At 46.3% G+C, this 71,643-nt stretch overlaps 3 protein-coding genes across 4 annotated transcripts in view; 1 reads left to right on the forward strand and 2 right to left on the reverse strand.

Moving 5' to 3' along the window:
• Positions 1-15,453, reverse strand: part of acss3 (acyl-CoA synthetase short chain family member 3) — a 32,944-nt gene extending 17,491 nt beyond the window's left edge. Inside the window, exons 1-8 of the mRNA XM_030341997.1 lie at positions 14,835-15,453; positions 12,315-12,459; positions 11,757-11,945; positions 9,172-9,306; positions 8,160-8,300; positions 6,813-6,893; positions 5,924-6,019; positions 4,483-4,634 (exon numbers count right to left, since the gene is read on the reverse strand). Coding sequence (XP_030197857.1) covers positions 4,483-4,634; positions 5,924-6,019; positions 6,813-6,893; positions 8,160-8,300; positions 9,172-9,306; positions 11,757-11,945; positions 12,315-12,459; positions 14,835-15,253 — 1,358 coding nt within the window. The 5' untranslated portion in view covers positions 15,254-15,453. The remainder of the gene's footprint in view (positions 1-4,482; positions 4,635-5,923; positions 6,020-6,812; positions 6,894-8,159; positions 8,301-9,171; positions 9,307-11,756; positions 11,946-12,314; positions 12,460-14,834) is intronic.
• A 2,973-nt stretch (positions 15,454-18,426) lies between these two features.
• lin7a (lin-7 homolog A (C. elegans)) lies at positions 18,427-58,547 on the forward strand. 2 transcript variants are annotated; one of them, XM_030341905.1, is made up of 6 exons: positions 18,427-18,580; positions 33,439-33,557; positions 40,746-40,817; positions 45,957-46,166; positions 47,986-48,239; positions 54,936-58,547. In XM_030341905.1, the coding sequence occupies exons 1-5, from the start codon at positions 18,544-18,546 to the stop codon at positions 48,229-48,231; spliced, it is 684 nt and encodes a 227-aa protein (XP_030197765.1). In that variant the 5' UTR covers positions 18,427-18,543; the 3' UTR covers positions 48,232-48,239; positions 54,936-58,547. The 2 variants fall into 2 exon arrangements, with proteins under 2 accessions (XP_030197765.1, XP_030197764.1); XM_030341904.1 differs by having other exon boundaries at positions 47,986-48,227.
• Positions 58,548-63,836: 5,289 nt separating this feature from the next.
• The window catches only part of LOC115532658 (serine/arginine repetitive matrix protein 2), a 10,725-nt gene continuing 2,918 nt past the window's right edge, over positions 63,837-71,643 (reverse strand). Inside the window, exons 4-8 of the mRNA XM_030342536.1 lie at positions 71,321-71,361; positions 68,323-68,373; positions 66,250-67,177; positions 64,720-64,792; positions 63,837-64,088 (exon numbers count right to left, since the gene is read on the reverse strand). Coding sequence (XP_030198396.1) covers positions 63,892-64,088; positions 64,720-64,792; positions 66,250-67,177; positions 68,323-68,373; positions 71,321-71,361 — 1,290 coding nt within the window. The 3' untranslated portion in view covers positions 63,837-63,891. The remainder of the gene's footprint in view (positions 64,089-64,719; positions 64,793-66,249; positions 67,178-68,322; positions 68,374-71,320; positions 71,362-71,643) is intronic.

The following is a 71,643-nucleotide window of genomic DNA, read 5'->3' on the forward strand; positions in this document are numbered from 1 at the left end:
ACAAAGATGAGTGGTTTAAACCATAAACCACTGGCAGAGTGGTGTAAAACTGGGGTGTAACACCAGTGATCACTGTTTTGCCTTGGTGATTGGATTACATGTTGTTCGACATCACTTTGCAATGATTGGAACCAATTGGGAAAATCCCAAATGGTTTTCTAAATTGGTAACCGGCAGTACCCACTAACCCGGCAGATGAATTGAGTGCTGCCAACTGCTTTGATCTCCTAGTGTAAGTAGGAAATCAAAGCAGTTGGCAGCAATGCTTTGAGGAGATCCCTCTGCCCTATAAAACAGTGTTTACAACGACTTCTGTTTGACTCGCGTCAATAAAGCTCTCAACACAAGAACATAAACCTGTGTTGTGAACTTCCGAACTTGTCTGCAGAAAACTGAATCCGGTAATAATGCTTTAATTGTTTTTAAAATATCCCGTTGTTTTTGAGACTACAATTTGGCAGATTCTGCGCGCTACAGTGATTTTTGGCGTGAAGCCTGGCAATTACTGACTCACTGGAATGACTCAATGTTTTGGGTCTCATCTTGATCGGCCCCGAAAAACAAGCAGAACAAAACCAGTCCCGGAACAAACAGATTCAATGTTTTCTTCCTCATGAAATAGTTTACGCCCATCATTTTACACGTGGACGTCTTAATTACACTCATTACATTCATCACTTCAGTCACTTACTAAGCCCTTTTATAATGAGACTTCAGGTTGAGGCTGAGAATGAAGCAGAAGGCACACAAAATCTTCTGCACAAATAAAATATCATAATAATACTAGTGCGTACATCGGCTCCGCATTGGGAAATTCCTCTGTTGCCCAAATTGTCCACAAGGTATTCGAGGATCAAAGAGCACCTAATCTCTGAGAACTTTGAGTGGTGATAAAGACCATATATTTCCTTCTTGGCTGCTTGTCTCGGGCAGTAAATGCAGAGATTGCCAAAATGCTAAAGTTTAACTATCTGAGCCTAACCCTGACCACACACAATCCCCGTCAAATCTTAGAGAGGATCGCCGGTCAGCAACTAAATACTCTTGAGATTGTCAGTCTGCCACATCTTTTTCATATAGCGTCCAAATAAGGACCAATGTCAAACCAAGCGCACAAGATCAGGTCTTAAATGGGCTTCTTTGTCTGACAAGCAGCCAAGAAGTATTGAAGTTCATTTTTTATGATCTGAAAGTGAAATACTGACATGTTCTCTGTTGACCCACTAATTCTTTATCCAATCATCCAGCCTCAGGAACCAACAATAACTTGTACTTGAAATAAAAACACATTTGAACCAAATAATGCTTCTTAAATTTGAGATGGGGTTGGTTCCAATGTTTGTTGACTCATGCCCAACAAAGCTAGACTGGGAACCAGACCAATCTGGAGGCTCATGTTTCATTCGCTCTGGCATATGAGCCTAGCCCCCCTCCCGCTCAGAGCAGTTTCCAGCAGAGCTGGGTCGGGCCAATCACAATCATTTATCTCATACAGGGCGGGTTTGATTCGATGACAGTAGAGAGGAGCGGATAACACCCCTTGTAAATAGAAAAATAAACCTAAAGGTTCCAGCCTGATATGAATTGGTGTACATGTGTTAGTGAAACCACAGGCTATTTCCTCATGCTGTGACTACAGACCCCCTACGGACTCAGTCCACCAGACACTACGGCAGATGTCTGCATTAGACCAGCATGTACCAGCGCTACGGGAGGCATGTGCTGCTATTTGGATCGCAATTTTCCCGAACACGCATACAAAAACAGATTTTCCATTTATGCAGCAAAGCACGGTTTAGCCAGAAGACAACTTCTTCCTTTGCCAGAGAGGTATCCTCAAAGGGAGCCTTGCAGTTTCAGAGAGAAGCCGAGAGGGGTTAGGGGATTTGCCTGACCTCAAAATCCCATTGAAGATCTCTGGTCCTCCGTCACTGAGACGGACGGTGTTGTGTGAGGCAGGGCAGACTAGGGTTTTACAACTCCCAACCAGAAAAGGTGTCCGGTTCAATCCCCAATGTCCGCCATTGCTACCTGCAGGCATCCTTGAAAATGCCGAAATAAAACCTGCTATTTGATGTCTCGCAATCACTGTCACTTTGGATGAAAGTAAATGGTGAATAAATAGGCATTTGTAGGGTGACAGGTTGCTAGTTCGATACCTGGCTCCTCCTAGTCGAGATGTCTCTGAGCAAGACACCTCACCCTAACTGCTACCGATGAGCTGGCTGTCCCCTTTTATGGTTGACGCCGCCATCGGTCTGTGAATGTGTGTATGAGTGGTTTCAAGTCGCTTTGGACAAAAGCGTCTGCTAAATGCCCTTAACATAAATATATAAATATAATACATCAAATATTCAGATCACTTTTAAAGTGAACCGAAAACCCAAGGTGAATTACGTTCAAGATGGGAGCGTGCAAAATTGAATTTTATCAAGAAAACAAACCATTGACAGTTTGTGTTTCCATTTATACAAGCCATGCAACATTATATTCAATAAGCAGACGGCGAGGGCAAGCCGATTTCACACATTAGCAGACAGAAGCGTTTTCCCCAAGTGGAGACATAATGAGGAACTTCTCTCCAATTTATTGTGCTTTCAAGTCGTTCACCAGCAGATAACTGCCGTAAAAAAAAGTCTATTGGACATTCCAGCCGCGGGTCTTTATGAAGCCCAACGGAGGGGAGACAGGCATCTCTAACTGCACGGCGAGCAAAACGCTCCCACTAGCGATCTGCAAGTGTTTCCTCGGCACGGTGAAATAGTTTTTCCTCTCCCGGCGAAAGCGGTGGTACATTTCCCCCGCTCGCTTTCGCCGGCGGGCAGACAAACACTTTAAGTAGCCAGGCGGACACACCGCACTAAAACACAAAAGAATACATAAAAAAAACCTGGCAGGGGACACTGGAGATAAGCAACGGTTTGTATCCGAGGTGAGAACGCCAGTGTTTGAGGCATTGGTTTTCTGAGGAATCAATCAAAAACGACTTAGCTCTGATCTTCTTTTCGAGACAGAGGAAGGCTTAGACGTGTTATGCAAGGACAACCGAAGGAAAAACGAAAGAAAACAAGACAATATCAGCAGATGGTACCCCCGTCACATTCAGGGCCTCAAGGCCAGAGCCATGGCTGCGATTATTAAATCATTCAGAGGTTATGGAGCGGGGTCATCCACACACGGAGATGCATCATAATGCCCTGCTCAGGGACACTCCCCCCACTGCAGGGAGGGAACGAGGTGTACGTCCGATTTACAGCACGTGCGCTGATTTCCACGGGCTGGAGGGGAGCCAAATATGTATTCACCGACACCGTCCACCTGATCCGAAACATCATAGCCATAGCCTCAAGGCTAGCTACTGCAGAATTATTCTCTTTTTTCCCCGCGATATTTCTAGCTGAGAGCGATTCTCTGCACAGGTGCATACTGAGGGAGATAGAGACAGCAGGTGGAATCGAGTTCCTCTGCTGTTCGGCGGAAATATGAAATTGGTTTCAGCTTCTCTGCTGTTGTTGCTTCTTTCATCAGTATTCACTTAAAGTGCAAACATTCAGATGGGAGAACGGGTGGCGGGGGAGCAAGAAAATACCCGGAGAAAGGAGGACAAAGGGCCAGGAACGGGGGCAGGATGCTGGGCCAAAACGACCCCGAAGCGAGCGGACATCCCAGGTCTGATGGAGGGGGGGTGGGGGGGGGCCGGAATAAAACAAAATCACAAAGCTAACTGGGGTATTTGTAATTTCTTCCCTGTGGACATCGTAGCGACGGCGAATAGCATAACCCTTTTGAAACGCTACCTACTGTGTGCACACGAGTGAAGCCATCCGTTGATCTCGGTGAATAAATATTCAAAAATCTCTCTGAATCTTTGTTCAGTGTAAACTTTTCTTCTTTAAAAGATCGGACGCCGTTTTTTTTACCTTCATGAATTATTAGGGGACTAGTAGTGGCAGTCATTTATCAATTTGATAACCCTGTTGTTCCCAAATTGCTTTTCGGGCCTACTCTGCTGATGTATGTGAGCGCTTTTCGTTTTCCCACTGAAATGTATTGACGTGTTTCTGTGGTCATGCCTACTGCCCCAGGGCCAGACTGAACCACCCTGCTGGCCCAGTTTGAACCCTGCCATAGAGAGACCTCCAGGTTTAGCTACTAGAGATTGTACCGAGTATGCAAGCAAAATAATAAAGTTGGAGATAGAGAGAGACGGCGTTCTTGCGTAAGGTTGACATGTGACCGTAATATTTGAGAAAATCCATATATTGTTATCAATATTGATCTATAATATATATAAAGTTGGCCATAAATGCGCTAAGAACATCTTCAAGCTCTTGAACCGTAATAAACGCATTTGTATTCACTATTTATTGGCTAGATTTGAGCTTGTCTACGGTCAGACTTAGGAGAAGAACCTAGAGCCATAGTGAGACGAGGTTGAACCGGGCTTGCCGGTGTGTGTGTGTGTGTGTGGGGGGAGCCTACCGGTTGAGGGGGTACCGTTTCCCGACGGCGGCCTCGGGGTCCTGCTGCCGGATGGCGCGCAGGGCGGTGGGGGCCGTGAACATGGAGGAGACCCCGTGCTCCGACATGACGCGGAAGAACGCACCGGGATCCGGAGTGCCCACCGGCTTGCCCTGGAAACACAGCGAGCGGGTCACACACGTTGTAATGTAATGGGACAAGTGTGTTTCGCACATGTTGTGATGAGACACGTGTGTGTGTGTGTGTGTGTGTGTGTCTGTGTCTGTGTGTGTGTGTGTGTGTGTGTCTGTGTCTGTGTGCGAGAGACACACATGTTGTATTGTGATATTGTGTGCATGTCTGTGTGTATGTGTGTGTAGGATTCGGTTGCCATAAAAACAACCAACTGTGCGAGAAAGAGCACCGAAGCTCAAGATGTTCCCTGCAGTATTCGTGGGAGAGAGAGAGGGATAAAGAGAGTAGAGCCCGATGGGAGGATTCAGGGATCAGTATTAAGCGCAGGTAACTCGTTGAGAGAGAGGGAGAGACAGATGGAGAGATAAATGAAGAGAGAGAGAGAGCACTATTTGGCAGTATAGTTTGAAAGACAGTCATGTTAAATTATGTATATCTGTTTCCTGTATTTGTTTCGGAGAGAAAACGCTTGGTTCTATTGTCATTGATTTTATTATTTAGCGTAGGTTTTTTCAATCATCAATGTAAACGCAGCTTCTAAATACAGCAGTGTGTTGGGAATCTAAAGATAATCAAGGTTTACAGTCAGAGAAAGAAAATATGAGCGTCTTCTCAGGGAAAATCGCAGAGTTTTCTATGTGGACTTCATAAATATGTATACATAAATACCAACAGTAAATATTTATACCGCCGTTTGAAGCACAGAAGCTGCACTGGAAGGAAAATCCGGGAAAAAACAGCAGGGAAAAAACATTCTTTGTAGTTCGGAATACAAACTGGTTCTCTCTAAACCCAACCGGGTCTACTGGGCCCCTCAGAGTCCCCCTATAAAGTCCTCCTGTTTTGCAGACAGGAGCAGCAGGGAAGCAGCGCAGACCCAACCTCGACCGCAGCGGGTGCGTTTGGTGGTTTTTGTTGGCGGCTGGTTGGCGAACAACCGCACCACGCGAGCTCAGTAAACTTACGGTGAGCAGATGCTGCTTTTGAGTTCAAGCACACGCACACACTAACACACACACACACACACACACACACACACACACACACACACACACACGCGGTTGTAGTAACCAATTTGCAAACCTGCTTATTGTGTGCGTACTTCGTTCAAGGGCATCAAACTACTTGGCAAGCGTTGGATTGGCAGGCGTCCGGATTCGGTTCAACAGGATTTTCGTTTTTTGGCGCACATCGCAACACAAACTCTAAAGCTCAGGTGAGGCCGACATCTGTGTGTGTGCGTGCTGCTTGTGTGTGCGTGCCCTACCTCGTAGAGGATGGTGCTGTTGCCATGGAGAAGGGGTCCGTAGCAGATGTAGGAGTGGCCGACCACCCAGCCCAGGTCAGATGCCGCCCACCACACCTGGAGCCCACAGACAGGCAGACAGGCAGACAGGTAGACAGGCAGACAGGCAGAAGTGGACAGAGGGATGGAATCGGTTAATGGCTTGTTTCCAGAAGACGAATGTACCGTCATATTAAAAGGGAAACAACAACATTTATTAAATAGAGTGCAGGTTTGTGCACTCTTTCCACTTCCCATCTGAAAGGTACTTAGCTACTGCTGTGGGAGCTGTCATTGGAGGGGTAATTTGTAAAGAATGCCACAACTATCCTTCAGATCTAAGTGCGAGAAATAAGCTGCGGGACAATCTGTTTCGAGTTGCCCGTGCCTGCCTCTGTATGAGCCCAAATTTTGATTTTGGAACTCCCCAGGCTCACTACCAACCAATCAGAGCATCCCTCCATCATGCCTGTCAAATACAGATGCGCGTAATGCAAGCCTTTTCATTGGTGGAGAATCGTAAAGGAGCGTTTCTTTGGCTTCATTCTCCCACTTAATGACAAAACTGTAAGAACGATAATAAGGCAGTAACGATAAAGCAAAGCAAAACAGGTACAACTGAAGTCCTGAGCATGGAGATAACTGAGGTTATGGTTTGCACACTATCAGCTCTTCCGTATATTATGGCCCAATCCCATTTCTACTTCTTACCCCTTCCCCTTACCCCTTCAAAACAAGGGGGAGGGGTAAGGGGAAGGGGTAAGGGGTAGAAATGTGATTGGGCCTATATATAAATATATATATCAGAGAGTATAGCGGGTGAGGGGGGGTTAGCACAGGGAGGAGGAAGGACTGATTCTGATTGGCTTACATCCCCGGGTCGGAGGCCGTAGATGTTGGCCATGGTCCACCTCAGCATCACGGCGTAGCCCGCAGTGTCCCTCACGATCCCCTGGAGACGAGAGAGAGGGGGCGGGATCAAACGGGGTGTTGCTAGGCAACAAAGCCAAGTCAAACAAAATACACAAGTCAAGTTGCACTTAAGGGAAAATTGTCTCGCTAGTCGTTGGTGCGATGGAAGAATCAAGTGGTTTTCCCCAACGAAAACACACTTACCATAGAACACACAGAGAGTGATTCCTACCGTCGGTTGGGTGTTAATTACACCATAAGGGGGGAGGGGGGGGGGGGGGGATAAAAAATGCCATCTGCTCCAGAAACGGGCTGAGAGGGTGATTGCGTTGGAATGCGCCCCTGGGGGCCATTTCTCCTGATCATTCCTATCTCTAGCTCGAGAGCCCCTTGCTCGCTGGGGCTGGCTCAATGCGTAGGGAAATTTATGTGGAGGTGCTGGGTGTGAGGTAAAGAACAGAATCTAGCGGTCAGAGGATAGGATGTGCATGTCCAGAAGCAGTTCCCCTCCGATCGATACGTGGACAGTTCGATATCGACTGGTAGGAGGGCTGGTCGCCTGAACGCTACGACTGTTTTTAGATAAGCGTGTAATGCTTGTAACCGGCTTTATCCAAACAGAGATGGAGAGTGGGCGAGAGAGAGAGCGAGAGCGAGCGAGAGAATTACAGGGCGAGCGAGAGCGATAAGATAAAGCGGAAACACAAGCAGGGGATAACAAAGCAAACACATTAAACGTAACGGGTGACAACGTTTGTTGGAATTGGCGTCTTTCGAAGGACGATGGAGAGACCGAGGGAGACAGATAAGGGATAAACGTTTCTACTGTGTGTTTCTGTAGAAAGAGAGAACGGAAACAAGGGAGGGAAACAGGCGCAGAGAGGGTGAGAGTGGGAGAAAGAAAGAAGAAAAGAACAAGAGACGGAGAGGGGGTAAGAGAAAGAAAGAAAAGGCAGACAGACATAAAGATCAAACAACAGAAAGACAGAGAGAGGGTGAGTGAGAGAATGACAAATAAAGGAGAGAAAGAGAGAGGGTGAGGGTCAGAGAAGGAAAGAAACAATACAGAACAAGAGAGAGAGGGTGGCAGAAAGGAAGGCAGAACGAAGAGACAGAGAGCGAGAGGGTGGGATTTAAATTAATAAAAAGGAACCAACTAGACAGAGAGAGGGAAAGGGAGAGAAAAAAAGAACCAACAACAGACCGCGAGCATGTGAGACAGACCAGAGTTGAATAAAGAGTCACAAGGGGGTGAGGGGTTCAGCGCGTAGCTGGGGCACGCCCGATAGAAGAGAGAGAGCTGTACCTTGGGGGTGCCGGTGGTCCCGGAGGTGTAGAGGACGTACAGGGGATGGTTGGACGGGACGGGCACACAGTCGTGGGGCTGGGCACGGGCCATCTCCTCGTCCCAGTCCAGAGACAGCCCGGGCCTCATGGAGACCCTCTCCTGAGGAGAAACGCAGCATTACCTGGGTTCAGCAAACACCTGTTCCTAAAGGGAGCCCAGCACTGCTCTCCACACCTCTGATCTGCCATGGGATGCACTTTGTTATCAGTTGTGAAAAGTTTCCCTCATGCTTTCAGATTGCACTTTTTTGCAAGCAGCTACAGAGCACGTCAGGGAGGAGTAGGGGGGGGGGGTGATGTCACAGAATCTTTATTTAAAATTTGACATTTATGAATACAATATTAATAAAAAAATAAAAAAAAAGTGCTGCATATGGGAATAAAGTTAACTACACACACACACACACACACACACACACACACACACACACACACACACACACACACACTCTGCGTAGTGTATGCAGATGTCAGCTGGCTGTCACTCCAGCACGGAGCTAATGTATGCAGCTCAGCCTGGCTTCCCCCGGCAGCGCACACACTTCTATGCTCAAATCTCGGCGGTCTCCAACCTCGGTTCTCCTTGGTTTGTACGCAATTTGGAAAGACCCAGCTAATGAAAATCATAGGCACGCCATTTTGGATCTTTTGGGCTTAAATCAACGGGACGTGATACCACGATTGACCGGATAAAGAAGGAAGAATCCTTTGTGATCGGCATTAGCGTGCTGTCTTCATACGGTGGTACCCCAGCTGGGAGGGCAGTGGACGTCGGGGTCCATTTACATTTAATAGACGTTTGTATCAAAAGCAACTTACAAAAAGTACATTGATCAGAAGAAAGAGAAACAATATATCGGTACAGTAAGGATGTTCATAACCAAGTATCATTTTTAAGGACAACTTACAATAAGTGCGAACATTAAGTTCCAGGATGTACAACGACACACAACAGACCCCGGCGGGCTCACCATGTGGGGCCGGTTGTAGATGAGGACGTGGGCGGGCTGGTGGGAGCTGAGCTCCAGGGCCTTCTCCACCAGGGGGATGTACTCCACCCTCCGGCCTGGCTCCAGGCCGAACGACGCCGTCACGATCATCTTGGGCTGGGGGCGGAGGGACGACACATTCAGCGTCTAAAGCAGTGGTTCTCTTAACTTTTTCTCTAAGATATTTTTATCAAAGTACCCCCTTCGCCGGTCAAAACCTTTTTGGGAGAAAAATAAATAAAATGAACGTGAATAATGTCTGTGCGTTCTATCTGGCAATGCAAACATGAACGTAAAAAAATTGGCCAATCCTCACAAGTTAGTGGGCCTGTGCTTCATGCAACTGTTGGCAAATTTCTCCCCACAAAAGAAGCACAAGGCCAGGGGAGGGTCAGAGCATGTAGAGGTGAATCCCATTCATTTATCAACCATTTCCTCATGTTTTCTACCCCCTGCAGTCCTTCAAAGTACCCCTAGGGGTACGCGTACCCCCATTTGAGCACCCTTGGTCTAAAGCAGGGATGGGGAACTGGCGGCCTGCATGCCCACTCAGCCTGCACATAATTATAAAAAATAAATAAATTAAAAAAAATATATATATATAATAATAATAATAATAATTGATCGAGTTACAGAAAACTCGTTCAAGAAAGATGAGAAGAATTCATAGAATTCAAAGGCAAACCCATGCGTCTAGTTTGCTTCGAATATCAGTCATTAAAGATATCCACTTAAGTCGCCACTACAACTACTACAACTGCTTGCTGGGTTTGAGTTCATTGAGTTGTTGCACTTAATGTTGGGCCACTGTTTTTCAGTTTTTTGACTTCATTGAATGATGATGTATGTGAGCCCTTTGCACTGATAAAAATACTGACCATTCATGTGGCTGTTTGAGCATGGAAAACATGAAATTAATGTATGTTGGTTCAATTAACATACCGTACATAGGTTATGATTCTGGACGATTTTTTAGGTAGTGGCCATCACCAAAATGCACCAGAATACAGGAAATCATCTACCAAATTCAAAATTGTGTAGCTTCTCTCAGATCACGTATAGTTGAAGTGTGCAGTCATGTGGCCCTCCGATGGTTATGATAAAAAATGTGGCCCTCTTTATCATGAAAGTTGCCCATCCCTGGAGTAGCATCATCATCACTGCCAGCTGACATCAGACGCCTTGCTAGAGAAAAACAGTTCCAGCCATCACATTAGGTGAGTCTAGAAATGCAGCAAACATGAGGCTTAGTAACACAGCAGTTATAGACTTTTTCTGTCTTTTTTTTCATCTTTAGTTATGTGTTCATAATGGTATGGCCCTCTGAGGACTTTGGAAAAATTGAAATGGCCCTTGATGTGAAAAAGGTTCCCCACCCCTGGTCTAAAGAGTGGGTCCGTGGTGGTCCAGTCTAAGCCTGGTTCCACACAGGGACAGAAAAGAACCGTGCAGAGTAATGGTTACTGGTCTACTTTAATATGGGCCACATTCGCTATAAAATATTTAGTACTCTAAAACAAAGGCCTGCACGACAAGGACGATCCAATAAATCGGAAGAGAAGGCCAGCAATGTCACACGGTAAAAAAATAGCTCGGCCCAGGCTTAATGTTGAGCTTCTTATGCTTAAATAAGACCGTTCACATTTCATCTTGAGGGTATGGTGAACAGAGTCCCCTGGGTGTGCGTTTAAAACCCTCCACTAGTTTTACTGAAGTGTTTGGGAAAAACAACACAGAAGCTTTTGGCAGGAATTCAAGCCCCTTCAAAGTGTTTCCGGAGGGGTTTGGGTCTCGTTCACACTGAATCAGGCTGAGCGCCGATTAACGCTGAGTGCTGCGGCGATGTGGGCGGGATCGTGGCCAATTTGTGTGACGTCATGTTGTGAACTTTAACCCCTCCTCCCTCATGGCAGGGATCTACAACTCTGGAGAGGAAAACACAGCCGCCATCAGCCACTCTTCCAACCTAAAAGTTGCTTGTTAACAGTGGAATGGTAACATTACATGGTAAACAAGGTTCTTCGGGTCAGATGCCGGGTTATGTGATTGGACAACGCAGCAGGGCATCGTGTGGTCCTCAACGCCGCAGCTTAAAAGCACAAACCCTATTCGAATGAATGGTTGAACTGGTATTTTTTCCATATATGGTGTGAATGAGCCCTTTAACCGTTGAAGTCAAGCTACAGGGCAGAGAATGTGATCCGTTCTGCATATGAACAGACACAAGTCAGACACCTTTGTTAAGTGGATGATCAAGAAGGAGACAGATGAAACTATAGACAGAGGTCCACTAGAGACAGACACCGGAAAAACACAAGACAAGGCAGACTGAAAGCCATACAGACCCAGAGATAATCTAACGACCAACATACAGAGGGTAACCAAAGACTGACAGACAGAATCTACAGACAGCCAGAGAGATAAAATACAGACGGTCAGACAGACCGGGATGCAGACAGACAGGCAGACAAAGAAAGACAACAGACCGAAAATAAACTACAAACAGACATAAACAAACCACAGACGGCCAGAGAGCCACAAAGACAGACGGCCGTGCGGGCCTGCACCTTGGCGTGGTCGATGCGGACCGACAGCTCCTTGGAGGCGAAGCCCCCAAAGATGAGGCTGTGGGGGGCTCCCAGACGGGCGCAGGCCAGCATGGTGACCATAGCCTCGGGCACCATGGGCATGTAGATCACCACCAGGTCCCCCGTCCCCACGCCACGCCTCGCCAGCACCCCCGCCAGCCGCGACACCTACACCCCACACACACCCGCCGGGTCAAAGGTTAAAGGTCAACGGTAATGAAACAGGTCAATGACGCTTTTTTGGTGAAAGGCAAATTACATTGAATTTAGCTACAAGTGATTACGGAGCAGGTACAGGTTATTCTTGCTCAAGGATGCCTACAGGTTGGGACGTGGGGGATCAAACCCAGTGCCTTTCGGCTGGGAGTCTAACAACAGCCGCTATCCTGCCCGGTCTGGCATCAGATATCCTATCATGAGGAGGGAGGTTTTGGTCGAAAGTAGCTTACATTGAATTTAGATACACGTGATTAAGGAGCGGGGCGTCCAAGTAGCCGAAAGTTAGCATGTTTCCTCTTGAGAGGTGCGCTTGTTTACCTGCTCCTGGAGCTCCCTGAAGGTGGTGACCTTCTTGGTCCCGGACACCGGGCTGTCATATATGATGGCGGGCTGGTCTCCCCGCCCGCTCTCCACGTGGCGGTCCACGGCGTTGTGGCACATATTCAGCTTCCCCCCCGGGAACCTGTCGGGAGGTATCCCAATTAACCTCACCGCGTCTCAATGACAGATGACAGAAGTAGACCTGTAACCCCCCCCCCCCCCCCCCCCCCCCCCCCCCGCCCCCAAAGTAATCATATCGGAGACGCGATCCGCCTTTAACAAGTCAAAGTGTTTGTGATTCGTCTCACGACGTGGAGGCTGAGGGCCCAGACACCACAGATGGCGTCTGGGGGTCTCGCTGTGTGTGTGAGACGTGTGTGGCCTCAGGCCTAGCAGCTCATTAGATGTGTCCTTCAAGTTCAAGACCAGCGGGGTGGGTCGGCCCATCTTTGGTTTACCTGTATTCGTATTTTGCAGTCAGCCTTGACTAATGGCGTGTTTCCACTGCAGGGTGCGGTACGGTTCGTAAAGGTGCGGTACGGATTGCGTTTCCACCGCCAAAATTGGGCGTGACCTGGACTGAGCCGTACTCGTTTTGCCCTCGTCTTCAGTACTCCTCCGTTGGGGTACTGAGACGCCTGAAAGGGTGCCGGAAATTTCGACCTACACACCCCCTCCGTTGACTGGTCGACAGAATCGTCACTTCCGGGCGACGTGGGGATAAAAACAAACCAACGGTAGCCTCGAGGTATTATTCTTTACAATGAACATGTCACGTAAAACGCTTGCTTGGGCGAACAAGGAGGTGGAGACGTTCCTCTGCATTCTTGGGGAGGAAGACGTTGTTTACGATATTTACGTAGCTGCCGCGGCGATCGACATCCGGCCTACCATAAATGGTACTGTCGGCGCTGGAAACGCGACCTCGGAACTGAGCCTTTGCTACATATATATATATATATATATATATATATATATATATATATTTATACAACGGGGGGCCTAAATCCAGCGATCTGATTGGTTCCTAACTGTTGTATAATGAGCGTATACATAACTGCTATGACGCCCGATCATTTTGTGAAAGTATCACTCCGCGCCTTGAAGTGGAAACCGTTACAACCGTTCTCTCGGAGGGACGCTAAAGTGTGTTGCATAGCGACCGTCGTGCATTTTGAAGGCAGCCAGGAGGGACTACTTTTTGGTAGTCTTTAATAAAACGGCTACTTTGACTTTCTTGGTTTCTTTTTAAATGTAGTGTGTCTATGACTTTCGTTTCGCCATAACAGTAACTGTTGTATAAAAGCAATAGATCACTTCAGTCAGTGGCATGTGCTCATTATACCACTGTGAAGGGGGTCGCCGGTCCTCCGCTGCGCGTCGGGGCCGGACAACTCCCCTTAACAGTGGTATAATGAGCACATACCACAGCATTGCGTGATCTATTGCTTAAATATATAATGTGTATATATATATATATATATATATATGTGTATATATTAGGGGTGTGACGAAATCTCGCGAGATTAAACTCGACGATATTACCCGTCGCGTTAAAAATCGGTCTCGCGAGATTTGTGATTTATCCAAACTTCTATTTGTCGCCTGTGGGGGCAGTAATGCGCCTTTGCTACATCTAGCCTGCCAGAACCTAAAAAGGAGAAGGAAAAGAAGATGAGGAGAAGGAGAGGAAGCAGGGGAAGCATCGAAAGCAGCCATAAGCTGTGTTCGAAATTGTTCCCTTTTCTCGGATATAGTGTACTATTTAGGGTGCTCGCCATTTTGTAGTGGTGTTCGAATTCTCAGTGGTTAATTTCATGCAATATATAGTGCACTTAAAATACCCAGAATTTGAGTTTACATACGATGTAGCCTACATGTTACTCCCGTATACCACAATGCAATGCGGTCGTCTTTTTCCGGAGGAGAAGAAGAGGCTGAATAACCGCGAAAACGAATACCTTTAATCAAAGTAGGATACATTTTGGGTACTTTGATTTGGTTTTGCACATAATATTGTTTGCAATTGAAAAAAAGAGAATTATTTAATTTAATTTACTTTAATTTAACTTTTTTTTAATTATATATATATACTAGGGGTGTGACGATACACTCAGCTCACGAGACGAGATGTGTATATATATTCTTATTTTTTCCTTTTTATTAAAAACTCAGTCTGGACCATGAATAAAGAAACTGTCATATTGTTTTCATAGTTAGGCACCCTGTGATTCCCACCCCAAGTCTGGACATGTCGCTTCTTAAAAAATAAAAAACGTTGAATGCAATGAGAGGTTGTCTTTCCCGAGGAGAACATGCCATTACGCAATGACTCAAGAGACACACTGCATACTTGCAACAGTGTAGCATGGATTTAAAAAGCATACCGCGAATCAGTGTAGGCCTACCAAAATGTCAGTGGGTAAGGGGTGACGAGAGATTTAGGGTGGAGGTGGGGGGCGGGAAGAGTGTCGCAAAACCGAATGGCATCGGATATCAACTCTCCAACTCACTCACCAATTCGGAAACACTGGATCGTCGACATGCAAGGTCTTCTCACAAGGTTCAAACCACGACACATCCTGGGCCGCTTCGCCCCAGAACTCCTCCGGCTTATGTCGGGCTGCCGCGAAGGCTTCGTGGTACGCGGCGTTGGACGTGTACTGACTGCAGGACTGCAGCTGCTGCTGCACTAAATTGTTCTTCGGTCCTCTGAGGGAAACGCACCAGGTGGTGTTCAGCTCCCGGTTCGCTGCACAGCGAGCCCATGTCGTCCTTGATACCGTCTGTTTCCTTGGTATGAGGGTTTCGCTCCACGCACTGTTGAGAACCCCGCTCCCGTAACTTCTGCACCACATTCCTCCTTCTCCATGCGGCCTCAGTTTGGAAAACACGCCGTTGATGAAGCCCAGTTGTCGGTCGCGCAATAGGCGCATTTTGTGTGGAGTTTAAGGTCGTTTACGTCCTGGCCCAGAAGTCTCCTGCACCCTGACGTTTCCCCCCGAGCAGTTCCTCACAGGTCAACTAGGTCTCGCGTATTTCTTGAGAGGGAGGCTGAGGAATGTGTGTGTTACAATACTGCGAACCTTGAACCAACCCAGCAGGGGCCTCCCGTCTCTGGAAGGACCATTGTATACAGTTCAGCGTCTCTCTCTCTCTCTCTCTCTCTCTCTCTCTCTCTCTCTCTCTCTCTCTCTCTCTCTCTCTCTCTCTCTCTCTCTCTCTCTCTCTCTCTCTCTCTCTCTCTCTCTCTCTCTCTCTCTCTCTGTCCACAACAACAAGTGTTTATTTTACTGGAAGGTTATTCTGGATGTGTGCTGGTGGGCTATGTTATGTAGAACACTTTTATTTACAATTTATTTGGCTTTTGGCTATTAAAACTTTGGAAATTAGTGGATTATTCTCACTCCTCCCAGGAGAACTGTTCATTAGTCTCCATAATAAAAGCTGTTTGAAACAGAATGCTCTTCCCTGTGGGGGAATGTGGAACTTAATGAGGCATCATTTACATGCTAATTATTATTTTCCTCGAGTTTTCAGTGGAAACTCTCAAAATGTTAATTATGATTTGAACATGCATTGTGGTGGTGCAATAATGCACACATACTGCTAGTCGCCAACCGTTTCATGAGCTTTCGAGGATGATGTTGGATTTATAATCAACGCATAACATAAAAAAAATAATAATAAAAATAAAAAAACGGTCTATTATGACTAAGACATTTTCATTTCAAATCCATCTAATCAAAAATTGAAGCCGATGCAATATATACATCATATGTACATCCATACATTCAGAACTCCTAACTGTGGCGACCCAGAGAATTTCCGTCCCCTTCCTGAAGGGGGCAGCAACCGCCCGATCAAATGGTTCAGATTAAAGACTTCAGGGTCCAGGGTTCGAATCCCGAGGGACCTGCTTCCCATGACATGAGCAATCAGGGAACAGGATCCAAACTCCTACAGTAGGGCTTTAGTCATATTGTTTGTATTTATGTTTTCCTTGGCTGTTTTGTTCTGTTGTTTTTCTCCATTTATTTACAACGTTTGAAAATAGTAAAAAGAAAAAGAGTAACAGAAAACCCAATGCAAGTGAACATTGCACACGTGCACATTGCACACGTCTTTGCAAAAAGATAAACACAATAAATATAATATAATAACGAACTGGCATACTGTTTGGGCTAAGATTGAACGGTTTATTGTGTTTAAATGATTCCATTTGCAGACCTACAGGAAGTCTAAAATCAGAGCTTTGCAAGACAACGCATTTACTATTCAGAAGGTATCTCCTTCTCAGACGAGCTTCCTACAGTTTCTGTGTGTTTCCCCTTTCTCCAGTGTTGTAGGCCTTTCACAAATCAATTCGCTCCCAGAGCTTAAGAGCCCATAGGGCCTAATCCGTCCTTTATACCCAAACCAGAGGCCGGCTCCCGGGTCTGCCACTCTGCTGCTGTGGCCCATATGGACAGCGGTGCGTAATCCCCCCGTGTCCTCTTTCTCTCCAGCCTCCTCCTCCACTCTAAACCGTCTCTCTCTCTCTCTCTCTTTCTCTCTCTCTCTCTCTCTCTCTCTCTCTCTCTCTCTCTCTCTCTCTCTCTCTCTCTCTCTCTCTCTCTCTCTCTCTCTCTCTCTCTCTCTCTCATCCCCCTTGGCTCTCTCCCCCCTTGGCTCTCTCCCCCCTCTCTCTCTCATCCCCCTCGGCTCTCACCCTCCTACTACTGGACACAGCTGGGCTGGGAATGTGCGGGGCGCCGGTGCGCGGTGCCGCCTGGGCGCATTGCGTTGACGTGTGCGGGGTTTTTGAAAGCGGTTTGTGATCAGAAGTCGGCAGGGAACAGATTAGGAACATGTTCGGCCAATCACCTGTATACCTGGAGGGTGAAATACGAACGAGTCCGTCGCTGATCACGATGTTTGTGTTCAGCTATGACTCGATAGTCGAACCAAGTAGGGAAGGAAATTATAATAAATGAGTTTGCTGCTCCCCGCTGCTTTCTCCTAATTATTCCACGATGGCGGAAATTGTGTCACACACAACCGCCCTAAAGAGCGGATTCCCAAATGAGCATTTCTCGTCTTGCAGACGAGACCATGCGTAGCAATTTCAATTTCTAATTATTCCCCTTTCTAATGTAGAACTAATGTGTTGTTGATGTTATTGTGTGTGTGTGTGTGTGTGTGTGTGTGTGTGTGTGTGTGTGTGTGTGTGTGTGTGTGTGTGTGTGTGTGTGTATGTCCAAAGTTACTTGCAGCGTGAGTGAGTGAGTGTGTGTGTGTGTGTGTGTGTGTGTGTGTGTGTGTGTGTGTGTGTGTGTGTGTGTGTGTGTGTGTGTGTGTGTGTGTGTGTGTGTGTGTGTGTGTGTGTGTGTGTGTGTGTGTGTGTGTGTGCGTGCGTGCGTGTTCTGACACCTATATACAACAGTCCTGACTCCTGCTTTAACCTGGACCTTCTTCCACCCAGGTGGTCGGTTTGCCTCCCCGGCCTCACATACAAACCAGCACATAAGAGAGGCGTTCATGAAACAGCCGTAGTGCGCCCAGTGGAATAGAAGGTCATCACTGAGTGAGCGTCCACAGCATTAACGATGAAACGGGTTGGAATATGCACCAAAAAAAAGATGAAGACATGAAAGGGTTATGTCTCATATTTAATAGCGCACGTTAAAAAAGGTTAATTGAAAGCGATGGAGCTGATGAATCGTTCCCCACCCCTGAACGTGTGTATCGGCGTGTCGTTATCACATGATGGATGAAGCGGTGCTGCGCATTTTGGCACATTGACGCGCCACGCACGGCACAGAGCAAACACGCCAACAAGCGTGCGTGTAACATGTCATCATCATTACCGTAGCATAGCAAACGCTCATCCGGTCAGAAACAAAAGCAAATAACTATCAAAACAACAGAGGGATGTGTGTGTGTGTGTGTGTGTGTGTGTGTGTGTGTGTGTGTGTGTGTGTGTGTGTGTGTGTGTGTGTGTGTGTGTGTGTGTGTGTGTGTGTGTGTGTGTGTGGCAGGTTTTGAGCCTCCTCATCTCGCCGCCCCGCCCACCACGCGCGGGCGGGAGACGCGCCTCTGATGCTGCAGCTCAGCCACGCCCACAGACGCCGAGCGCGACCCGTTCGCTCGACGCGCGCGCGGTGGGCGGGAGACGCGCCTCTGATGCTGCATCTCGCTTCCCCCCCTCGTAGTCGTTGCTCCGTCTCCGGTGATACAAGCAGCCATGGCGACGGTAGTCCAACCGCTCACTCTGGATCGAGGTAAGGCGCGCCGTCTTCGGCGATTTCTTCTTCGCTCCTTCTCCAAATCATCGCTCCCCCAAAATAAACTTCCTCCCCTACATCCCTCCCTCCCTTCGTTTCCCGAGTGGCTCTGCTGTCCGACGTCTGGATGCTGAGCGTGTTTCGAGTGGAGGGAACGCGATGTCGCGCTGCTGGATGCGTTTTCGTCTGTTGCCTGGTGTTTCAGAAAAAAGGCAACTTGCGACGGATGGAGAGATTCTCTCTCTCAATGCGCAGCTCTTTTGGTGTTTGTTTGTTTGTTTGTTTACTGGGCAAGTCAGTGAAACAAATTAATTGCGCGTTTGTTTTGGAGTCAAATGATGCAAGCGACCGGATTTCCAGTGTAGTCCATCATTAGTATGATGGTTTGTAGGACGCAATCCCCGTAGCACCGCTTCTTCATAGAGTCAATACTCTAGATCCGTTTTAATAATATCAGAATGAGTGTGTGTGTGTGCGTGTGTGTGTGTGTGTGTGTGGGGGGGGGGGGGGGGGCAGCTTGATGACCCCAGATAACAGGACATTCACCTCATAGCGTTGGTTCCCACTCTTCCTACCTGTTGTGGTTCTACATGCACACAAGAGCAAACCTGCAGACCAAATTAAATAAAGCTGTTTCGTCTCCTTCTCCTCATAACGACACGGATGTTCTGCGCTCGTTGAAGGTCACGTGGTTGACATTTAAGGCAGGTATCGTGTTATGCAAAATATTTCCACAATCATCACCTACTGAGCGATGTGTCTCTCGTTTTAGACGTGTTTATTCGGGAGCTAAAAGTGGTTTGGCTGTTATCTTTATGCATCTCATCGGACGTGGGAGTTGCTGTCAGAAATAGAGAAACATGAGAGCCACCTCAGGCATTTCCGCTCGTAGGGTAGCGATGGTTTAGGTTTACCGTCCACTGCCGAGTAACCAGAGAGGAATATACTAATATAATCACCCCCACAGGTGGTCGGTGAGGAAACACAGAGGTGATACACTTATAAGACTGTTGTAACTCATTCGATGGTTGACTGGCCCTTTGAACTCCAACATCAATATGTTCTCTGACAGTGATGGGTTGCACAGTACTAGACCACCAGTCTGATTCCTCTTAAGTCCTCCCTAAACTTTCTGTTTTCATTGGCAACGCCCCCCCCCCCAGCTCACATATTGAGTTACCGACGATCAAAGACTGAATATGAAATCATCTCAAAAGAAATTGAATATGAGCCATGTATTTTACTTGAGCTGTTACTTGTATGTTACTTGCATTTCTTGGAATTCTAAACTGTAAACTGCAGATTCAGAACGGATATTGTTTGTTTACTTTGAGTTTAGCTGGTGGGATTATTTTGTGGCAAGCTTGTTTTCAAACCCTGAGCCTATGTAGGAGTATCTATCTGGCCTTGGGCCGGGATTGTACCATGCACAAAGGATTTACATCCGATTTTCAGGAAGCTAATCAATTCGATCATCTCTGTTCGTCTTCAATAGATGAAATCTTTGTCCACAAGGAATCCAACTGCCTGTTGCTATTTTGCGTTCTCCTCTTTCTGTTGTCTTGTTGTTGACCTGTTATGTTTCTATTTATTTGACTATTCATCAGCATATGGTCTTGTCAGAAAGGATTCACAGTGAAGTCAGATACATGTCATTAAGGAGCAGGGATATTGGGCCTTTTGCTCAAGGATACCTACAGCTGGCTGTGGACATCGGGGAATCAAACCCAGTCCCTTTCTTTCGGGAGTAGGACTCCTATCCGGCCTATGTGTTTAGAATCATACTTTCATTCCTCTGTTTTGTTGTGTCTGTTGCAGCGGGAACATTTCTTTCCAGATTTGTTTAATTGAACACGCACACAGTGAGTTTGTTCTTTCGTCCAATAGCAGTGGTCTCTGAGCAGATGCGGAACATGGACCATTACTAAAGGCTATTATTTAGTCGTGACTCGAGAACCTGTATTTATGTGACTCACTCACGCGCCACACAGGTGTTTACCACCATTACGGCGACGAGTAGTACAGTAAATAACCATAGCGTTCGATACGGGAGCTGGAATCGTCAAGCACGCCGCCCCTGCGGCCACAAATCCGTTTGCTGTTTGGTCATTTGGCAGACAAGCAGTGAATTCAAGGCACATCAGTGGATTCAGATACGTCAGAGGCACTCAGTGCTCACTCAGTGAGGACGGGGGGAAAGAGTACGGTGGGTTCAATCCCGGGATTCGACTGGGAGTTGATGAATACCCATCTCCAAGAAACTAAAGGGCGAAGTCTAGAGAATCTAGACTTCTGAGTTCCCTTAGATTCTTCATAGCCTATCCCCTTACCCCCCCCCCCCCCCACACACACACACACACACACACACACACAGGCCTCTTACGTACTTATTGTATGTGTACCTCCTGGCACTTAATGTACGCACTTATTTTATGTTGAACATCCTTGCACTTGAAAATAGTGCTTAGCATCGTGTAGCATCTTATCCTAGTCATCTTTGTTGTATGCAGGGAATGGGTTAACCTAGCGATTGTGAGTGCTTGGCTCTAGCTTCTATGAACATCCTTTCTGCATCGTCAGTGATTTATTGTTTCTCTTTCTTCTGACAAATGTACTCATTGTAAGTCGCTTTGGATAAAAGCGTCTGTTAATTCCCTAAATGTAAATGTAAATGTATTCGGCTGGGAGTTGATTAATATCCATCTCCCAGAAACTAAAGAGAGTCCCCCCTGGCATTGGGTTTAAAGGAAGTAGTTTTGCCGGCCAGCTTCGTTGGAGGTCAGCACACAGCCAGCGTACGCTTCCTGTCTCCCGCACTATTGTTTTGGAGATGAGAGAGTTGTGATAGGCTGATGGGCGTTGCTTATGCGTCGCCCGTCCAATGAGAGCATTGCTTAAGGAGTTTTTAAATGTTCCTTCTTGTAAAAAACAGAGCTTGTATGTCTTTGGAGATACCACCAGTCACATTATTGCAGTTTGCAAATCGTTTCACATGCATGAGATGCTTCATGCATCTCACATTTTACATTTGGTTTTATTTTCTTCCATTATTACCTTTATTATTCAAGACGCACAGGCATTAAAGTCCTGTGTTTTTATTCACCGCTTTAATGAAATGCCAAAAGTCCCTGTTGAGAAAATTACAGGCAGTGAACAAGTCAGTGTTTTACTCGATTTAACTTCATGCCGACTGATGGACATGAAAATACTGGGAACTGGGGGGGAGGTGTTTCTAATTGGTCCCGTCGAGAGACGGTCGGGCTGACTTCGCCCGTCCAACGGAGAATGTCGAGGTTTCAAACCAAACGTAGGCACGGGAAACTTGGACAAGCTGTCAGAGTTAGAACTTTCCCGCTCAAAGTGTTTCTTTTCTGACAAAACGCTGTCTGGCCCCCTAGCCTCTCCCCTCCACTTCAGGGAATGACCAAAAGCGTTTCAACTCTTGATTTATTTTGCCAGAGAGAGATTGTAGCTGGCTGGCTGTTTAGTGACCGAGCCATCTTCCTCTTGTCATCATCGTTTCAGTTTATATGGCCTCTGAGCGCTGATTAAACCCCATCATTAGGGGCAGGAGAGGGTGCTAGCCAGAACATCTATCCCCAACATCCACTGTCTAACTTTAGGCACCCTTAAGCAAGATTACCTAACCCCTACCTGTTCCTTAATGACCTGAATCGGTAGCATCTAACCCCTAGATTCCTTAATGACCTGTCTCATTACTGTCTAACCACTACCTACTCCTTAATGACATGTATCTGAATCCACAGTCAGTCGCTTAGGATAAAAGCATTTGCTAAATAACTAAAAAGAGAAAGCAATACACTAGCAGGGATCCTCAAAGGGAATGTATACAGTTCAGCAAGTGCATCTCTCTCTCTCTCTCTCTCTCTCTCTCTCTCTCTCTCTCTCTCTCTCTCTCTCTCTCTCTCTCTCTCTCTCTCTCTCTCTCTCTCTCTCTCTCTCTCTCTCTCTCTCTCTCTCTCTCTCTCTCTCCAGCCAATTAATCTTGTCTGGGGGGGGGGGGGGGGGGGGGGGGGGGGGGGGGAGAAGCGAGCTGTAAAAGAGAAGATTCGGTTTCTGTCTGGCTTGAAAGTCCAGCAGTCTCCTGCACGAACCATTAGTCTCTCTCTCTTTCAAAGAAATGAATCATCCGTTAAAAAAAAGGAAAAAAAGATCAATAAATATATGAATAAAACGGTAATGAGGAGATCACAGCTTAATCCAGCAGGGCCTAATCGGAGCAGTTTATATAAAGCAGCGTTTGTAGGAATAATAAAAACAAACATTAAATCTCTCTCCGATGCCCATTGAAGTGTGGAACAGACTGGCCCAACCGTTGGCCATCTGAAACGTGTGTTCAGCTGTGTTGAAAGCCTTTGAAACCACGCGGACAGTGTCCGGTGCGATACAACATGCAAGTCTGAGAGCGTTGGCGATCTGAGGATTGGAGCCATTGAATGCTATGATCGGTTGTGTCCGGCGGATCATCGTGGTGTGTGGGAGGAGCGAAGTGTCACGATACTAGCACCACCCGATGTTAAGCAGACTTACTGCATCTCGCGACGCGAGCACAGAAAGTACACACTACTTTGCAGTTGGCGGTAGTCTCCGCGGTGTGTTTCGATGCAACTTTTCTGCCAGACGGGTCAGATGAGAGGCAACGGTGTGGTTCGGAGAAAGGCAGTTGGCGGTTGGTTTGTGAGTCTGGGCGGTGTGTGGGCCCCATTAAAGCCCGCCGAAAACAGCTCCGGAACCTCTCTCTTTTTCTTCTTTTCTTTTTGCCGAGTCGTAGTCGGAGGTTTCCGGGTCAGCGGTGATTGGAGCTGTGTCACGTCCCGCGGCGAGGAGGTCTCCTCAGGGCAGCCTTCTGCTGTGGTTCATCTGCCGTCCATCCATCCACACTCTGCGTGTGGCTCCACTCAGCCCTTATGGTCCTCATTAGTCCTCATGAGTATAAAAAGGGGGAAAGGGATACGCACTCTCTCTGTGTGTATCAAGGCCCATGAGGCAAATTACGCGAGTGATAGACTTGTTAAAGGTCATTGATTTTCACGACGTGTGTGTTTCACACGCGTGTTTGACGACCGATGTTGACGATTCTGACCGTGTCCATATACACCTTGTCGTTTTACATTAAAACGCTCTTGATGGATCACAGCCTTTTATGATTATTAGTGATCTCATTACACTTAGGGGCTGGACCGCTGCCCAGCGTGGCACACACCGCTTCCAAAGCAATAGCTCAAACCTCTTGTCAGGTCGCTGATGCCCCTCGTTGTAATCTGCCCCCGGAAACATCGCTCAGCGGCCTGACATTTTGCTCGTTTATTGAAGGATGAGGGCGACCTTTTGTTAGCCAATAGCCTCGTGCTGAGAGCGATCGCCATCAAGGCTGGGAGCATGTGGGGACGAGGGCTAGCAAGGAGGACAGCACCAAGGCTAGCAGAAGGCTAGCATGACTAAATAATGGGATAGAATGAAGGCTAGCGTGGCGGCCAGTGGAAAGGCTAGCACAAAGACTAGCACATGGACAAGCAGAAGGCTAGCATGAAGTCTAAAATATTGGTTAGCAGAATGCTAGCACAAATGCCAACACATAGGCTAGCACAAAGACTAGGATATATACCATATTGCTAGAACATAGCGAGTTAGCACAAAGACTATCACACAGGATAGCACGAAGATGAGTGCAAAGGCTATCACAAGGACTGTCGCAAATGCTAGCACAGAGACTAGCACATAGCACGAAGGCTAACACAAAGACTTGCATGGAGAGCACAAAAAGAATGCATGTTCGTTGCCATGACTCCTGACATGTTGTTACGCCAACCCCGTTAGACTCTCACTGTATATCTCGGTCCCACTGTGTTTATCCACCTAAAGAAGATGCAACCTCAAAGGCTGCTGTATGCAAAACAGTTTGTGCCCCTAATAACGTTTAAGGCTTGTTTGTTTAGGCTAGCATCACATCTGCCTCCATCATCATCATCATCATCATCATCATCATCATCATCATCATAATCATCATCATCAACGTCCTGAATCCCCTTTCTGTAGTGAATCAATCCGTCTTATTTGATGATGATTGTTATCAGTATGGTCACAAGGACCTTCGGTAAACAGCTTATAGTTGTCCGGTGAAGTGTGAGATGACAACAATACATCTCCATCCAGAAGTAAAGTGCACGATGCATCGCTCCGGCTTTCTCCTACATCAGAACATGAGTGTGTGATGCGAGCTAACTAGCTGTGAAGCTAGCTAAATAGCTCCACACATCAGTCAGAACATGGATGTGTGGAGCTAGCTAAATAGCTCCACACATCAGTCAGAGCATGAATATGGGGAGCTAGATAACTAGCTACACACATCAGTCAGAACATGAATGTGTGGAGCTTAGCTCCAAACATCAGTCAGAACATGGATGTGTGGAGCTTAGCTCCAAACATCAGTCAGAACATGGATGTGTGGAGCTAGCTGACTAGCTGCACTACGTACGCAGTCAGACCTAGCATCACACGTAGTGTGTCAGTTTAAAAGCAGTCGTTCGCTATCAAAGCGGAATGGCTGGAAAGGTTTGTTTCACAGGAGTTATATTCAGCGAGGTGGATAGAAACGTCACAGATGTTTCAAACATCTGTAGCTGCTGTGTAGCCAGTGGGAAATTATGCCAGGGGAGTCTGGGTATTATATCGGAGCAAATTACATTTCTTGTGATTGCATGGCAAGCTTTTTCATTTTTTTTTTCTAGAAACGTCCTGGATGATTCCACCACAGCGGTGGTGGTCCTAGATTGAGTGTTCCAGGTTTGAATGTATATCTTGAGTCAGGACTCGATGGAACATAGCCGGATGTTCCCCAGGAGGCACAGTACGGTACCCAGAATGGCTGTTAAGCCATTCATGGGGAATCGCAGAATAATTTCAAAAACACCATCATGGCCACGATGCTCAAGGGATTTTTTTATTTTTTTGGGACTGCATTCATTCAGCGCTTTTCTAACCATCTGCCATTCAAAGCGCTTAACAATATTGCCTAACATTCACCCATTCATGCTCACATTCACACACAGACGGCGGTGTCAGCCACGCAGGGCCACAGCCAGCTCGTCCGGAGCAGTCAGGGTGAGGTTTCTTGCTCAGGGACACCCTGACACTCGAACTAGCAACCTTCCAGTTACCTGCCAACCCGCTCTACCTCCTGAGCCACATGTCGCCAGGATACAGGCTATCAGATGGATTTTCCTTATCTCCACAAATTCACATTCAGTGATTATACCATATCGTATCCTAAAGCAAATCTCCTCTTCATTTCGCCTCTCAGAGACTACTTTTAATGATCAAACGCACCTTGAACCTGTCCCCTTCTCTTCCGAAGTAACTTTAAACATGTTGCATAAATACAAAAGATTTACATCTAGGCCTGTGATAGGTTCACTCCCTTTGTTACATCAACAAAGATGGTTCTTGGCCTAGAGAATCGAGTCTCTAGCGAACTAGCAGAGTAAGATTTACCCTGAATGTCAATGACTTTTGAGGCAAGAATTACATAACATCGTATGATGAGTTGAAATTATAGACATGAAAGTGTAAAAGGTATGTTTGCATGCTTTTAACCTTTATCCACCCCTGAAGCTTACCGGTCAGGTTCAGCTTCTGATGGTCCAGTATCTGTGGAAAATAACAATGTTTGCTTGGTTTGTTCAGCACAGGCAGGGTTCTCGCTGTCTCTCTCCCTCTCCCCCCCTTCCTCCCATATAGGGTGTAATGTAATTTGCCGTTTGACTGCATAACTGAGTTTAGGAAGCTTTTCCACCATGGGGTCCAGTCCCCTACTGTGAGCTCTACGGCTGTGTTTTTATTTTTTTTCTTCTTGCTTCGCTCTAGCTTCACAGACCATGAAGATCAGACGTTTTGGACCTGAAGAAAACATTTACCAAACTCATAATGACCAAAAACTTTTGCAAACGCACACCAGCGTACCAGAGTGTCGTTCCAACCAAGGGAGTATTTGCATGCACCTGAAAAACAGCACTTTCCCGGAACCTAAAGGTTAATTGCGCTTGCGTGCTTGAACAAAAACACCACAGACTGATATTCATATCAAGCGTTTCATCAGCCTGATTTGCATTGAGCCCGAGACTACAGCGTTTTATGATACATCCGAGCATTAGTGTCATATCAGATGAAGACTGATCGCCAGGAAACTCCACCTCTTGCTCTCCTCAAAGACGGCGCGAGATTAAACATTGCATTTATAAATGAACTGCGGGAAGAAGATCTCGCGGCCGCGCGCCAACGGGCACACGCCGTCGCCAGAGCGCGGGACACATATTATTACCGCACATTACTGCCTATTAACCGGCAGATACTCGCAATTACGCTGTCACACAATGGTCGCTTTTTTCGTACCAGCGGTGTAATTTAGGGATCAAAAAGTGACGTGAAGTAGGGGCCCCGACCGTGCTTTGCCTTCGGCTCTGGCTGGCATTACTGTTATTATTTTTGAATTATCATTATCAATACGTTTTTCACTTTACAATTGTAATTTTTCCATGTGGTGGAGGATGGTGGCCTTGGGGCTGGATAGTTCAGCGCGTTTGAGGCAATATTGAGTTCTGTGTTCAAAACCCAGACAGCCAACGTCTATGCCTCACCCCTTATGCTCATTAATGAGATTTTTGACTATTTCTAGCACTGAGGAAGTTTGGAACCCCAACTTAAACTGTAACTCTCGATGCATCTGCTTCCACACCAATTGTTATACCAAATCAACATATGCCGGGGATATCAATGTCCTGGTGATTGTAATCGCATCTCTACTAAAGTCTAAGTGATTAGTAGCTAGTAGTTTGCTCTTGGCTAGGAATCATTATCTATTTTCTATGCATCATAAAAAAGACATTTATGAGCCCTTTTAAAGCAAATGTTTGCTAAAATGAACCATCAAATACTTATTACTTCAATCAGCAATCTCCGGCTCCCCCAAATGCAAATCAGGGGACCCCAAGTTTAGAAACTACTGCTAAAAAAAAAAGAAAAAACTGTGATATTTAACTTTCCTCTAAAAATCAAGTTCCTGAGCTCTGAAGTCAGCCGCCGCTGCCTTGATGAGGCTAGAGGAGATGCGGCTAACGAGCCAGCAGCTAACGAGTCGCGGGAGGAGACATTCAGCGGTGAAGAGATCTGTGACGCATGGCCTGCTCTCTAATGAGAAGGAATCTCCCATCGCCGCTCCCGCAGAGGCTGTGTGGCTGGTGGAGCGCGAAACCATAACTCCAAACCTCCCGCCGGCTGACATTGTTTACGTCTGAACCCAAGGTGAAGGGGACTTTTGACTCCCGAGGCAAAGTAGATTACCCCTAAGGTGCCTGTTGTGTGTTGTGGGTGTGCCAGAGATGGGGTCTGGGAGTCAAGGTCTCTGTCTCAGGATTGTGTCTGAAATGTAAGGCAGGGGACGGTCAAAGCGAGACATGGTCAGCCAGGACCTGGGGTGATGCCCATGTCTGCAGTTGACCCTTAAAGGGGCAGCATTTGGCTCAGGAGGTAGAGCGGGTTGGCTGATAACCGAATGGTCGCTAGTTTGATCCACGGGTCCTCGACCACCTCAACACTAGCGTTGAGTGTCGAGGTGTCCCTGAGCAAGGCACCTAACCCTAAATGCTCCCGATGAGCTGGATGTCGCCTTGCATGGTTGACACCGCCGTCGGTGTGTGAATGTGTGCATGAATGGTCGAATGTTAGCTGTATGATGAAGCAATTTGAGTGGTTAGGAAAGCGCTGTATAATTGCAGTCCATTTACCATTTCAAGGCATCCTTGAGTAGGATGGCTTAAGCCTCTCACCTTCTCCTTAATGACTTGTATCTGAAGTCGCTTTGGATAAGAGACTAAATAGCGAGAGTAGCCCTGACTGCGTGAGTCTTCTTGCTTCTTCGTCTACATGGTAAAGCTGCAAAGCCGTTTTTACAAGATTCAATGGTTGTATGGCTTGTTTTGACATTTACCTTTTGTCATTTAGCATAAGGTTAGTCCAAGTGACCTCCAGTTGTGGATGAGGAGAACAGCCACAAATTATAGTAGCGCATACCCATTGTTTCTAATAGAGCCACTGGATTGCAAGAAGCTTTGTTTTTCTGACATTGTTCCAAGCAGAAACAATGTGGAATAGTACTACGTGGTGTTATCCCTTTTAACACAGATCATTGGCATGATTCCTTCAGATTATACTGGATTCAATAGGCCTTTGTCGTACTGGTACTGTGTACTGTATACTAGTACTATGAGGTATCCTTTGGATTGTACTGGACTCACTAGGCCTGTGTTGCACTGGTCATCGATACTGTGTACTAGTACTATGAGCTATCCTTCGGAATCACTGGACTCACTTGGTATTTGTGGAACTTGTATCATGTACTGTGTTCTAGTACTATGAGCTATCCCTTGAAGGCTTCTGCACATCCCAGTTTTAATAACATCAAAAATTATAAATGGCCCGATATAAAAGCCTCTGGATATACAGATATGTTTTATCTGATTTAATATCACTGTTCTATATTGGCCTCTCTTCCATATTGGCTGATGGTGAGTTACTCTTTGAGCGCACGTGACTTGCATACCTAAAAAATCATCCCCAACGTGGATCAAAGCAAACAAACCACACACAGCGCTTTTATTTTGTAGTATCTGCAACACTGGCCCCCACTTCAGACACTACACTCCGGCCACTACAGAGGGCTGCGAGAGTGATTCATGGCTGAGCAGCATTATCATGACAACCCACAGGGATTGTCCCACGCCCGCGCCAACAACAACCATTACTGGCCTGCTTCCCGCCTGCAGTCACCACAAATCTTGATATCAGTAATGAGACAGCAATTTTCAGGCTACGACAAACAATGCACACCACGCTTTTATTGTGGCGGGTTCAAGACAGAACTGGGTCAGACGACGGATTGTTGAGGTGCGAGCTTGATTGTCTTTACAAACAAACAAACTTTGAAATACGAATGAAAGCGTACAAATGGGGAACGTACCCTTTTAGCTTTTTTTATGTTGTAAAACAGTATTGTTAATATTTTATCATATTCAGGAGGTAGAGCTAGTTCTATCTCCGGCTCCTCCTCGCCGAGGATCGAGGTGATCCTGAGCAAGACACCTCTAACTGCTCCTGACGAGCTGGCTGTCGCCTTGCATGGTCGACACCGCCGTCGGTGCGTTCATGAATGGGTGAATGTTAGGCCATACTGGTCAGAAAAGTGCTGCATAAAATGCCATTTATCCATTGATCAGACGCTGTGATCCAGAGCCTCTTACTGTGAATTCAGAGGCGAGGCGCTGGGAGACGGGTATGGGGTTCAGGGCCTCTTGCTCGGGGATGCCTGCATTGCTCAGGCCATGGGCGTTGGGGATGGCTGCGCAGGTATACTGAATCAACAAACAGAGCACTACTCTCTGTACTTTTGGCCCGGCAAGACTGCACACCTAAAAGCTTTTCCTGCTCCCCTCAGCGTCGCTGCGTGGGTGCTGAAGTGTTTGTGTTGCAGGCATCGATCCGTTGACCTGTGAGCAAGTAAGGATGAAGGCATGCAGTCATGTAAACGAAAACGCTGGGAAATGAGCAAAGCAGATCTGCTGGTGGAACACCGCAACCGGTTTGAGCTGGTTTCGTAGAGGGGGTTGGAGTGTGCAGAGGTGTGCGAGAAGTGAAAAAGTGTTTTTGGAACATTTCTTATAGGTGGATGTACTGTACACTGAATGTACTGCACACTGTAAACGTCCTCTTCATATTGTACCCTATTTTGTGTTATTATGCGGTTTTGCTGTTAATCAGGTCGTATATATTTCAGTAGAACGCGTAAATACTTAGTGAATAGTTTGACCTTCCTCCACACAACGTCCAATCAGAAATAAGTTGTTTCGTTCCAATGAAGCGCTGGTAAAATCGGATGGAGCAGAGGAATTATTTTCATTCCATTATTATAGTAATTCAATAAAGAGGTCCATGTTAATAAAGTTGTATGACTAACAACTATTCGTGCACATTGTTGACTGCCAGGGAATGAAACATATTATGAGTTAACGTCGCTATTAAAACTCACGCTCTTACTCTGAAAAGCCTCGGGCTCTCCAAAAAATATAAACACACCGTTATAAAAAAGTAACGACTTTCAAATGTAGTTAGGCGAAAGCCTCCGCCGTAAAAAGCTGTTCGCATCTCTTGTTCAAATTTATTACTCAATCCCAAATGCATAATCATCACCATAACAGGTTTCCTCAGAACAAAGTTTCCATTTATAGCGCCAAATAGTAAAGTGTGAACGCATCCCCAAGTGGGTTCTGGGAGTTCGGCTTTTTACGAGACCCCCCGCAGAGTCTGACGGCGGTGGATTAATCAGCAGCCTGCGAGCTCACTCCGCTGAATTTAAAAGGAGAGAGAGAGAATGAGAGAGAAAAGTAGAGGGAGAGAGAGAGAGAGAGAGAGAGAGAGAGAGGGAGAGAGGGAGGGGGAGGGGGAGAGAGAGAGAGAGAGAGAGAGAGAGAGAGAGAGAGAGAGAGAGAGAGAGAGAGAGAGAGAGAGAGAGAGAGAGGGAGGGGGAGGGGGAGGGGGAGAGAGAGAGAGAGAGAGAGAGAGAGAGAGAGAGAGAGAGGGAGAGAGAGAGAGAGAGAGAGAGAGAGAGGGGGGGGGAGGGAGGGAGAGAGAGAGAGAGAGAGAGGGGGGGAGGGAGGGAGGGGGAGAGAGAGAGAGAGAGAGAGAGAGAGAGAGAGAGAGAGAGAGAGAGAGAGAGAGAGAGAGAGAGAGAGAGAGAGAGAGAGAGAGAGAGAGAGAGAGAGAGAGAGAGGGAGGGAGGGGGAGAGAGAGAGAGAGAGAGAGAGAGAGAGAGAGAGAGAGAGAGAGAGAGAGAGAGAGAGAGAGAGAGAGAACGAGGGAGAGAGAGAGAGAGAGAGAGAGAGAGAGAGAGAGAGAGAGAGAGAGAGAGAGAGAGAGAGAACAAGAGAGAGAGAGAGAGAACAAGAGAGAGAGAACAAGAGAGAGATAGACCTTAAAGTCAGGGTCGACTACACCCCCCCAGCATAATGGATACCTTGAAAACCACACACACACACACACACACACACACACACACACACACACACACACACACACACACACACACACACACACACACACACACACACACTCACAGCCCATCGACACAGAACAGATAACACCTTGACTTTGCTGTTCTCACACTTTCTCATGCATAGCATTGAGCGAATACAAACAAGTCTGCTGTGTTGTGGATCTCTCTTTCCTTATCTATTCCCTCACTCTCCCTCCCTCCCTCCCTCAGTCTCTCTCTCCCTCTCTCTCTATATTACTCCCTCATCTCAGTCTCTCTCCCACTCTCTCTCTTTGTCTCTCTCTCTTGCTTTGAGCGAATAAAAACAAGTCTGCTCTGTTGTGGATCTCTTTTCTCATCTATTCCCTCACTCTCCCTCCCTCAGTCTCTCTCTCCCTCTCTCTCTATTACTCCCTCATCTCAGTCTCTCTCCCACTGTCTCTCTTTGTTTCCCTCTCTCTTTCCTTCTGCTCGCTCAGTCTCTCTCTCCCTCTCTCTCCATTACTCCCCCATCTCAGTCTCTCCCACTCTCTCTCTCTGTGTTTCTTCCCCAACCAGTCTCTCTCTCCCTCCTTCTTTCTCTATGTCTCCCCCTCTTTCCCTCTCCCCTCCGTCCCTCCATCTCTCTGTATCTCTAACCTAGCCTCAACCTTGCATCCGGCCCATCGATTTGTCCCGAGATCGCAGACCCACGTCTCCTCCATTCTTTAGTTATTGTCTTTCTTTCCTGCTCGCAGTGTGTTCTGTATCGCGATATCGATTTATTTTATTTTTTGCGAACTGGAGTCTATAGTCTGAACCGTGCGGAGTGAACATACTCCGACAAAAGAGGACTATAGACTGTGTGAATGCAAGAAGCAACTGCATAGTAAATAACGTTAGTCAATGAGAGTAACCAATCAAATTTCAAAACTGCCAGGTCTCCAATCAGATGAGAAACAGCTGCCGTTTTGGCAGTCAGTGATAGTGTTTGATTATATGGACATTGATCAAATAAAATCTGGCAGACTCAAGTGTTTTGTGTTGGGGGATTTGGGCGAATGAAGTTCCAACTAAACCAACGTGAAACGGACATCTTGAACCGAAGTCTTTAAACAAAGTCCTTAAAAAAATACAACCCTGCAGAGTGTATCTTACGTCCCACGTGAATACAATTTAAAATGGCGTTCAAAACGTTAAATATTATATGAGTATGGCACACAATAAAAGAGGAATCTGATTCTGATCCTTTATGATTCGAACAGGTCAGATGGGAGGTTTATTAGAATTTCAGCCAAAATAAAAAGATGGTTGTCAGCGTTGGAGGCAAACTCGGTTGGACAGGTGAAGGATGGGCCTGGGAATCGGCCAACGAGGTTAAAAAGTCAATTTTTCATTTCACGGTGTGTCTTATCTCTCTTGCTCTCGTTCTCCTTTCTCGCTCTCTCCCCATTCTCAGTTCCACAGTTCAGTTCCTTCTCTTCCTTTTCGCTGTTTTCTCTAGTTCTACATTTGGGGCATTTAGCAGACACTTTTATCTATCCAAAGCAACTTACAATAAGTACATTTGTCAGAAGAAAGAGAAAAAACATATTGCTGTTGGTACACTAAGGATGTTTATATAACCTTGGCACCTCTCTCTCTCTCTCTCTCTCGTTGCTAGCTACAACATGCTAGCACAGCTTAACGTCCCCTCTGTCTCTCTCCCAGTCATAGCTAGATAGCAAAATGCTAGCACAGCTTAACTTCCCCTTCTCTCTCTATGTCTCTCTACCAGACATCGCGCGGGCAATCGAGCTGCTGGAGAAGCTGCAGGAGTCCGGCGACGTTCCGGGCCACAAGCTGCAGTCCCTGAAGAAGGTCCTGCAGAGCGAGTTCTGTACCGCCATCCGGGAGGTGAGTTGGCGCCCGGCTTGACGGACGGGACAACGCGTCTTAATGAGGAGGAACAGGAAGGAAGGGAGGATGAGGAGAAGGACGAGAAATCAATCCCAGCGGAATCAACACGTCATTGAGTTTTTTTCCACTATTCACAGCCGGGCCTGGTATCCACAACAAGCTTGATTCATGTTCGAGTGACACTGTCCCTGCGTTCCGAAACCCATGCTACCATACTATTACGTATCCTAGAAAAGAAGAGTAGTATGACCCAGTATGGGGAATAGTATGTCCACGTAGTATGTCCCAGCTAGGACATAGCTCCTAGCTGAGTTTTGAAGTGTCTCTGAGCAAGCCGCCTCACCCTGACTGCTCCCAACGAACTGGCTATCTCTTTGCATGGTAGACACTGCCGTTGGTGTGTGAATGTCTGCATGAATGGGTGAATGTTGGGCAATATTGTAAAGCGCTTTGAGTCGCCACTGGTTACACTGGTGACTGTATAAATGCAGACCATTTACCATTTACCAATACATAGTATGGAAAAGTATGCAGTATGCCAAAATCACTGACTGCTATGTGCTTGTAAGCATAGTGTTAAACCTTCACTCGCCTAAATCGTCAGTGCAGCATATGCCCTGGTAATATAATATTGGCAGACCCAACAACAAGCTGACGTTACCAAGTTCTGCCCAAAATACTGTTCATTGGTGAGGAGAATAAAAACAGACTCTTAGATATTTTGGGGGTTGAGGCATTTTGACGTTTCATTTCTGTTTCGAATTGGTTCTTTCGTATTCACATGAAAAGGTTTAGCTCCACGGGTATTAGGATCATCGCACCAGCGCTGTCCAACCGGTCGTTAAAACACAAGCAGGAGGTATCAAGGACAACTATTAAACTTCACGATAAACAGCTCTAAGCCCCCCTGGAAGCACTTCACAGAGACCCTCGTTTCAGAGGGCGTATTAGGGTTAAAGTCGGTGCCGGCGTACAATTGTGTCCTTGGACTTCAAAAAAGCAGATAGCTGTTTGCTTCGTTAGTGTTTTGAACAGCGCTCTTTCCACAAGGACCATTTAGAGACAATGTCGAATAGGTTTCAGAGTGTTATCTTGCATAAAATGGTGCGTTTGGCGCGGGTTAGCGTGGGTGGTCTGTGTTTCAATGGATCATTCAAAATTGACAAAACCAGCTGTGCAGGTCTATTGTCGGCTTTATATGTGGGGATGTGAGGAAACATTTTAAATTATAATAATAATAATAATAATAATATTGTCTCCTCCCTCCCTTCCTCCTGGCACTCTATAGTGTCATGTTGCTTAGTAACTGGTAATTGTCATCAACACACTAGAAGGAGCAGGGGCCAAGCCTACTCATCCATTGTTGGTGCTACTGACCAGTGTTTTTTCCTCTGGACTTCTGAGGGATGCTAAATGGTAATGAGATGCTAATTAGGCTAGATTCATTGTGCTGTATTTGTCTTGTTGTTCACACAGATTTGCACTGCATGAACCAAGAGCATCTGTAGGATTTAATATATAAAAAATACAGTTGATCTTTCACTTGAGATGACGCTGGATGGGGGACGGAGGTGATGAAGGAGGGGTGATGGAGATGAAGATGGGTTTGCTGGAGATGATGGAGAGGTGACAGTGGGGTTGATGGAGATAAAGTAGGAGAAGGGATTGAGATGACGATGGAGATGTTGATGAAGGAGCGATTGAGATGATGATGGAGATGTTGATGAAGGAGTGATTGAGTTGATGATGGATATGATGATGGAGGAGTGATTGACTAAATGAATCCGGGGTGATGATGGGTGAAGGAGGGGCGATGCAGGCGGCGATGTAGGGGGTGAAGGAGAGATGACGGACGGACGGCTGAAGTGAGAAGTGTCAACACTCACTAAATCAAGCAGTCTTCGACCTCACACATCAAAGACTCGCCCTAAAGACACTCCTATCTTCGCGTCTAAACTGCTGAGCTCATGCACAGAAATAACCCGTTTGAAGGGCTTGGGTTTAGATTGTGTGCATACCCTCAGTGAGCTCCACCTCCGACCTGTTGAAAAACGGGAGTCTCAACACATAGAAGGATGGAACCATGACGGTTTAATAGCCGACTCTCCTTCCCCCTCCTCCTTCTCTCCGTCTCCTCCACTTTCTCGTCTCACATCATCTGTCTCACCGGCTCACTGCATTCTGAGTCATTATGTGTTGCGTGCGCGTGTACGCACGCACGCGCGTGTTTGTTTGTGGTAGCGCACAACTTTTCCATCAGGGCCGGAGTGACCCCTGCGGGTCTCTCTCCATCTCTCTTTGTCTTTCTCTCTCTCCCTCTCCCTCCCTCCCTCTCTCCCTCTCTCCGTCTCTCACCTCTCTCCCTCTCTCTCTTTGTCTTTCTCTCTCTCTCTCCCCTCTCTCTCCCCATCTCTTTTTGTCTTTCTCTCTCTCTCTCCCCCTCACTCTCTCTCTCTTTCCCATCATGCATTGCGGTCACGGATCTGGGTTAATGTAAGTCCTGGTCCAGCGGTGACCTACTAGCAGCAGTACAATGAGCGGAGAGAGCCGGCCGCATTAACAGTTACACGCCCCCTGTTGAGCACGCACAGAGGCTGAGAGCGACCAGCAATCCATATTGGATCAACAAGGCATTAGGCTGATCCAATATGGACTCTGAAGTGCTGCTCTGAACAGGTTCATAAACAATCAGATGTACGTGTGGTGGTCCTATCCCGCTCCACCGATAATAGTATGAATGTATGCATGAGTGTATGCACTCAGTGGGGTAAAATGCTTGGATAAATCTGCCCACCGAAGGGCATATATGACAGCTGTTGGACTTTTTTTGGGGGTTGTGATTATATAAAGTGCCTTTAGGTCAGAGGACAAGTAAAACTTTACAACAGGAAATCACAAGGTTAGGCTAGTAAGGGGATAGGGTCGAGAGAGAGAATACGAGAGAAAGAGAGGGAGAGAGAGAGAGAGAGAGGGAGAGGGAGAACGAGAGAACGAGAGAGAGAGAGAGAGAGAGAGAGAGAGAGAGAGAGAGAGAGAGAGAGAGAGAGAGAGAGAGAGAGAGAGAGAGAGAGAGAGAGAGAGAGAGAGAGAGAGAGAGAGAGAGAGAGAGAGATAGAGAGAGGGAGAGGGAGAACGAGAGAACGAGAGTGAACGAACGAGAGTGAGGGAAAGAGAGAGAGTGCAAGAGAGAACAAGAGTGAACAAGAACCAGAATGAAAGAGAGAGCATGAGATGGGGATACACGGCGGGGAGTGTGCGTTCAAAGAAATGTGGGAGACTTCGACAGACAGAGAAGATACCTTGCAAGAGGAACGTCAACACGGGCAAGTGGCTACAGTGGGAGAACAGCCCGGGGGGCCTGTGGAGCTCATTGTCTCTCTCTAAGGACCAGGCTGCTACAAGCAGAGAGATACAATCCAAACAATCTGACACAAACACATACAGAGACAAACAGAGACTCTGTGTGTGTGTGTATCTCTCGCTCTCTTCTTGTCTCGGTTCCATATGTGTGTTGCCTTTGTGTTATTCATAGAAACAGAGATGAAGAAATAGAGTGTCTCAGAGTAGATGGAAAGAGAGGTTGTCATTATTCTTGGAGATTACAGTCTGGGTGGAGGTCTCAGGTTGTCTGCTCTGTGGAGAATGAATGCAAAGAAAAAAAACGTGAGACTGTTTCAGGCACGGATTCAATCTCCCGTTTCTTTTGGGTTAGCTAACCCTAACCTTCCCAGTGCTGATAGAGGACGGAGCAGGACTATGCATCTAGGAACCGCACGCAATGCCAGGAAGTTAAGATTACCCACGTTTTTAAATCATGATACAGAGTTAGTTAATTCAAGCTTCTTCCAGAAGGGTGTGTGTGCAACACCGTTAAAAATAATTGTGAGATTTCCAGCGCAGATTTGGCATTTTACACGTTTCCCAATTTACTGCTTTCCCAAAAACTAGTGGCTGGCTTGACACTAACAGCATGTGTTGATGGGTAATGTTTCACTTGTTGTTTGTGATAGAGATACGGCCAGCTGAACTATCAGCTACTCTTGCTTGGCAAAAATGAAAACAAAATGTGTTGTTTGCAGATTTTTATACCCTCTCCTATCAAGCCCACCCTTAGTCAGATTCAGAAGGGCTGCACAGCGATATTCAAAACAACTAAGACCTCTAAATGGTAAAGAAACCCTCCTAAAACCCAGAGGGAACAAATGTTCTCTTGCTATCTATCAAAACAATAAATACATTGAAATTGAATCTTTTGACCCTCACGATTAAACCACAATATGAGTTTTCACAGATTGATTTCAAAGCAGAACTTCTAACGACCTTTGATCTCTCAAGGTCCAACTGCGAATGAATGATGAACATTTATCACAGAGGTCGACAAATCTTCTGTCCGCTTACTGTTTGAATGTGGACGACGAAAAGTTGAAGCTTACTCTTGGATTTGACTTTATCGTCATTCATGTGCTCCATAAAATGTCTTCCTCCACCTCCGTCAATTCTTTCATCGTTGACAGTCTCTTGTCCGCTCTCTCCCTCTTCATCTCTCTCTTCCTCTGTCGCTCTCACTCAGAGATATAAAGTCCTTTCAAGTCTATGCATCAAATAGGCATAAAATAATAAAGTCCATCCATCAGTGCCAGGTCTTTAGTCTCTGTTCCTCTGAGTCCATAAACAGCCTCCTCCTCGAGAATAAAACAGGGAAATGTCAACTACTCTCTCATCACTTTTTTATTTTAATGACTTGTTATGACGGAATAAATATATCTTTTTTGCTTGATAAAACCGTAGGGGATGAGACCGTTCAAACGCTTACTTTGAAACCATGTTCCTTAAAGCGGTTATCTTGAAGATCTTCAAAGACAGCAATTTAAGTAAATGCCAATTCAAGTCTCTCTCTTTTGGCCGATGAGGTAACCAATGGGGACTGGGCCTACAACCCACTGAGGAATGACCTTGCACTAGCAGGATTCTTAATGTTATGTACCTCGTGTCGATGGCAAATCTCCTGCCATGCATTCAAATCACAAGCGGTGCAGGCTCGCTTAACTGACTTCTGTGTCGTTTAGTATTTTTTCACCATAGGTTGCGCCAAAGAGAACAAAAAGGAGATCAGAGATTTAACATACTCGCAACTTTACATCTTAACTCTGTTACTACTCTAAAGATGCACCATGGGCTGACTACTAGAATGACTGCTGTATATTTAAGATTACCTTACACTTACAACCGCAAGCTGCTTTTAAAGACTACTCCTGTAGTCTATAATACCTCAAGGTTTTATGGTTTGTGACTAAAAGGGTTTTAGGGAAGTCAATGGAGGAAGAAAAGTAAAAAAAAACGCCAATACAAAAAATGCTTTTCCACATTATACCCAATAAGTCCAATAGATATAAAAATAAAGTTAAGATATCATGAGATACTGTTCCTTCCTCTGGCATCTCTTTAATGGAAATAAAATACAAATGCATTATTACTTTGAATAGTTGTTCTAGCATGCATCAGGGTTGTAGCCACCGTCCATGAAAGAGGTAAAGGAAGTCGTAGAGGACAGCCTCATAAAAATAACGAAATGGTCTGGCCTACGCCCGCAACTAAGTGGCTAATCAACACAATGTTGTGTGTTCATTATTCTGACTGTTATTGCAAGTGTCCTAAAGTGGACACCTGCCTCCTCTCCCCAAATCCCACCGCTTTGGCGCATCAGAGATGTAAATAAACACCCAATCAGACCAGATACTTTGACTTCAGGGCAGCGGGTAACGATTGGTTTGGCAGACGCCTTTATCCAAAGCGACCGGTAACGTGGTTAAGGAGCGGGCTGTCTTGCTGAAGGATGGCTACAGGCAAGTCTTGAAATATCTGGGACACACCGAGAAACATCCCTTTCCGATAATTGGCAACCTGACTACCATTGCTTATTACTGCCTGAAGCCACTTATTGTTGAATCTAGATTGGCTTGTTGTGGTTCATTTTGTGGATGCCTATTATGAGCCTGTGTGTTTTAGCAGACTTCTAAGGAGGCTGAGAGCTGCCATTGTGCAACAGCATCCCATCTGAAGCTCGATCTGTAGTTCATAAAGAAACGAGTTGACGTTCCAGCTTGGTATATCCTTTCATTTCACGTAGTTTACGCAGACGTCCTCTCTGTCGCAGATCTTAGTATTATTTGCTAACACTTAGAAAAATACTTTGGAAGGAAGGCGAAGAACACCAGAAGAAAGCTGGTGTCAGTTGTCGAAACAGACTCTGATAACGTTACCACTGACGGTCAGGCAGAGGAATATCCACTGGAGTGAGTGAGTGAGTGAGTGAGTGAGTGAGTGAGTGAGTGAGTGAGTGGGTGAGTGGGTGTGTGTGTGTGTGTGTGTGTGTGTGTGTGTGTGTGTGTGTGTGTGTGTGTGTGTGTGTGTGTGTGTGTGTGTGTGTGTGTGTGTGTGTGTGTGTGTGTGTGTGTGTGTGTGTGTGCATTTGTGTGCATTTGTGAATGCGGATCAGAGTTGGCCGTCTGGGACAAGGAGCAAGCTGAGAAAGGATATAAATAATTTAGGAAATCTATTTGAAGAACTTTTTAATGAGAAAAGTTTGTGTTGTTCGTTTTAAAGAACGAGAAACGATTAAATTATTAACATCTGAAAATGATTATAATGATTATATGATTATAAATAAAATGATAACCATAACTAGTCCTTAACTCACCTTTTCTACTCCAATTCAAACACTTCTGGAGTCAAACACCGTCAATCTCATTATCCTATCCCTTTTCCAACATAAATGACCCTACACCATGATGAGCCATTATCGACAAATACTGACTAAAAATCACCATAATAATCGCATGTTTTCATCATTAACTAAACAGTATCTTTGACATAGATACTACATATTGTTAGCCTCATAGCAATTGCCTGAATCATATTTTAAGGTTTATCTTGTATTTAGCCTAAAAAATGCCCAAGTCAAGTCAATGACTGAGGCAGATATTGATTATGGAATGTAAAAGGAACTCTGATTGGCTTAGGAAGTAGCCAATGAGGCTCAGTGAATCAGCAGCATCAAATTGGCCAAAATATGACTTCGGCAATTATTAAGCTATAAACTACGATCCCCAACATCGTTCAAATCCACTCCAATCAATCAAGTCAAGTCAATACTAACCACCCCCTCTCTGTTCCCTCTCCCTATAGGTCTACCAGTACATGCATGAAACCATCACAATCAACGGATGCCCGGAGTTCCAGGCGCGGGCCACAGCCAAGGTAAGACGGTGGCCGCCATCTTGGAGCCAGTAGATCCATCCAGGAGAGTGGCAGCAGCTGCAGCACGCCCATAAATACATCTAGTGGTTATAATGGTGGGCGGCTGGCTGTAGTCTTCTTCTTACGTGAAGTCTGCACTTCTGAGCAAAAGCGCTTTTATTATGGGCTTTTCACACCATATAGCACCCTGTTTAAGACAGTCAAAGTTCCAGAGAACCAATGAGTGGATTGACCATTAACTGAAGAGTGATTTTTATAGGCAGAGGCGGAATAGACCTTTTTAAGCACTAGAACATTCCGTGCTATGTTTATAGCGATATTTACGATATGCTTTACATCTCCAATGAATTGCTATGGCATACTGATAGATAGAAAACCCAACAAAGGGAGAAAAAGTTATTACATTTTCCACCCACATGAGTTATACAGTCGAAAACTATTCTGTGATACTTTTTACAGTAAATCGGTCAATTTGAAAGGCATACATTTGCAAAACATTGCTTTATTAACTGACTGAACTCATCCGCTGCATAATAACAGCTGTCAAGTGAAGTCTGAGCATCGATGAGCACAAAGTTTAACGTCACAACTGCCGCACAGAGTTTATCACAGTCCAATATGTAAATATATGCAAATGAGTTCACACTTTATCCTCTGGATAAATGTCAGAAAGTGAGCGTTATCATTCTTCTATATTCTGCCAATAAGGGTTAGGGTTAGGGTTAATTTCTAAGCCCTTTTCAGTAATTTACTCAACATTAGTTTGTTATAAAAGCATAGGAATCGACTCCGTGATCAACATAGCTTGGAGAAGGGGACATTTTAAACACATGGTAGTGACAGGTTGGACGTCAGCCATCTGCAACATCTCGAAGAAAAACTTTTTGGCCACTTTCGAGACATTTGCTTGCAGAACAGTGATGGTTACACGGTGTAGCAGCCATTCAGGAATGCTCCCCTAATCACTGCTGCTTGCCAAAACCAACCCCGGGGAGATAACGAGCCTGGCAGCTGAACGCAGCGCTAACGAGCCCCCCCCCCCCCCTCAGGGTGTCGCCGTGACACCTGAAACTCATGCCGGGAGCAACCACGTCGACACAGTGTTTTTTTAACGAAGGGTTCCGATCACGAGGGGGACGAGAGACAGGAAACATACAAAGCGCTCCAGGGTGTTTAGAGAGAGAGAGGGGGGATAGAGATAGAGGGTGAGAGAGAGAGAGAGAGAGAGAGAGAGAGAGAGAGAGAGAGAGAGAGAGAGAGAGAGAGAGAGAGATAGGTAGAGAGAGAGTGCGAGAGAGACAGATAGGTAGAGAGAGGTAGAGATCAAAACAGAGAGACAGAGAGAGCTAGAGACAGAGAGACAGAGAGACAGAGAGAGCTAGAGACAGAGAGACAGAGAGACAGAGAGACAGAGAGACAGAGAGAGCTAGAGGGAGAGCTAGAGAGAGACAGAGAGAGGTGGAGAGAGAAAGAGACAGTGAGACAGAGAGAGAGACAGAGAGGTAGAGGGAGACAGATAGGAAGAGAGAGGTAGATATCAAGACAGAGACACACACAGAGAGACAGAGACAGAGTCAGAGAGAGCTAGAGAGAGAGAGTCAGAGAGAGCTAGAGGGAGAGCTAGAGTGGGAGAGAGAGGTGGAGAGAGGCAGAGAAAGTGAGACAGAGAGAGAGACAGAGAGAGAGACAGAGGTAGAGAGAGACAGAGAGAGAAAGACAGAGAGAGAGACATAGACAAAAAAGAGAGCGAGAGAGAGAGAGAGAGAGCGATAGATAGAGAGAGACAGACAGACAGACAAACAAATAGACAGAGGGGAAAAGGAGAGGCTAAGCGGAAAAAAGGAAAGAAGGAAAACTGCGACAGCGATGGAAGGCATGGAGAGAGTGAGATTCGGGAGGGGTGGATGCCGAGTCGTCGATGGAAATAACCGCCGTCCTCCACAGTCCCCACCAACCGTGTGAGGGTGTTTGGGTTCTGGGTCGGATTCGGGAGCCCACCTCCACCTCTTACTGTGAGCCACTGAAGTCACCTGCTGGGCCTCATCCAAGCAAGAGACCACTGATGGATGTTTGGTTGAATGCAGAACCCTGAAGCCTCAGTGGTTTCTGCAAATGCTTGCTCCCTCTCCGCATAGAAATACAGTAGTTGATTCGCAAGTTTTTTTTAATCTTTTTTTATTTAGTGTGCAAATTAAATATTAACGTGGGCTTGTGTACAGTGCACAAAAATAATCCATAAATCCAGAAAACGAGATTATTGTTACAGGGCAGAGGGAATATTCCCGGGCAGGGTAATTAAACTGCGTAACTTGGCTCCTCCGGGGGGCTACAAATTGAACAATCGAATGCGAGAAGTCAGATATTAAATGGAAAATAAAAGCCCACTGACCGGGTACACTACAGAGAAAAATCGAAGCCACTCTCCATATAGTAGTTCTGCTATCCTCCTCCTCTGCTTTTGTTCATCGAGTGCACCTCTTGGTCTTAAACCGAGAAGGCACGCACCACAGGGCTATACCGCACTCTGAGGCGGAGTAGGAAGTGATGAAATCCCACGAAACGCCGCGTCCCCCAACGCCATATGTCCCTCTGAGAAGTTGAGCTCCCCGACAGACGTGGTGGTTCGTGTCGGTATGTGCGTGCTTGCCTACGTGTTTGTGTGTGTGGGTGTGTGTGTGTGTGTGTGTGTGTGTGTGTGTGTGTGTGTGTGTGTGTGTGTGTGTGTGTGTGTGTGTGTGTGTGTGTGTGTGTGTGTGTGTGCCGTCGTGCGTGTATGGCTTCAGACAGCTTTGATCTGGCGAGATCCGTCTTTTCTTCAGCCGAGCTACTGGCGGTTTCTTCGGTGATTGCCTCCTTAATTAAATCAATTCCTCTTCGTGGACCCGGGGTGTTCGTCCATTACAGTTCTTAATAGAGACGAGGAGAGAGAGGGAGAGGGAGGGAGAGAGAGGGAGAGGGAAGGAGAGGGAGGGAGAGGGAGGGAGAGGGTGCGACTGCCTTAAAGGGCTTTGAAAGGTGTGAGTCTGTGCGTGTCAGAGGGGTTGATAGATGATAGAGGGAGGAACAGATGAGAGAGGGGGGATGGAGGTGGAGAGGGAGGCGTGGGCGGTGGGATTGAAGGAGGGAGCAGACTGAATGGCAAAGGTGGAAGAGGGGGAGGAGGGGGAGAACAGAGAAAAACTGTTTAAAAACGCGAGCGCAGGTTGAGGAGGGGCAAGTTGGGGTGCGGGGGGTACAACTCAAACAACAAGGTGAACCTCTAGAAATGACGAGGAGGAGGATAAGCATGCACGGTGAGGAAGAGGAGTGGATGAGTTGATGAATAAATGCGCTTACAGCCGGGAGAAGGCAGCGACGTGGCCAGCAGCTTAGGGACAGACATTTGCCAACACCGATCTCTCCATCCGTCTTCTTTCTCGATGCTCCTTTCTCGCCCTCTCCTTCTTCATCTATCTCTCTCATTCCATCTCTCTCCCCCCCCCCTCCCTCTATGCATCGCGGCCTCTCGCTCTCCATCTCCGTCTCTCTCTGTACTCATTATCTCAATCTCTCGCTCTCTCGCTCTCATCAAAATGCTATTCATCCTCCTCCAAGTGATAAAGACGCCCGGGCACCTGGGCCGATACCCCCCTCCCCCCCGTGTGTGGGACGGGGTCGAAGGGCGAGTGGTGGGGAGTTATCCACTCCCTGCATTAGCGGGAAGAGGGTTAGAGGGAGGATACAGACATACGGTGTTGGATATCGGATAACCAATAGTGGGGAGCGAGGGCGAACAAATAGAAAGGAAAGAGAGACAGCCATTGTGGTAGTCAAGCTCCCACTGACAAGAGATGAGGAGAAAGGCTCTCATTAGGCTCTGGTTCGGCCCTCTCTGTGAAACAGCTCCCCATGGGGGGAACGGCGGTTCTGTGGTGTTGTTATGTTGCAGGCTTTCAGCTGCAGCCGAAGATGGCTCCCTTTCAACAGCAGGAGCAGTAGCTTAGCCTCGCGGGGGGACCAGAAATTCCCTTGCCCGGGTTTTCTTGAGGTCTGAGTCATGGCCCGTCTTTCACGTTCCACCGGTGAACCCGTAATAAAATCAGCTCGACGATAAGGGCGGAGGGGAGGAATCAAAGCCGTTAAGAGAGGGGCTTTTACTTTGGCGAACAGGAAATGGAGGATCGGTGCGCCGGAGGAATTGAGTTAACAGCCCGCTAAAGGTGTGTTTAGGGTGTAACTGTAACCGGCCAGGCACTCAGTGGGGGTGCTGTGCACAGCGTGAACCCAGAGCGGCCATTGGGCGTTTATAGTCGCCGTGCCGACGTAGGTCACGTTGCTGTGGAAGCATGCCGCTTGTATGAAGCTGTAAACACGTGGCGTCACACGGTCAAAAACTCTGCTGGACAGGAGTCGGGATACTTGGTAGGGGCCACATGTCCCTCAAAATTGAGGGCCATGATTGATGTCGTTTCAGTTTTCAACGTATTATAGACCATTTCAGTATAAAATCGTGAATATACTCTGATATGGGGGCAGATTTCAACCACTACCCCTTGCCCCTCCCAAGGGCAAGTCGAAAAAGAGAGGTAGGGGTAAAACTCAGAAATGGGATTGTGCCAGATTGTAGTCTTTATCCGGAAAGATTTTACCCCGAACTTGAAAAAAATCGGATAATAGCTTGATCCCTTCGTGGACCCATAAGGGATTCAAAATTCAACAAACGTCCATTTTGAAGGGTGCCGCGAATTTGGATTATCTGTGCTCTTCCACCTCTCTAACCTCTCTCACCACCTCCCTCCCACTCTCTCCCTCCCCTCCCTCTCTCCCTCCTTCCCCTAATCCTCTCCTTGTGTATCTTGCCTCCCTCTCTGCTTTCGACCTCCGCCCTTCTCTCCCCCTCCCTACTCTCTGTTCTCCTCCCCCTCTCCTTGTGTGCCTCCTCTCTCTCTCTCTCTCTCTCTCTCTCTCTCTCTCTCTCTTCTCCCCCCCTCTCCTTATGTGCCTCCTCTCTCTCTCTCTCTCTCTCTCTCTCTCTCTCTCTCTCTCTCTCTCTCTCTCTCCTCCCCCCCTGCCCCCCTCCCTCTCTCTCTCTCTCTCTCTCTCTCTCCCCCCCTCCCTCCCCTCCCCCCCCACCCTCCCCTCCCTCCTCTCTCTCCCCAGGCGACGGTGGCGGCGTTCGCGGCCAGCGAGGGCCACTCCCACCCCCGCGTGGTGGAGCTGCCCAAGACGGAGGAGGGCCTGGGCTTCAACGTGATGGGCGGCAAGGAGCAGAACTCGCCCATCTACATCTCCCGCATCATCCCAGGGGGCGTGGCCGAGAGGCAGGGCGGGCTCAAGCGCGGTGACCAGCTGCTGTCCGTCAACGGCGTGGTGGGTGCCGAACGTAGTGCGCAACCACCGCTAAAAGCTAGCATTGATTGTTGGGCCAACCAGCTGCTGTCCGTCAACGGCGTGGTGGGTGCCGAACGTAGTGCGCAACCACCGCTAAAAGCTAGATTGCATTGATTGTTGGGCCAACCCTCCTTATTGGGCCCGTCCAAGAACTACATTTACATTTACATTCAGGGCATTTAGCAAATGCTTTTATCTAAAGTGACTTACAATAACATTTGCCAGAAGAAAGAGAAACAACAATATATATCGCTGTCGGTACAGTAAAGATTTTCATAGAACTAAGTGCCAAGCACTAACAATCGTTAGTTTAACCCATTCCCTGTATACAATAAGGCTAGCTAGGATAAGATGCAACCCAATGCTAGGTACCATAGAACTAGGTAGAACTAGATGGAACCAGAACTAGATAGAACCAGAAATATTATTACTATTACTAATTCTGGGTCCTTGTATGCCTGTATGTAAGGTTGGTGTTGGTGTTCGCTGAAACACTGTTCGATGCTGTGTTTACTTTCTGGCTGGTGACGCAGACATGGGTTGATACTTCCTGTTTGAACAGGAAGTCATTGAGAAGGACGCTTCACTGCTCCTCAAGTCTTCCTTGATGCATCATAAATTCCCAGAAAGACGGATTGGATTAAAGCATCGGCTGAATGATTAAGTGGCAAAAAAGCTTTCAATTGAGTTAGAGTTCAAAGGTCAGGACTGACATCACGCTTCTGTGTCGGCTCTCTGTAGTCGAGAGGAAAATCACCAGACCCCCCATAAACCTTTTCACCACTGGCCTGCGTCATAGCTCTGCTACTAATGAGGTCAATGGAAGATGCTACTTTATTTAAAAGCTTTAATAGGTCTCAGGAGGCACCTTTAGCCAACTATGAAGAGATAAGCTTCCTACATTATGCTTTATGAAGTTACTAGAGTCCAACTTTGGCAGTTGGGGAGGCAGACCAAAGTCTGGAAATACCTTAAACGACCCCTCCAAGCACACACACACACACACACACACACACACACACACACACACACACACACACACACACACACACACACACACACACACACACACACACACACACACACACACACACACACACACACACACACAAACACACTTACTTTAATTGAATGGCCGCTCCATCTTTCTCTTTCTTCTGTTCCTTTTCATCCAACCTCTCTCTGCCTTGACCTTCCCCTCTCGCCTCCGTCTCTTCCTTCGCTCGACCCTCTCCATCTCTCATTTCTCTCCCTCTGCACACCTCTTACCCAACCTCTCTCCATTTCTTCCTTCTCCTCCATCGCTGACTCCCCCACACACCAAATAACCCTTCATCTTCTTCTTCTCTTCCTCTCCTTCTCTTCCACCTCCTCCTATTCCTCTCCTTCTTCTCTTCCTCCTCCTCCTCCACCTTCCCTTCCTCCTCCTCTTCTTCTTCCTCCTCTTCCTCTCCTTCTTCCCTTCCTCCTTACCTCATTCACTCCCTCCTCGACTTCTTCTCTTTCTCCTCCTTCCTCCTTTTCTTCGCTTCCTCCGTCCTCCTCCTCCTCCTCCCCTACCTCCACCCCCTCCTCCTCCCCTCTCTCCTCCACCTCCTCCTCCCCTCCACCCCAACCTCCTCCCCTCTCTCCTCCAACCCACCCAACGTCCTCCTCCTCCACCCTACCCCTGCTCCTCCTGTCCTCCTCCCCCCACCCCCCCTCCCCTCGTCCCCACCCACCCCTCCACCTCCTACTCCTCCTCGTCCTCCTCATCCTTCTCTCTCCTCCCCCCCCCCCCCCCCCCCCCCCCCCCCAGAGTGTGGAGGGCGAGCATCACGAGAAGGCGGTGGAGCTGCTGAAGGCGGCGCGCGACAGCGTGAAGCTGGTGGTGCGCTACACGCCCAAGGTGCTGGAGGAGATGGAGGCGCGCTTCGAGAAGCTCCGCACCGCCCGCCGCCGCCAGCAGCAGCAGCAGATGCTGCAGCAGCAGCAGCAGCAGCAGCAGACGGGCAACAGCAGCCACGCGCCGTCACAGCAGCAGCAGCAGAACCACGCCTCGTAAGACCGGAGGTGAGGCGGTGGCCCCGTGGAAACCGTCTGTCGTAGAGAGAGCTGTTCCGATACCGACGCCAGTGTCGGAAATTCCTCCGATTACTGCCTAAATGCTGTAGTGGTATATGCTCAGTATCGGCCGGTACTCAAGTTTAGGAATCTGAATCGGTATCGGGAAGGATAGAAATGGTATCGGAACATCTCTAGTTGTACATTTGACGTCTTTCGTTTAATGTTTACATTTTACATTCGGTGCGTTAAGCAGACGCTTTTATAAGTACGGAAGAAAGAGATTCATTTGTCGGAAGAAAGAGAACCTACAATATATCGATGTCGGTACAGTAAGAATGTCCATAGAACCAAATGCCAAGCACTAACAATCGCTAGCTTAACATAAGTCCCCGTATCCAACACAGATAGGGAGGGTAAGATGCTACACAATGCTAAGTACTATTTTTAAGTGCCAGGATGCACGACATACAATAAGTATGTACTTTAAGTGCCAGGACGTACAACATAAATAAGAGCGTACATTAAGTGCGTAAGAGGGGAGTGGGGGCGGGGGGGCAATATCAATGATGTTGTGTCCGCAGTTCGTCATGAGGTGCTTACGGAGCATGTAAGCCTGATGATTTTTATTCTGCTGCGAGGGGTTCGTTCTGCCTTTGACATCCAGTGTATTCCAAACAAGCGTTGAGCTGCTCCCATGGCTGTGTCTCGGTCTCAGTCCGAGACCAGTAAGCCCATAAGAAGTGCCCTCGCTTTCCCAAACAGTGCCCACAAAATGATAAATCGACAGGTTTAAGTTCAGTGTTTCCATGCCGGTGGGAACCCTCAACGAGACTGAGAGGCGCACAGTTAGAATCTTGAGCGAAGATGATAGCTGCGGTTTGAGGCGGTTTGATCATTCAGAATACCGAGTCGTGAAGGAGTGGGTGTTTTCAAACCGACTGGAACGCAGCCCACGCATTACGTACTGAATAGAAATTAAGTGCTCAGTTCCCTGTAAATCATGGCAGATGATTTATATCTCGGCATAGACAATGTCCACAATTAACCTTGGGCCCCGGTGAACGGTCGGAATCCTTCAACATCGCTGCTCTCTTTGCAGATAAAACTTTTGATTGTCAATTTCTAATTGCTGGTTCTCGTTGTTCGTCAGACTGCGGCAGTCCTTTTCCGTCATGGACCGACCCTCCCTCCCAGAGTGCGGATTGGATATCATAGTTGTTGTCGTGTGTCTTTGAACGCACCGTGACCCAGACTGAACCGCAGAGAGGGACAGAGTGCGACTCTGAGGACTCAGAGGACGGGCTCATCAAGAGGCTAGGGAGGAGGGCTGGGGCAGGCGGGGGGGAGGGAGAGGGGAGAGAGTAGCGAGTAGAGAGAGGGAAGGGGTTGTCTGGGGACGCATGGAGAAGCGAGGGAAGATGGGGTAAGGGAGGAGGGAGGAGAGGGAGGGAGGGAGGAGGGAGGATGGAGGGGTTCGTTCCAGTTCAGGCCAATTCGTCTCACAAATATTCATACTTGCTGTGACCCCTCTGTGAGAGGGGATAAACGTGGCGAGTTCAACCACCATGTGACTGCCACTGCCCAAAGGCAAGGCATCCCGTGAGGGCCCAATTTCCACTAATTACTTTGTCAGACGATGATGTGTAGAGTGATTTTATATTCCTTTTAGGTATTACATTTTCTTAGAGATTCTCGTAATTGCTTGAGATTAGAAGACATCCCGCCCCAGACTGAATGGCTGTGGTGTTTTCCGTTTGAGGGGTTACAAAAGGAAAGGCCTTCATTGTTTGGTTAGGCTACCTTAAGAGAAAACGCAGTATACGATGTGATGCCAACAATGAACATTATCCTTCCTATCTATCTAATTATTGGAACAAACAAACAGCAACTCATCAAGCTGTTGAGAACTCAGAGACTCTGCGTGCATGCTGATGAGTGACGTGGGCGGGAGGGAGAGAGAGAGAGAGAGAGAGAGAGAGAGGGAGGGTGTATTAGTGGGAGGGATGGCGTGAGGAAGATAGCATGAGTGATTGAGGAAACCTGGTCATGCTAGGACTTCATTTGTAGTTGCTCCAATATTGATTGGATGTTTAGTTCCCGGCCTCACTTGGAAATGCTTCTTCATGAGAGCATGTCTCTGAATCGATAATGAAAATGTAAATCCAAAGCAGGCGGAAAGAAAAACCTCATAATAGCGCTATTATTTTGAAAAAACACCAGATGTCTTCATTTGAATTGTAATCATCAATGCCAAAATATGAAATAACGTTCCCTGGTGATTCACGAAAATAAATTATAAATCTGGGCAGGGAAAGGATTTAAAACACTGAGGCCAAACTGCTGAGCTGAGAGATTAATATGGCCGCCACAAACCGGTTGGTTCTTAATGGATGTAAGGAGCAATATCACCCTTATTATGCAGTATGGGCCTGTTTGATGAGGTGGTGCATATCACAATACTTCAACGACCAAAGAACGACCCGCAAACCATTCTATCAGGGGATGTTTCAACGCATTTCAGGACACCGAAAAACGGAGGCAGTTTTAGGATTATTTTTCGGTTAGGATTTTTACAGAGAGATTATTCCAGATAACGTATAATTTGATTGCGCCATCCACTGGAAGAATGTTGGTAGGGTCAGGGTTATTGTGTTTTAATACTGAATTCTAGTTTAGGTTCAGTACATCGTCTTCCATTCATTCACATTCATCGTATTTACGAGATGGTAAAAATCACCTGAGGCTCACAAATTACATGCTGAAATCTGTGTTCACCTTCTTTCTCTTCGTGTTTCTTTCGAGCCATCAAGTCGCTGCAGGCATGGATCATTATTCGGCAATTGGAAAACATAATCTTGGCCATCAGTAGTAAACTGTAAAACCCGTGAACGGTTTCGAATCAACACCATGTAGACTGGCCACTGTAGAAACACTTAATAATAATAATAATAATAATAATAATAATAATAATAATAATAACAGATTCGATTTATATAGCGCTTTTCTAAATACTAAAATATACTTTACAGAGTGAACACAAAATAAAATAAAATAACGTATATTAGTAAGAAGATAAAAAAGGAGGTAGCGGAGAGGAGGGAAGGAGGTTATGTGGTGAAAGCAATCTTAAGAAGTTGTTTTTTTTAGGGCCTGTTTAAATGAAGGGCGTGTGTTGGATGTGGTTGGCGAGGGAGTTCAGAGGGAAAGTGCGGCAACTGAGAAGGCCCTGTCTCCCCTGCTGCGAGCTCCTTCAACTCAGGCCAATTAGTCGTGTTCGGTAGAATATCTCCGTAACGAACAGGAAACCACGCCTTTGCCGCTCCCGGTTCCCAGCCGAGGATCAGTGCCGTCTCTCCTCAGAAGATCTGCTACAACACAGGGTTGCTGGCTCCGAGATCGGGGCCGTCAGAACTGTGTGTCGCCATACAACTCTCCGCCGTCTCAAATGGGTTTCTCCTCCGTAGCGATCAAAAGTAACATGCTGTTGTCAGAGGAAATACCTCGGGCGCCTAGCCAGACGCAGAAACTGGGAGGGGGAGAAAAACAAAACCCACGAGAAAGCGAAAGTGAAAGTGGATTCCGAAAGTTGAAGAGAAATTACATGTTCTCCGTCTTCAGGGGGAGTAGACGTTGAGTTTGATCTCTCCCACCGGGTGGGGGTTTATCAAAGTCATAACAAGACAGCGCAAGGAGCACGCAATCTCGGCGACATTGTTCCCCGTATCCTCGGAAACTAAAGCGGCGCGATTCAACAAACGGTCTGCGTTCGCATAGCAGCGCCCCTTACATCGCGCTCTTGGCTGTTTGAGTCGACACGAAGGGTCTATAAATATTTTAATAACGTAGCCTAGCCTGTGATGAAACGTCTGTTGGTCGAGTGTGTGTGTGTGTGTGTGTGTGTGTGTGTGTGTGTGTGTGTGTGTGTGTGTGTGTGTGTGTGTGTGTGTGTGTGTGTGTGTGTGTGTGTGTGTGTGTCCACAATGTTGTGTGCGTGCACGATGTTGTTATTACCAGGATTTGAAAGATTTCCATGAAAGTTCTCTCTAGAACAAACGATTGAAACAGAACGAGTCATTAATCTAGAACGAGAGAGTGTGTCGATGGTGATACGATACGTGGGCAAATTGACCGTCAAGTTGACTCAGAGAGAGGCAAATATGGCGACAGCCCGGGAGGGAATCACGTCTGAATACAAACCAAAGGCTGTTGATCCGTCGACACCAAACTGTCAAAGTGCCAGAAGAAAGTGAATCGTACCAAAGGGGAATCAGATCAACCCAGCCCCCTACTGCTCCTTACCCCCTCAAAGTGTGTTCCTACGAGGGGAGGGGAGGGAGGGCTAGAGAGAGAGAGAGAGAGAGAGACAGACAGACAGACAGACAGACAGACAGACAGACAGACAGACAGACAGACAGACAGACAGACAGACAGACAGACAGACAGACAGACAGACAGACAGACAGACAGACAGACAGACAGACAGACAGACAGACAGACAGACAGACAGACAGACAGACAGAGTCCTAGAGGGAGAGAGCCAGACAGACAGAGTCCTAGAGGGAGAGAGCTAGAGAGAGAGCCAGACAGACAGACAGAGTGCGAGAGAGAGCCAGACAGACAGACAGAGTGCTAGAGGGAGAGAGAGAGCCAGACAGAGAGCGAGAGAGAGGGAAAGAGACGGACAGACAGAGGGCCAGACAGACAGACAGAGCCAGAGAGAGGGACCCGTCAGGGAGCTTGTAAGGGCTGTGTAATGTAACCATACTCTCAGCAGGGGGCCGTGTTTTATCTCAGCATGGCCCGCTGACCCCAGACGGCGTCCTCTTGGCAGTGGTACCGCCACAGGATGCCAGCGGCAGCACGCCACAGGGGCTCTGGCCCACATAGTAGGCCTGCTCGCCTCTCTCTCTCTCTCTCTCTCTCTCTCTCTCTCTCTCTCTCTCTCTCTCTCTCCCTCTCCATCAACTTGAAACAGCGTTGATTCAGTTGGTTCATATCCCCTCCCGATAAGGAGCAGGAGGGGAGAGGGGGTTGGGTGTCTTGGCTCCCTGCCAAGAGGTACTGGGTTCGAACCCCGATGTCTACAGTCTAACACACGAGTTGTCTAACCCCTACCTGCTCCTCAACAACATGCATATGAACTCACTGTTCATAATCCCCCTTTTACACACTTTTTGTATGTTGTACTTCCTTGCACCAAAATAGTACTTAGCACCGTGTAGCATCTTATCCTAGGCATCTTTGTTTTATACGGGGAATGGGTTAACCTAAAAACTGTTAGTGCTTGGCACTTGTTTCTATGAACATCCTTGCTGTACAGACAGTGATAAATTGTTTCTCTTTCTTCTGACAAAATGTATTCATTGTTAACCGCTTTGGATAAAAGCATCTGCTAAATGCCCTAATAGCAAATGTAATAATCACAGTTGATTAGAATACCGTCCGTATGCCGAGATGCTAGTGTCTTACAATACTGCAAGGCCATGCATTCGTAGCATGGCCGCTCCCCACCAACCCCAGTGGGCAGGGATTCGAACCCCTAACCCCTGGTTCTGTTAACACTGTGCTCTAGAGTTTCAGCTAGCCAGGACTGTTTCAGGCATATTGACTCTTGACCCCCAAATACACACTTACACGCACACAACCCCCAAATACACACTTACACACACACGAGACCCCCAAATACGCACTTCATTTACACACACGACCGTGATGACAGGTATTGGGGTACAAAAGACACCACCATGACTTGCAGTAGTCCATGCACACACACGCACGCACGCACGCACGCACGCACGCACGCACGCACGCACGCACGCACGCACGCACGCACGCACGCACGCACGCACGCACGCACGCACACACACACACACACACACACACACACACACACACACACACACACACACACACACACACACACACACACACACACAGAGCCGTCTATGGGGGTGATAGAGTTGAGGGTGATAAAGCAACTAACTATAATTAGTTTGACCTTTCAGCTTTCTAATGGTTTCTGTTCTACTCATGTTGTCCTTAATGAGGTCCTTCTTGTGTCCTCTTCTGTCTGCAATTATTTTAAACCGTATCATCTTGGCCTACTTTGGCGAATAAGGGAATATTGATAAAAACTAGGGCTGGGCAACGATTAAAAGTTTTAATCACGTTAATTGCATGAGTTCCTGCGATCAATCACGATAAATCGCATTGTTATACACAAAATACAATATTGAATTCAAAAGTAGGATATAGCACACTTTTTTGTGAATGCACTGCCATATGAACGAAAGGGCTATGACATTTGTTGTGCAAACAGTTTTAACATCAAGTTCCATACCCTTCTCCACGTTTGTTTTTCCGCCAATTCTTCCGCCAAGGTCTGTTTCCTCTTCCCTGTGAGCGCCGCAGCAGCCATGCGTGGCATTCAGCAACATACTAGGCTCGCTCACGATGGACTTTAAAAAAATAAAAGCCAGTGAGCAACAGACTTTTACAATAAGAAAATAAATAATAAAAACTGCGTTAATGCAAGATAGAATAATTGTCGGCGATAATTAATTAATTAGTTAACACGATGATAACGTGTTAACTTGCCCAGAGGTATCCCTATGTGCGTCTCCAGTGCATCTCTGCCCGTAAACCTACCTCTGGAGGAGTTGTTCTCAGATCCGGCTTCTTCTCTGCTCTCCTCTCCCGCAGGTTGTTCCAAAAGAAGAAGTGAAGGAGAAGGCGGCGTCCATCTTGAAAAAATAAAATGGCCGACAACATGAGACGAGAGGAACAACGTGGTCTAGATGGTCGTCTGCTCTCCTTGCAACATACCGACAATACACTACAGAAACTAAAGTAATAGACCCACCATGGATCCTTTTCCCATTGGGGTCACAGCAGGTAAACACAAGCGTAGCTCGCTAATCGTTAATCCTTTTATTTCTGAATTCACTGCCTGCCAGAATTGCTCTCTTCTTGGTGAGATTAGACCGATTTCACAGGGTGACATCGTAGGACTCACACAGGTGTCACTCATTGCACTTATCATGGGTCTACTCCTTTATCTACCAGGGCACAGGAAGTAGAATTACCTTCACTAGTTCATGGTGCTGTCACAGCTGCGCTGTTGGGTCCATTATAATCAAACCCTTGAGGGTTTTCCCCGCGGTTTTCTCGGAGTGGTGTGACCACTCAATCTGAATGACTCTGTTGACTTTGGCCCAAAAGTGGAATTAATGACCATATGCATCCAGGTGGCCTAACTTTCCATGGATTAAAATGAGTCGCGGTCAGACGTGGTGCAATCAGGAGGTGGAAGCACTCATCGAAATATGGTGGATGACGACATATGTTTTTTAAAATTGTATAATTATTTAGTGACCGAAAGGTTAAAAAAATTTGAATTATTTTTATTTTTTAAGTTGTTGCAACAATGAGTGCGCAATTGGTGGGAAAGTGATCGTATTCTCTGAGCCCTGCCCTGGGACATTAAAGGAAAATAACCAGAGTTAGTGATACATGGGACACCCGTGTTTGTCCTATGATGATATAAATGTAATTAAAACGTTCAATTCAATTGTACTTGTAGAGCCCTTAACCACAGGCACAGTCTCAAAGGGCTTCACAGGCCATACATTTATGACACGCCCCTGACCCTAACTCCCCCGGGGCAAGAAAAAACTCTCTTAATTATCAAGGAAGAGATCTGGAGAAGGAACGCTGAGTGGGGGATCCCTCGTTCCAGGGATGATCAGGAAGGCAATGAGGGCCATAATTGACATACAGGCAATTTTTTTTTGTTTTTCCCTTTATGATGCCTTTATTAAAAGAGTATCAGTATTCAAGAAGCATAATATCTATCTAGCTAGATAGATGTGTATAGCTAGCCTGCTGTATATCTCATTCATTATCCCCTCAAATAATTATGTGATGTTCTACATTTTAATGTCGGTGAAGGGCGGGTATTTCTGGCAGGGAGTGACATTTTGGCACAGCACCGTCATAAACAATATATAATTACTCTGCTGATGGTTTCGCACCGGAATCATTAAATAGAACAGGTCTATAATTAACGAGCTAGACTTTGCTTCTGACTGCTTGAAAAGGGTCCATGCGTTTGAGCTAAAAACACAAACTGGTGCTTTGACAAAACTAGGCGTGCATAAAGTGACGATAGAGTTGAAAGTCATTTTAAGTTATGTTTTCCTTTTCTATATATATTTGACCTTCAGTGAAAAAAGGTGTCCCTCTTTCTTCAGTTTCAACTTCTTGTGTTTGTGGTACTTTCAGTTTTATTTTTCAGTATGATTTGCTTTGTTAATCTTGCTGCTTGCTGACACCTGTTTTTGCTGTGGCCTTGTCTGCCATTTCCCATGAATATTGTTTCGTACAGTGACACTTCTGATGTTTTTGCGTTTCAACTGTTTCCCTTCTGTGTCCTCGAATGAATACCAATTCATTTTATCTGTGTGTGTGCCCGAGTTTGAGTGCGTGAGTGTGTGTGCACGACAAGCTGTCTGAAAAATTGTGATAAATCCTATTCTGTACCCATGTAATGATGATAATAATTGTAGCAGAAATAATTATTTTGTATCGGAATTATTTAGATTTAGCAATAACGCGTAACGTTAAATTCCACAATTTCGGTTCAGTAGTGTAGAGGCATTGGACGAGGTTGACCACTTAAAGGCCAAGTCAACTGGATCTTATGCACTGTGTGTCATGAGACAGCTTTCAAACCTCCTGCCACTCAAACACTGGATGATCAATTCTCAGCCCAGAAGTTTACATGCACACTCATTATCCGATCTCAATCTGGTGGAGGCAGTCATTCACATTATCGACTGCACCCCTTGAACAGCATACATTTCCGACATCAGGTTTACCTTGATGATTGATTTGATATACTTGTACACATATATACAGTACATATATGTAAGGTGTTTATACACACCTTAACAGTACTTTGGTCAGGATATTTATTCTGGCCATGCACAGAAAGGCTGGAGAAACATCTGATTCAAGAGATGCATAAATGGGGGTGTACAACTTCTGTTGAATACGTCAGTGGTCATGTAATCAACGTGGTCAGTATGTAAATACCGTACCTCAGCAAGCTAAGATGTGCATGTAAACGTGACTTGGGCCATTCATTGAGATCCTCATTGCAGTTCTATTGACTGCACAGTGAATGTGCAATATTCCAAACTATCACATTGCACTCGTTGCCGTTACAAAGTCGGACATTGATATATGAATTTTCCCAGAAGATGTTGTCTTTTGAGAGTTGCTATAATACAGCCAAAACCAAATCTTCCAAAAGATATTAAGTTATATACCCTCATCTACCAGACAAGTAGAATGTCAAATTATATCCATGTCGTCAGAGTGCAAAGTCTAAAGAATAGTAGCCTATAAGTTAGTTTATTTTTCCAAGAACCTATTTTTTTCGTTTCACTTCTCAAACGTGGACACAAACATAAAGTTTTATCATTAAATTCAAATATGTATATTTTGTATGTCACCTAGAACATTATTTATGAAGTCCTTTCAAATACTAACACATAGCTGATATCTGAACCATGTCTTATGCTAACTGAATTCCTAGATTTGCTTTTCTCTTTTCCCGTTGTGACGATCATAGTACATTTAATGTTGGACTCATTGGAGTGTCCCATCTTTCCTCTCGTAACTTAATTCATAAAACATTTGTGTTTACCTCGATAACTAATCCTACGTTCCAACGGCCGGGGTGTATTTATGAATACTCTTTAGAAAGTCACTGGGTTCGATCCCCATGTTCACAGACTTCCTGTAGATTCTAACCTCGACATGCTCCTTAATGACGTGTATCGTTGTGATATACGTTGTGAATTGCTATGGATTACAAACCTCTGCTTAATGACTTATAGGAGTTACACACAGCATTTGTTCAGTGGGTTTCCAGTGAGGAGCAATCCCCTGTTTTTTTTTTATGTATTCCATGCCAACACAGCCGGTGTTGGGAAGCCCGGTTTTCCAAACACGATTGTCTTGGAAGGTCATGGGAGAGTTTGGTGTAAAAAAAAAGTGATTTTATCGTTTCGTTTTACTTTGATGTTTGTTTTTCAATAACCAATAACCCAACTTGACAGAATCCTTTTTGTATTGTAAAAAATATAAATATAAATATCACAGGTAACCTTTCTTAATTGACATGCATTTTTGAAACTGGTAGTCCTTTACTTAACACACAGACAAGAAAATAAACTACACGTTGATATGCAATTGTTATACATACTATATTTGTATAAATAAATCTATGTGCTTGTGGTACAGTGATGAATGTGTGGACTCTTCTTTCCTTCATCTACGTCTGAGTTATTAATGTGACGATTACTACAGAACCTCGGTTGTCCTATTCATATCTCACTTTATAATAATGAATCTCCTCAACATTTTTTACCTACAAAGTTATAAATCTTACAGGAAATCTTTATTGTAATTAAAAACAGGTTTGCTGGAGTCTAATAGTGTCATTTATCAAAGGAAAACTTCTGAATTGTTCAACCTGAATCTAATTTTCAGATCATTTTGGGTCTAGACTTGGTGGGACAAAATAACAAACAGCCATAATGAGGCATAATGTAAAGAAACAAGTTGTATCTCTCTGTAGGGACGACTTGGTGGGACAAAATAACGAACAGCCATAATGAGGCATAATGTAAAGAAACGAGTTGTAAAGAAACAAATCTCTGTAGAGATTTCAATAATGATAGAATATAAACTGAGTACGAGTATGAATATAAACTTTGTGTCGTGTTCTTTTTGTTGTTGTTACTCCCACAGTGAACATACAGGCTAATTATTTAAAGCGCCACTTCACTATTCAAGCCGATAACAAATACAAAACAGCGCATAATTAATAATTCCACCTGAAGGCTAACGATTTTGTTTTGATGAATGGGCCGAAGTGTCATGAAATCCACAGAGACGTTCTCCAGTTCTATTCCGACAAAACGGACACGGCGACACACTCACACGCGACCTATCCCCTCTGCTCCCGTCGCCCTGGCAACCGTTTAATTAAATCCAGGTGTTCAGACACTCTACCTGCAGCTGGGCTGCCATCTCGACGGGCGCCATGGCAACCGAGGCAGAGTGTTAAAAAAAGAAAAAGGTGTCTCCCATGGCTAATTACCGTAGCCTACGCACGCTGGTGAAATCCAAAGTTCATTAATAAGTGATGATCATGTCAGGGAGAAGACGCATCATCTGATGTGTTTAAGCAAGAAGGTGTGGGAAAAATTCAGAGATGAGATAATGAGAAGATAAGTCATTGATATCTAATTCAATGCTTCCTACACCTGCGATATAAGTGAGGGATAATGGTCGACGAGGTGTCCATTATCAGGAATTAATGGACGACGTGGAGGCCTTAGAACTGTCCGCCGCGTAGCGGAGGACAGTTGCCTCCGCAAAGTCGATTAATCCCTGATAATGGACACCTCGAAGGGCATTATCCCGCTTATACCATGGTAACTTGCCAAAGAAAATAAATTAAGTCCATTGATTTATATTTTCATGCGTTTTACAAAGTTTTTCAAAAGCCATAGGCTAACTTTGTTTCCCTGGTAAGGCCTGAGGGTTTGGGTAATACCTGGAAAAATCATTACCCTCCCGTGAGGTTCTTATGCAACCGAAACGTTGTTCACTCCTCCAGTAAAAAGGACGGACGACTACGACTTGGCAATGGGAGGTATTCTAGTTCGCTCAGCTATGAGCCAGAGAGCTCACGTTATGCAGTGTACATATTTATAATTCGAAAATAGAAGTTTAACCTCTAAAAATGACAATAAAGAATACCAACAAAGACACACACACACACACACACACACACACAAACACACACACACACACACACACACACACACACACACACACACACACACACACACACACACTCACACACACACACACACACACACACACACACACACACACACACACACACACACACACACACACACACACACACACACACACGCACACAGAAGAAAAACGCAAGAAACACTTCCCTCTAATGGTTTCAGAAAGTACTGCAACAGCTAAACTATTAAAAAAAACAATAATTTGATCCTAATATTTCTGTCATTTCACTTTACAACCCACCACAGAATAGTCACACCAGAAATAAAATCGAAAATATATAAATCTAAGCAGTCTAGTTAGGGGAGAGGTTATAGTAGGCATTGCATGATTTATCGGTAAAAGTTGTGAAACACATGTATTCCCCTGCTTCGCTTCAAACTCTGACATTTTATACCGTTCTGTGTCTCGGTGGACACTTTAAACATGGTGATTGAGAGATTTATGAATCACGATGACTCGGATTTAGTCGTAGAAAATGACATCACTGACCCTTAAGGGAACCATTTGGCAATGGCGAAGAGGTGATTGAAATCAAACCCCCGTCGAAGCTCCGCATAAATGTATATTTATGGACGCTGTGATCCGCCGGCTCTAGTAGTCACCGTCTTTATACAACGGTACACGGATGGGGGGGACTGCACGCAAAAGTATGCGAGTTGGGACATCATACAGGTGACTTCATACCTGTGGTGCAACCTGCGTATCTTCTGCTGCGCAGAGGATTGTTGTGTGGAATAGCCCCAACAAGCATGCTGGCTTGCACACTGCGAAATGCGACCGCATGTAGTACAACATCCTGGTATTTTTTGCCATACAGCATTTTCCATACAATGTATTGGCACATACTAAATCTTTTTCTGGCATATTAAACAGTGTGGTAGTAGCCTGTTGGTATTGGGACGCAGGGTCGATATATGGTGATTCAGAGTTGGCTTACCAGGTTCTCTGGAGCGGGACAGGACACATCAACCAGGCTGTGGAAGATGATAGATGATAGACCACCCCAGTGATCCTGAGTTGTTCTATCATTGTTTTCTCTGCTGGAGCAAGAAATAAACAGTCTGACATAATTAAATAAGAAGAGGCAAGAAGAAGGAAAAAATAAATAGTCTAGTCATTTAAACATTCCAACTAATTATGTGCTATGGCTTTGTTACAAATAAATAGGCCTATTCATGTATCATGTATACCAGAGCTCATATTTAGTATACTAACTTTTTTGTTGTTCTTCCCATTACTATGAGCCTATTATTTAGAAATGCATTTTAAATTCTTTATTTATATTACTGTCCTTAACTTTTGCTATGACACCCACATTCATTACCAGGGACTAATAAAAAGTTCATCTTATCTGAATAAAGGACTCGTGTGACGGAAATGAGGAGGAAACAGCGTACAGACCAAATAAACACCAAGGCGTGTGGATGGCTTTTGCCCTCAGATGGAGGAATAAGTAAGCTGTTTTCTTAACTAATTCCTCAAACTGGCCGCGGCACTGCCCAGTGTCGAGGGACTATTGACTCACCCTGTCGTCAAAAGGCCTGGATCAAAGACGTGCTGATGGAATGTGTGACATCCTTCCCCTTGGCAGAAGACCTTCAGGGAGGGGGGGGGCTGTTCCAGGGGCCTGGGGTGGTGGCGGCGGTGGTGACGCTGTTGGTCAAGGTGTGAAAGACGACAAAATCACATTTGGTCATTTGGTGGAGAGGAGAGCAAACAGGTATGCTGTGTAAATTGTGTGTGTGTGTGTGTGTGGGGGGGGGGGGGGGGAGGTGGGTGTGGGTTTCTGGGTGGGTGGTTGTGTATGTGTGTTTGTGTGTGTCTGTGTATGTGCGTGTGCGTGTGTGTGTGTCACAAGAGAACCAGTCATTACTCTCCATAATAAACACACACACACACACACACACACACACACACACACACACACACACACACACACACACACACACACACACACACACACACACACACACACACCCTGTCCCTTATTCCTGCCCAAACCAACCTCCAAACATCCAACCCTAAGTTAACTACATACCAAAGATGTAAGCACCCAATGTAAAATTGATGTAGTGAAATCAAAAGACAAAATACAAGATAGGATTTCTCAACCTTTGCATATATCATAGCACATCCCCCGGGTATTAAACATCCAAATGATCTTAAGGATTTTTCAAAGCAAATCAGATCGATAATGGCTGTTTTCAGTCAGGGCAAAGCAGAGTGATTAGTCTTCACACGGTTGATTATCTCCCAGCGGATCCCCTCACATCGCGGTCCCCTCCACGGTGGCTGGCTGCACAAAGATCTACAGCTTCAGCCTGCAGCAATAAAGGGAAGCAATTACAACCGATCAGAACTTTTCCTTCAGAGTTAATGAGCATGATAATCAGCCTGCTCTCCCAAATGTAATGAGAATTTATGTTTTTTCCCTTTTGGAAAGAATATCTTCTAAAAAGTTTAATTTTGAAGTTGTAAGCTTAATAAACAGCCAAATACATAGATACACACACACGCACACACCCACGCAAGCATGCGGGCACACATACACACACAAACACACACATATGCATAGACAAACTAACACATACACCAACACACGCATACACACACACATACACACAAACAAACAAGTGTACCCAAATACACAAACAACCACAAATTAACACGAATTGCATATTCTACATGCCCTAGGGTTTTGAAAACAACAATAATTGTTGAACTTTTTTTTCTTGGTGTCAAGTTTGGAAAAAAACATATTTTCCAAGCTGTTCCAACTCAAATATTTATTCCTGGTTTTCTTGTTTATGATGATGTATTTTAACTATAATACACTTGTCATGACTTGTTCACGTTTTCCCATTTAAACCACACATAGATACGTGTTCAGTATTAACCTTTGCAGACCTGTAACGTGTCACGTGTTACAGTCATCAAACTAATATTAGATTCTCGCTAGAATTAAGGAAATTGAAAATACGAATCACTCAACAAAACACTTATATAAAACAAATAAAGCTTTAATGATGAATAAAAGCAAGGATAGAAAAAGCAACACTTTAAATACAACATTGAGTTTGAATAAAATGCACGATGTGTCAAGTGAATTTTTATTATTATTATTATCATTATTAAATATGGTCCATTACGGTATAGAATAGCATAGATAGAATAGACGGGTATTTACACATATATATTTACAATCTCATATATTTACAATATAAAAAGCTGACCACTGGGCAACAATGTTCTCTGTTGCTAATCACTGAAGTTTAGCGTCAATTTAGCATCAGTTTGGTCAATTTAGCTTAACTTTAACGTAAATTCAGCGCCACGTAAGCATCAGTTTAGTCACTCTAGCTAACATTAACGGCAGTTTAGAGTCAATTTTGCATCGCTTTAGTCACTTTAGCTTAACATTAGCGTAAATTTAGCACCAAGTTAGCATCAGTGAACTCACTTCAGCTTAACTTTGACGTAAATTCAGCGTCAGTTTAGCGTCAGTTCAGTTCAGTCTCTTCATCAGAACTTTAACATAAATTCAGCGTCAGTTTGGCATCAGTTTAGGGTCAGCTTCGAGAAATGTTGGCGTCGGTTGAGCGTACATGCTAGTGCTTTTGAACTGTTGGGGGATGGGGGGAGCTGTGGGGGAGCTGGGGGGGATTTGGGGGGTTGGTAATGCACTCTGCAAATGTTCCTGTTGTCCTTCCCACCTGGCGGCCCCCAGCTTTGGGGGTCCGTCTCCCCCCCCTGATCACAGGACGTGGTAGATGGGCCTGGGGCCCGCGGGGCTCTCGGGGGACAGGGGCTGGGAGTCAGGGGAGCAGGAGTAGCCGTCGCTGGGGACCCCCGGGGGCCCGGCGTGGGGGACCTCCACGGAGGTGAGGCGGTCCACGATGCTGGAGAGGCACTGCAGGCTGGAGGCCCCGGCCGCCTTGCTGACCTGGCCGTCTGGGGGAGGGAGGGACAGGGAGAGACGGGGTCAGGTTTGGTGCTGCTGTTTATTGACAGGTTGCGACGTATTTTACTTGGGTTTGGCAATGTGAATATATGTTAGTATATAGATTATATGAGAGAGAGAGAGAGAGAGAGAGAGAGAGAGAGAGAGAGACAGAGACAGAGACAGAGACAGAGACAGAGACAGAGAGAGAGAGAGAGAGAGAGAGAGAGAGAGAGAGAGAGAGAGAGAGAGAGACAGAGAGAGAGAGAGAGAGACAGTGAGAGAGAGAGAGAGAGAGAGAGAGAGAGAGAGAGAGAGAGAGAGAGAGAGAGAGAGAGAGAGAGAGAGAGACAGAGACAGAGACAGAGACAGAGATACAGAGAGAAAATCAGAGACTGAACTTGGATCAGTCGCTGACCATCAACTGAAAATATTTTAAATTGCAGCATATGAAATCAAAAAAAAAAAAAAAGTAAAGTTAAACTTTTAATATTAAACTTTAAATCCGTAGCGTACACAAAAAAACAAAAACATGTTTGCAGTAGTTCTTGTAGGAACACGGCGGTCCAGCATGCCATTGCTGTACCACTTCTAGATGTGTATCTAATGACGATTAATTATTTTGAAGCAAAGGGGGCTCACCATTCTTAACGTAACAGTAGCCGCCGCTGTAGAGGGCGGTCACTTGCGGCCATACGGGGCTGTTGCAGTCGGCCTGGAGGAGGAAACAGAGATCAAAACAAACCGGGGTTAGGATCAAAACACAACGTGTTCCATGTCACTCATCGACCACTCGCCCCACATCCTAAAGCCCCCCCGAAAAGAGGTTTCAATCCGCGGAAAACAGCCCCACATGACCGCCGAATACAAGCCAGCGAGCGGAAGAGCGAGGAATGGATAAACACAGAGCAGGAACGAAGAAAAGGAGCAAAATAAAAAAGAGAAATCTTATAAACGCTAATAAATCCCACACGTGTTTTTTTTTTTAGTTTACAGAGAGAATGGGGTAGTGGTGGTGGTGGGGTTTGTGGAGTGGGGGGTTATTTCACAGCAACTTCTAAACCCCCCCCCCCCTCCCCTCCCCACACCCACACACACACACACACACACACCCGCACACACACACACACATACACACACACACACACACACACACATACACACACACACACACAGTCCATGGCAGCGTGGAACCCAAGCGTTCTCGGGGGCCACGGCTCTCGCGGTTGGCGTGGCCAATCGATTGGAGCCCAGTGGAAGCAACACCAGCGCTGGGTGCAAGATGACACTTTCTCCCAGTAAATCTACCAGAAAACCCTGGCAGGGGTGCAGGACATGCGGTCATGGAGGCAGACGGGTGGAATGCAGAGGGGGCAGGTGACCCCTGGTTCTGTTCTGGTCAGGCCTGATGTAAGGTGGATTCGAGCGGGATATTTTATGAGCGACTATTAAATGTCTGGCGATTGAGGAAGCAATGATTTCCATGCCATGCCGCCATCACTATGAGGCTATTGTTTCAGTTTTAGTTTCGGTCCGGCACTTGGCAGAAGGTCGCCCTTTATTGTGAAGGATATTGACGCTCGCACGCACACACATCAGCTCTCTACACACAAACAACAACAACAACAACAACAACAACAACAACAACAACAACAGGCAGAGAGACGTTCTATTTCGCATAATGTGGACCAAACAGTTAAGGGTGAAGCTAAGACTACGGGGGATTCAGCGTTCAACCCGGGAAACTTCTACATTTTTCATCAGGCACTGATGAAAACAAAACACACAATAAATGCCCAAACTCCATTACGTTAATAATTCAAACAAGGACTCGGCCCCGAGAACAACCCCAGGCCGATTCTGCTCCGTAAATGGAGGCTGAACGGCGTCGTACAACGCCCAGCAAAGGGCCTCCTCCCCTGCCTTTCCTCCCTGCGCCTCGAGGAACACGCAGCGTACGAAGCAAGGGGGCACGGAGCGAACGTGAACCCTGGCGCTTTGAAGTCCCAGCCCCTGTTTACTGCTCAGGGCTGCATCGGGAACCGATAGAGCCATGAAGAGAGGCTCGGGGGTCGGGCGGAGGGGTGGAGGGGGTCGAGGGCGGCGGAGGAGGAGGAGGAGGAGGTGGGTGTGGAGGGATTGCCGCGAGGGGGAGAAGGTAAAGGTTCTCACCATGCTGTCGGAGCAGCTGGACAGCGGGCTCCCGGGCTCTGAGCAGCTCTGGCCGGGCAGGGCGTAGTACTGCTCCACCTGCTCGTGCAGCAGGTCCTGCAGGCTCTCGATGTACTGGATGGCGTTGCGCAGGATCTCCACCTTGGGCAGACGCTGGCTGGGGTTGGCCGAGGTGCAGCGGCGCAGGGCCTCGAAGGCGTGGTTCACCTTCTTGAGCCGCCGGCGCTCCCGCATGGTGGCGGCCCGCCGTCGGTCCATGGTGGTGGGCTTGCGCTTGCAGGCCTTGCAGGCCCACTGCAAGCAGTGGCCCGGCTGGTGGTCCGCGCCCGGGACCCTGAAGTGCTCGTCCTCCTCGGAGCCGGCCAGCTCCAGGCCCCCGCCGCCGAAGTCCAGGCTGTCCGGAGAGGAGGCCTCGTCGTAGTACCCCTGGGAGGGAGAGAAGAGATCCATGGGGCCTCCGATGGTTCTTCTTCTTCTTCTTCTTCTTCTTCTTCTACTTCTTCTTCTTCTTCTGGTTCTTCTTCTACTCCTGCTTCTTCTTCTTCTTCTTCTTCTACTTCTTCTTCTTCTTCTGGTTCTTCTTCTACTCCTGCTTCTTCTTCTTCTTCTTCTTCTTCTACTTCTTCTTCTTCTTCTGGTTCTTCTTCTACTCCTGCTTCTTCTACTTCTTCTTCTACTTCTTCTTCTTCTTCTTCTTCTTCTTCTTCTTCTTCTTCTTCTTCTTCTTCTTCTTCTTCTTCTACTACTCCTGCTTCTTCTACTTCTTCTTCTTCTTCTTCTGGTGGACGTGAGGGGTGAAGGCGGGCAGCAGGGTAGGAGACAGCAGTGTAGGCGGAGGGCCGCGGTCTCTCGAGATGCCCGGGGGGGAGAGGAGGCCTCTGAGTGATATGAAGGGGCCGTTGCCACCGGGGCCTTCCCTTTATATGCCCTGGGGGCCAGAGCCCGGGGCCCACATTGGTCAGATCTAATTACCATGGCCCATTGGCCCAGCCGGGAGGCAGGCGAGAGGTTAGCTCGACTCCCCCTCCCTCCCTCCCTCCCTCCCTCCCTCCCTCCCTCCCTCCCTCCCACCCGCCCTCACCCCTATCGCTAACCCCTCGCCCCCCACACCCACCACCCCCACCCCCTCCCCCACCAACCCCCAGAACCCTGCAGAGATTTCCCACATCTGCCCCTTAGTGATGTTTTTCCCACTCACCACCACACGTTCTTTTGTTTTTTTTTAGGGCCCTCTCTCCAGCGCGACCCCTGATGACTAAAAGCTCCAGAATTTCAGTGAGGGGGGGAAAACCGGCTTACACCGATTTTTAACCTCAACACACGGCCGCGTTCTCTCGTGTGCCCTTTTGACGTCAACCGTAAAACGACTTTGTGTTTTTTCCGTTCGACTCTTTCGTTTTATTTTCGGTTCCGCCGGAGACCCCAGCGTTTGCAGATGCAGCCCAGCTGCAGAGCGGGAGGTGTAACATTTCAGAGCGGCCGGCGGTAAGCCTTCTCTGAACACCCCTCAGCCATCATCTAAGGTGTCACGGACAGGGGGGTGTCTGTGTTTGCGCAAGCTCATTAAGGGAGTAATTAAAATAATTAGCAGCACTACGCCACTTCATGGACCAAATTTTGACCGTTAAATGAAGTGCCTTGTAGTGCTTTTATTTTCCAGGAGGCCCACAACAGATGGACACATGGACCCTAGAAGGTTTGGCCCTTATTGTGGAGGAAAGAAATATGTAAATGGAGTGTCATAGGCCTAGTGGAACAGAACTAATCATTATCTCATAATTCATTTAGATAACTAATTAAGAGAAGTCATTATACAAATACGTTTTGAAAGTGATTTTTACTTTTTAAATGCTCCCTAAATAACTGAAAGTGAACACATTTACTGGAAACGTTATGAATCCAACGATATTAAATATGACGAATATTACAGAGAATGCGTGTTAATTTGATTGGGGGAACCAACGATGTGAGACGATGGGAAAACCCTAGAGCAGATGACGCAGTCGTAGCAGGGATAATTACTTTAGCGGCGTTGTTGACAGCTTACAAGGATACAATACGGATATTTCTCACAATGTGTCAAAACGTTTGGCGTGGTGGGCAATCTCTGGGAACGACGCGCACCTAAGAAAACACAAGACGCACCAGAAGCACAGCTCTCAGCCACTGGAAGGCCAGTGGGGAGGGTTTGGATGGCCCTGCGAAGCTTGTATTGCGCACAGCTGAGGAAGACATTGTGCCGGGTGTTCGCTTGTGCTTGTTCGAGGGTATGCTTGTAGCTGACGTTGAGATCAAAGGGGATCACGGTTTGGGAACCACGAGAAATCCTCGCGAGGAGCCTTTGATTTAAATGACCCGAGCACATGGTCAGATCGCGTAGTAGGCTTACATCCCAAATGAAGACACTTCCGTGGTTCTCTAGCAGTCTGACCAGGAGCGCTTTCTTTTCTTTTTTTCTCTCGCTCCATGTGTTTGTTTTTTTACGGATCAGTGGTGGAGTTGTTGTCAAGGGTCAGAGCCGGAGTTAAGTGTAGGGGCAGGAGGTGGTGTTTTTATGTCCCTCTTCCTCACGTCTGAAAGCCTTAATTCTTCTAAAGTGTGCATGCTCTGATTCGGTGTGAGTGACGTGGTGTATCTCCATTCCGGCCTCTGACGCCACGGTTTGATTTAAAACTGGAATCCGTCTGCCTCGCGTCGATTACACGTTTAACTCAGGATTATCCAAAAAACAAAAAATAAAAAATGGAAAATAACAAGACACAAAAAAGATTATAAAATAAATAACAAAAAGTAAAAATGTAGGCCTATAACATAATCTGTATAGCAGATTACAGTAAGAAAAGATATTGCGATTTTTACAAAGTAAAAAATCTATTAAAAAACGTATTTGTATAATGCTGTCTCTTAATTAGGCCTAGTCGTTGTCTAAATGAATTATTAGTTCTCGTTCCACCAGGCCTATTAGTTACCATCCAGGCGAAACACAAGTCCTTTTCTCCTAAGAAACCAGTGTCTTGGGTCATCCTCCGCGGCCATGACTAACACCAGTGATTGGCAACAGCACTTGTCTGGCAGACGTCGGAGGTGAACTCCAGCGTTCTGGAGAGAGACAAGGCGTCCACCCTCCAGGGGCTTAGAGCTTCCTATAAACCCACCCCCTCCCGCTGAATCCCTGCTTTTAAAACATAACTTTCTCTCGGCCAACGGATGTAAACGCTGCCATCGGCGATATGGAGATCCCTCGTAAAGTTGGGACAAGTCTGGACTTTCCATCCATATCCCCTCGAAGCAGGCAGTGGAGAAAGTGTTGGTTTAAATCCTTTTATAAAGAAGGATTAACATTATCATCCTTGTTGCAGCAGTATAGGCCTAGAAATAACTACAGTGTCAGTAGTAGTGTGAGCATAGTGGAAGTAGTACTTTTTAATTGCTATTCCTTTAATAATCATATTTGAATGTCTTTAATCGCATAAATATACTCTTTGACAATGCATGCTTCATATCTAAACACAAGCTGGATTCTTGCTCTGTTTCTGATTAAATTATTTCAACACACACATCTATTTTTGATCACATTGTTTCAGACACACAATTAAACATTGACTCTGAGTGAAGCCACTAATCATTGTGTGTGATTTCTTTGCATCGCTGTAAGCTTCTTGATAAAACACAATGGTTTTTGGGCTGGTTTTCGAATGGCACTACCACACAAATCTATTTCTGATCACATTGTTTCTGCCACACAATTAAACTGATTAAAATGGAAAATCTATTCCACGTTCTTGAGGCAACTAATCCGAAGGTTTTGGTTATTTCCCCTGCAAGTCTTTGCATCATTGTGAGCTACTAGGTAAAACGCTGTTGTTTTTCGGGTGGTGTTCGAATGCTACTTTACAAATAAAGATATCAGTGTTGTGATTTCCCCCAGCAGAGAGGGAGGAGGCGAGGGTGGGGTAAGGAGGCCTGCAGTCTGATAGAGACAGCGGGCTGCCCAGCTCCCATTAAAACTACATTACTGGGGGAGCTCTCGGGTTTCTGTCTGGCGGTGGATTCTGGGTATAAAATATGCGGAGACTTTGAAGGGAAGGACTGGAGAGGGGTATTATAGGCCTGGATTATGCTTTTCAAGCCTCCAAGACCTAATAGCGCCAATTTCTTTCTGTTGGTATTTTTTTCAACCCTCTGAATTTGTTGGAGCATATTTTATTAATGTCTCTACTTTCAGAGAAAGAAACACAGTGTTCTGCCGGCCTGAAACCTCCCTCTCATCGGGAAATGTGTGGGTGTTTATTTGTGTGGATGCATATATGTGGGCAGGAACATTTATTTGTTGTCTGTTTGTGTGCATAAGTATTTGCATGTTGTGCAAATGTGTGTGTTTGTGGGTGTGTGCACCTGTTTGCATAGGATAGTGTGTGTTTAATGTTATTTCTCCATATGTGTGAATGTTAGCATGAATGCATGTTACCTTGTGTGTATATTGTTTTTTGTGTGTATGTGTTTCAGTGTGTATGCTAGTGTTATGGCTATGGTTATGGCTTGTGTCAGTGTATTTTTGTGTATGTTAGAATGTGTGTCTATGTGTGTATTTTAGTATTTGTCTATATGTGTGTATGTTAGGATGTGTGTGTGTTAGTTTGTGTACATTAGTCTGTGTGTCTATGTGGGTATGTTAGTATGTGTGTATGTTGGTCAGTTTGGCTGTGTGTATGTAAGTCTTTAAGTATGTGTGTGTCTATGTCTATGTGTGCGTGTGAGTCTGTGTGTCATGTGTGTCTATGCGTGTGTTTGCCTGTGTGTCTTTGTGTGCATAAGTCTGTGTGTCCATGTGTGTGTGAGTCTGGGTGTCTTTGTGTGTGTGAGTCTGTATGTCCATTTGTGTGTCGGTATGTGTATTAGCCTGTGTGTACATGTGTGTATTAGCCTGTGTGTCCATGCGTGTGTTAGTCTTTGTGTATTAGTCCATGTGTCTGTTAGTCTGTGTGTCCATGTGTGTATTAGTCCATGTGTGCATTAGTCCATGTGTGCATTAGTCCATATGTGTGTGAGCGCGTGGAGCGATGAGGCGTGCCCCCAGAGGTCAGCCTGACCCTGGCTGTCGTCCGCAGAGATCTAAGGGAACAACGGGTCACTCTTGATCCTGACGCAGAGTCACGCCGTCGGTGGCAGTGGCACCGCGGGCCGCCACGACACCGTAAACAAGCGCTCCCCTCGGCCCCGCGTCTCAGATGGACGCGTGACAAACAAGGCTTGATGAATTCACACACACGGCCGTGAATGGTCCGCGCCGCCATTTTTAACTGGAATTAGATTGCATGTAAACAAGCTTGAGGAGCGCGCGTGAAGATGCTAGCCAGCCTGCTGAGTGGGATTAGGAGGCTAATGGATGGGCGG

Source organism: Gadus morhua, chromosome 19, assembly GCF_902167405.1.
Source record: "Gadus morhua chromosome 19, gadMor3.0, whole genome shotgun sequence".
Classification (NCBI taxonomy): domain Eukaryota; kingdom Metazoa; phylum Chordata; class Actinopteri; order Gadiformes; family Gadidae; genus Gadus; species Gadus morhua.

Bases quoted from the DNA above. Each gene is read 5' to 3' on its own strand.
- lin7a (XM_030341904.1), top strand. From the start codon at position 18,544: ATGGCGACGGTAGTCCAACCGCTCACTCTGGATCGAG. The intron at 40,818-45,956 runs GTAAGACGGTGG...CTCTCTCCCCAG, and splicing joins AGGCGCGGGCCACAGCCAAG to GCGACGGTGGCGGCGTTCGC. The intron at 46,167-47,985 runs GTGGGTGCCGAA...CCCCCCCCCCAG, and splicing joins TGCTGTCCGTCAACGGCGTG to AGTGTGGAGGGCGAGCATCA.